We start from the raw sequence: 72,089 nt of genomic DNA on the forward strand, positions 1-72,089 counted from the left end.
TGAAACATTGAAACATCGTTGTGAAAAGTGTATTGACCTTCTGGGGGAATACGTTGAATAATGTATTAAAATGGTTGTTCCAGCTGCATTTCTTCTGGGTGATTTCATGAACTTTCCAGCACCCCCTCGTATATATGTAAATTCTGTATTTGTAATTGATGATGTCCATATCCACATGTAATGCTTCAAAGATATTCTGAACATTCATTAGTATTCTGTTTCTGTTGAATATGAAATTTTCATTAGGGTAATAGTTTGCAAAAAGAATAATGCTTTACATTGTAGTTTCTCTCAACTAATTTATGGTTGTTACAAGCAAACTAATACATGTCTTCATGTAACATTTTGGGAGAATGCACACTTCCCTTATGAGACATTTATTTGTAAATTATAGAGTGTCAGTATTATAGTTGTAACAATAGGAGAATTAATGTGCTTGTAAGAACCATAAATTAGAACAAAGAAATAATTTTTAAAAAAGTGTTTTACTTGTGTTGATTAAAATGTACATTAGTAACATTGTTTTATACAGTATTTTAGACTTGAGATCTACACCATAATGTCTACCAGTCATTTTGCACTTCAAGTGACATGAAAGCTGTGATCTCAAAAGTATTAAACAAGGAACATAGAGGAATGATAGGATCCTTCAGCATGTCTCTCACTCTGACCCCTGTGTTGGGTATTCTGGTAAGTCACTGTTGATTTTTCCTAAAATGATTTCTGTCTTGAATTTTTGGTATATTGTGTTTCATCTGTCTACAAATCTCTCACATGTTGATTTCACTGCAGATATGTTAAGAGAAGTTTTTAGTAGTAGAAAACACACAAAAACTACCTTACTCTTGGCACACATAGGTGGTCTACCATGAAGTATAAGTTGAAGCCTACTTGCATTTCTTTGTTTAAATTTACACACAAGAAAATGTATTTGTACCTTACATCACTTTTCTATATCTCGGGGTTAATCACGATTATAAGGGTGAATGGTGAACTGATGAAATAGATTAAATTCCATAGCATCCTACACTAATCACCCTCTTCTAGCCTTTCTGTTAGTCATCAGCCTGAAGCAACGTGAACTTGAAAGTCCCAGGTTCAAACCTCGATCATGCATGGGTATCCAATCGCCATTTCATCAGTTCTTCATTGACCCTCATCTTTGCAATTTATCCAAGAGGTAGACAAGCACAATACAAGGTGTTTTTAAAGTTCGTTTCCAACGCGTAGGAGGTGATTCTACAAGTGAACACAGAAGTTCATGTGACAAAATGCCGAAAACGGCACCCATTCAGATTTATTGAAGTGGGAAAAGGTGCGAAAATTATGTTTACAAGGAAATAGTGGCACAACGGCCAGCCATATGACTGCAGCGAAGGACGTTCCAGGAAGAAATGCTGCATGCTCTATTAAAAAAAGCACATGGCAGATGTGTGAAGTTGATGTGCAAGGGATTCCCCAAAGGAAGTGAATGGGTCTGTTGAAGTCATCGGGGTAGGGAAGGGTTTTATGGAGTGACTAGCATAGGCGACCCAGGCAATATAATGTGGGAGATGTTTTGGGTTGCTTTGTTGTGTTGTCAATATTTGTACACACCCACATGCAGAAATGCCAAAGTGTGACTTTGACTTTGGCGTTTCCCGCTAGGGGTGCTAACACAGTAGTTTTCTTCCGACAGGAAAACACCAGTTGCTGCCATTTGTGCTTCATGTACTGCAATATCAGCATCACTGCGCATGAGGTTACCATCACACGTTTGTGGTTGAATACATACGAGTGGAAGGACGTGAATTGGGCAAACCTCACAATAAGAACTGCTAGGTGTTTTCGATAGGCACGGCCCATCGTGTACAGTGCACTAGTGTTTGTCGTCTACAGGTCAGCAGATATCCTGCAATAGGGCATACACTGCAGAGGAGCTAGCAGACATGTATCTCCTTTATGGCGAGACAGGAAGGAATTGCCATGCGGCAGGGCATTTGTATGGGGAACGTTTTCCAAATAGGAGGCTGCCGTCGCACACCTTCTTTCAAAGAGTGCATACACGACTTCGGGAATCAGGATCAGTGCTACCACCCCATCGAGAAATTTGAAGACCACGAAGTGTGCGCACAGATCAGTTTGTGGATGCGGTGTTAAATGCTGTCAGGGATCGTCCTGACACCAGTACGCGTGCTATAGTCAGTGCCCACAACACCTCCCATGTTAATGTGTGGCATATCCTGTCCGACGAGGGGATGTAACCTTTCAAACTCCAAAAGGTAGAAGACCTTTTACCTGAGGACTTTGGCCCACATGTGGTGTCTTGCCAATGGTTTTTGCATCAGATGGAAACTATCCCGAATTTTGCGAACAGGGTTTTGCGGGCCAATGAAGCAATGTTCACCAAAACGGGTGTGTTCAATAGTAAAAACAGTTACGTTTGGGATTCTGCAAATGCACATGCAATTCTCATGACACACCATCAGCACAGGTTTGCAGTTAATGTGTGGTGTGGTATAGTGCATGACCATTTGATTGGGCTGTACATTTTCCCTGTTTGCCTATGTGGTGACACATATCATGCATTTCTTCATGATGTTTTGCCTGAACTGTTGGAGGACGTGCCCTTGGCGCTGAGGTAAGAACTATGGTTCCAACATGATGGTGCACCACCACATTTCGACCAAAATGTGCGTCACTTCCTCAATGGCTTGTTTTACAATCAGTGTATTGGTAGGCGTGGGCTGGTGTCATGGCCAGCAAGATCACCGGACATCACTCCCCTGGACTTCTTTCTATGGGGAGAGATGAAACGCCTCGTATACGAAACACTGTGGTGTCAGCCGAGGATCTTGTTGCATGCATTAATGTCGCTGCAACAATGATAGCAGACACCGTGGGGTTGTTTGCTCGCACTAGACAATCGTTATTTCGGTGTTGTCATCACTGTGTGGAAGTTAATGGCAGACAGTTTGAAAATCGTCTGTGATGTAGTTCACTCAGCACCTCCACTCTGCACACAGTGAACATGTCAACAGATATGCAACCTAGCACAACACCACCACCATCTTTGTTCTTCTATGTAATGGTGATGTCCACTACGGATATTCACTTTCTTCTTGGTTGTCAGCCTCCACATATCACTTTCCATGGATAACACATCTCGCTAAACCCTTCCCTAGCCCCATGACTTCAACAGACCCATTCGCTTCCTTTGGGGAATCCCTTGCACATTAACTTCACACATATGCCATGTGGTTTTTTGAATAGAGCATGCCTCATTTCTTCGTGGAACACCCTTCGCCACGGTCATATGGCTGTGTGCCACTATTTCCTTGTAAGCATATTTTTTTTTAGGGCTGAGCCGATACCGGTGGTAAGTGTTGACTGTCTCCTTCATCATTTGTATTTATCCGCCCTTCTGGCACCTTTTCTGATCCTATTCCTGTATACCTGTTCCACGAAGAAATGAGGCATGCTCTATTCAAAAAACCACATGGCATATGTGTGAAGTTAATGTGCAAGGGATTCCCCAAAGGAAGCGAATGGGTCTGTTGAAGTCATGGGGCTAGGGAAGGGTTTAGCGAGATGTGTATGTATGTGTATATATATAATATAACCTTTGTTGTTATAAATTTAGAATTATACAAGTATCGGTATCGGTGAGAGTGTCAGCATCGGTATCGGCCCTAATATTTTTCCCGCTTTTTCCCACTTCAATAAATCCGAAAGGATGCTGTTTTCGGCATTTTGTCACATGAATTTCTGTGTTTATTTTCACTTGTAGAATCACCTCCTACGCGTTGAAAATGAACTTTAGAAACACCCTGTATAAAATAACCAAATTAAGGTAAGGTAAAGGTACCCCTGTGCATGTACATACATGCTTTGAAGTCATATGGGGTGATGTGGAGGTATAGAGCTCCACATATTCTTCATCTATGCCATAGTTGGGATGATGTGATCAGCATCATACCTGACTGCCTTTACCCCCTCCCCCCAGGTACCCATTTATACTAGGCTGGGTGAATCTCTGAGCAGTGCAGAAACAGGGGAATGACTGGAAAAATTCCTTGTACATATCACCTACCCCGTGATTCGAACCCGGGTCTTCCGCATGGTAGCCAAATGCTATACCATTAATAACTGAAGCAGAAATTATAAAATAGCTAACAACTTAGTTACAGAGTTCACAAAAAAAAGCTGACATAACTTTCTGTCATTATATTACATTTTAAGGTATGTTCAAACCCAATTAAAAATCTGGAAAAATATTTTCTTCATTGTTTTGTGGCATAAACTTCTGTTACTTCTGGAAGAGCATAACAAATGAATGTAACAACTGATGTACACCAAGATAATAATTTCACAAATTTTAACAAACATCATTAACAAAATTCTTATAAAGGACAATGGTACTCTTAGCTTTTTATTAGCTTGCCTTTCTAATGGAACTCGAAATGTCTGGATAACTATTATAAGCTCTGTACCACATAGTTGCAGTAGCATTAGCATTTCAGGTCTTAGGTTGAAGTCTATAAATAATTAAAGAATAAAATATGTTTAAATTTATTTGCAACTGTACAACTGCAACATCCTTGTCTTAATTAACGTGGCTATGTAGTGATCATACTGGCCTAGAGTGATAACCTGAAGAATTGAACAGTTGGATCCCGAAACGTTGTTCTTTCGTAAAACAGATACTCAGAAAACGCAAGTACTTTATGATATATTTTTATATATACTTTTAATATACATAACGTAAGTCGCACACACCTTGAAAATGAGTGTGCAAGGTCACTAATGAATAAATAAACACACTTTCTGTAATGTAGCAATGCATGTTAACATCCATTCACAAAGCATTTTCTTCTTCAAGGTGGTTTACAGGTCTTAAGTAAAGGTTTGTCTTTTAAAGTACACACTTTTATGATTAGAAATAATCCAGATAGCACATTAAGTTTTGCCATGTCAAGTAAACAAGCTGTTTCAAGCTTGCTTTTGCATGCTATAAACTTGCCTACACTTCACACTTGGCAACAAGCTCCTTCCATGATACCATGAAAGAAGAAGCTCCTTATAAACAACAGAATGTAATATTCAATTAATTATCTTCTTACACCAGAGCTAGTGTTGTCATTAGAAAACTTGAGGCTCTGTGAGAACTGTATCTGCGAGGGCAGAAACTTTGAAACTTGAAAATATAGATGACTTCAGTTTCTATGTCTATCACATGGATGTCTATGATTGGAGATTCCATGGATGTTCATGTCCACAGTTGGAGGTCCATTGCATGTCCACAATTGGAAGACTCATGGATGTCCATGGTTAGGGATCCCATGGATGCAGGTTGGAGATCCCATGTATGTTGAGGGTTGGAGATCCCATGGATGTCCATGGTTGGATGTTCCATGTATGTTCAGAGTTGGAGATCCCATGAATGTTCATTGTTGGAGATCACATGTATGCCCATCGTTGGAGATCCCATGTATGTCCTTGATTGGAAGTCTCATGGATGTCCACAGAGCATGTTCATGGTTGGAGATCCCATGGATGTCCATGGTTGGAGATCCCATTGATGTCCACATTTGGAGATGCCATGGATGCCCATGGTTGGATGTCTAATGAATGTTCATGGTTGGAGATCCCATGAATGTCCATGGTTGAAGGGTCATGAATGTCAATGGTTGGAGATCCCATGTATGCCCATCGTTGGAGATCCCATGGATGCTCTTCGTTGGAGATCCCATGGATGTCCACGATGCATGTCCATGGTTGGAGATTCCATGTATGCCCATGGTTGGAGATCTCATATATGTCCATGGTTGGAGATCCCATGTATATCCATGTTTGGAAGTCTCATGGATGTCCACAGTGCATGTCCCATGGATGTCCACAGTTGAAGATACCATGAATGTTTACAGTTGGAGATACCATGGAAGTGTCATGGATGTCCACTGTTGGAAAACCCATGGATATTCACAGTTGGGGATCCCATAGATGTCCACGGTTAGATGACTTAATGATGTTCATGGTTGGATTGAGTTGTTGTTTTAAGTCCACTTTATGCACAGATGGGCTAATCAGGACTGAACGTATAGTTTAAAGTTGGATCCAAACCACCGTGGAATGTGCCTCCACCTGGTATTGAACCCAGGACTCATTGATTACAAGTCTAAGACTGATCATGGTTGGAGGTCCCATTGAGGTCCATGGATGTACACAGTTGGAGATCCCTTGAATGTCTACAGTTGGAAATCACATGGATATTTATGATTGAAGATATCATGAACATCTAATTGATATCCATAATGGTTATGGATCTGATCTGAACATTGTGGATATACTATGGATATTTCTTGAAGACTTGTGCTCTGACTACTGGTGGGCATGTCAATATTGTTCTTAAGAAAGCATTTCTTTAAATTCAGGAATGGAAAGATATACTGCCTTCAGAAAACCACCCAATTCATTTTCATTGGTTCCATGCAAATTTGTCCTCAAAAACCAAAATAATTCACTGTATCCATCACCTTCTTCTAGTGTTGCCTTCTGTCCTCCATGTTAGGAAACTCCCAGAAGTTTTCTGATACTAGCCTGTACTGTGCTTTTTACTGCATATTAAAGCTAGTTCAACTTGAATCTTGGATGCGAACAGCTAGCTACCAGCAGATCTTTGTTTAAAGTATGATAATTCTAAATTTACAAAGGCAAAAAAAAGTTTACTAAGAAAGTGTAAGTGCAGAATAGTTAATTGGCCCTAAAGTGCCAAAACAAAATTTTAATAATGGTAGAGAACTGTAGTTTTATATAGGTTGTCTGAATGTCTCATGTAGGTATTATCATCTCTTTAGAGAAATGTAAAATGATACAAAAATGTACCAAATGTACTGTGGTATCATTATGAACAATATTGCCTTTTCAACTGTTCAACAACTCACTGAACTCTATTTCAGAGTGGTTGTCACAACATGCTACAATTCCATGTGTCCTGGGTTCAAACCCCAGCATGGGCATTTTTTGTGAGTGTCCCTTCATCATATCATCACTCATCCTCATCTTTATGATTAGCCAAACGTGGCAGCAATTCGATGTAAAAAAACCAAATCAACCAATCAACAACTTTAGGAGTAAAATGTGCATTACTTAGGTAGTCATAAATGTGTAAGGCAAAGGGAAAAATTGGTGTGTATTCAAGTAATGCAGATGGAAAGTGACTTTTCATGAGGGTATCATGGTACGTTACACACATTTTTTTTTTCCATTTTACATATGGAAGTGCTAATCTGGACTATTGTCAATGTAAAATAACTTTAAATATCATCTCATATTAACGACCTTTCATATTAATTTTTTACCTTTCTGTCAAACCTCTCTTGGTGGCTTGCAGAAATAGTTAACAATATGCAAGTTTGGTGCAGCCTACCTCTGTGAATTATTTTGTTGGCATTTCAATGTTGGAAGTAAAATAGCCATGTACATTCCTTTCCTTCCTTAGAATATGCTATTTCTCAGCCAAAGGAAACATAACCTGAAAAAGAAATTTCTTTTAATTAAAAGTCCAAATATGATAAAACTAAAAATATTAGCTCTTATATTAAAAAATAAAAATCAAGTTAACATAATGCCAATATTGAGTCTGATATGGCCAGCTGCACACTGGATCTGACACAACACGATGTAATGTAACTTGATGGAACATAATGTGATGCAACACAACACGATGTGTCACGAAGTGACATGACATGTTGAGTAATTTTGTTTGTTACCTAAAATGTGATTGGTAAAATCTCACCAGAAGTCTGAAGAAAGTACCATTCGGGGTGCCTACAATTTTGTAGAAACAGACTTTCCTGACTTTTCCAGGTTTTCCAGACCAAAAACCAACATTCACAGACCAGGACATATTTCAATAAATGTGCATGGATTGTTATTGCCATTAATTATTATTGTTAACATAATTATTTCTATAACTATCATATATACTACTACTCCTACCATTATTATTATGCATGGATACACAGTAGTGTTTTCTACTGCCATTTGCAAGCCTCGTGAACTCCCCTATCAGATTATATTTGGGGGCAAAAATAAATTTGATATAACTGTTACAGAAATATTTGCATTGCAAGTGAAGGGTAAAAGAGAACTTTTACTTAATTTCAACACAAATCATCCATTTAGGGTAAAAAAATATTGATTTTTGAAGAAAAAATGCAAATTTTCCTGACTCCTAAAAAATATGTAAATTCTCTGGCCTTTGCAGATTGGACACCCTGATAATTACGTAAATATATATCTTCTCTTCGATTCTATCTTTGAAAAAAAAAATGTGCAAGACATTTGGCACCTTAGAAGAATATACAAAATTTTGCCCATATGAGTATTGAGACAGCACAGGTTAATATCTCTAAAAGTGTTGAGTTTGGGTTTGTTTTTCAGGGCACGTCGGTCCAATGCCAGCACAGGTGGTCTGGTTACCCTCCATGGCATACAACATTTAAAATATGTCCAATAACCTTTTATGAGTTATCACTGAATATTGCAAAGCAGATTTCTTGAACCATCAAATTGAGCTTCAGCATAACTTATTTTATTTATTCTGTTAAAACTGTTTAGTTATCTAACATGAAAGTGATTATGAATGCACATCATTATCTACAATTATTTAGTTATGCCCTCACCTCTCAGTACTCTTTAAGAAAATTAATTTCTTGAGATGTTAAGTATGCAAGAGAACAAAAATAAAAACAATGATAAATATTCTCAGGGCAGTTTCCTGTCACTGGCAAAGATAATAATTAATAATAATAATAATAATAATAATAATAATAAATTCTTTATTTCCGTAGACCCATATCCATGGGTGTGGAAAACGTCATACAATACTAAATATTACAAATGGAGTAAGATTACAATAAAAAGAACAAAATGCAAACACAAAAATACAAATAAATCATATGGGTTAAACATAAACAGTTATAAGTGTTACATACTAAACTTGTAAAACAGATAATCCAAATATAGAAGACATACAATATCAAAAGAATTTAAATGCTTCAATTTACTAATCCAGTTTAACTATTGAAATTCATTGAGATTATATAGAGGTATATCTGTTAAATACTGTTTAATTGCTTTCAGTTTCTTGTGAGTTTCTGTAATTTCATTGATGTATGTGGGAAGTTTGTTATGGTATTTTATTCCTGCAACATGAGATGATTTGTCTGAGAGAACAAGTCTGTGTGCTTGCATGTGGAAGTTCTCTTTTTGACGTGTGTTGTGCTGATGGACGGTCGAATTCTTATCTAATTTACGGTATTTTAGTACATATTCAATTACTTTGTAAATATATAAGGAATATATGGTCATAATTTTATTTTCTCTAAATAATTCTCTACATGAGTTTCTAATTGGTATTTTGAACATATACCTTATTGCTCTTTTCTGTAGAGTAAGCAATCTTTGAGTGTATTCCTGCGCAGCTCCTCCCCATGCTATTATGCAATATTCTAGGTATGGATATACAAGTCCATAGTATAGATTTGTGTTTATTTCAGTTACATTATATTGTGTTTGGAGTTTTAGTAGATATAAGTTTTTCCCTACTTTTTTGCATACATGGTCAATATGATATGTCGATCTTAATTTGTCATCAATAACTAAACCTAAACAGTAACTGGATTTTCATAATTGATTTGATTACAATCTATTTGTAAGTTTATATTATCAAAATTGGGTTTATTTCCAGGATTGAAAGCCATATACATTGTTTTTTGATAGTTTACATTCAAGTTATATGAATTTAAGTGCTGAGTTATTATATTTATTGATATGTAGGTTTGTATTTCTAATTGTTCTTGTGTATTTGCACTGCATGTTATGGTTGTGTCATCTGCGTATGTTAAAATATTTGTATTGTCTGGAGAGGGTAAGTCGTTGGTATATAGTATATGAATTAGTGGAAGGCACAAACATAATACAAAAGAGAAAAAGGAAAATGAAGAAACATTTATATTACCTTGTCATGAGATATACTCCACACTAATACTTTACTTGATCTGCCACTTGCGTCAAATGGTTTTGTGTTGCCCAAACTATCATAAAAACTAAAAACATTGAACTGGTTACAGTATTGGTTTAGCAATGATTGCTATAATATTTGTACCATAATTAAAAATAAACATTGGTTGTTTAACGATTTCACCTAGAATTTAATAAAAAAATTAGTTTATGGTAATTTAAAACATTCTACCACAGTCAAAAAGTTCGTGGACTGGCACCTGAAGAATAGGCAGCCACGCAACATGGTGCACACTTACGCAGATCCACATCGTCCCTCAAAATATTCGCCATTGGCTGCAATGCATGTCTGCCTATGTTGTTATAATGCGTGGCACACTGTGCTTAGTAACACGCAACATGTTCAGGTCATCAGACAGAATTTTGTGGCACGTACCATGGCTAATCCCGACTGCTGTTTCAAGATCATCTACCATTTGGGTGTGGTTGGTATTCACCAACGTTGCAACTTCTTCGATCTTGCATTCAGTTCAACTCGTTCATAGCCGACCAATATGCTAATCATCCTCCAAACTGTCTCTCCCCTATGTAAAGCATTGATGTCACTTAAACACAGCACTGCAGCCCAAGGAATCATCACCGTACACTTGCTTCATCATCTTTTTGCTAGCAGATTTGCCTAATTTTTGGCAGAACTTGACATTTGCCTGTTGCTCAAACTGTGACATTCTGGAGTTTCGCAGCTCACACTCAACTACGCTTCACAACAGAGACCGTAGTTCTGCTTACACTGTATGCACACAACTGTCTCTTGCTGGGACGAGAGAAGAACTGACACGGTACCATCCCATGGTGCAACCTACCTGCTCTAGTGCATCACAGCGACACTATGCGGCCAGACCACAAACTTATTGACTGAACTGCATATAATACTTTGCATTGTTGATATAATACTTAGTGTAAGGTGCCATGAAGCAAGAGTTTTCTGCTTATTTTCAACAATTTCATCAGTTTAAAGTTATCTAATCCCATTGTGATCAACCTTGAAAAGTTAGTGATACTAAAATAAGTATTTTACCTGAAAGCCTTGTAAAAATTTTATCCATTATCAGTTATAGTCAGTGACACACTGTGGTGGATATGAAAATCCATGTATATGTGCATATATCATTAAGCTCCCTTGCAATTACATCACACGAGTGACTACTGCCACTAATATGCCTACAAGCAAGTGCTGCTGATTCTCTTTTGAAAGACTTACAATCTATCCAGTGTGCAGTCACTCCTACAAAGCTCCTGCAAACAAAGAAAATACTGATAAATACAAAAAAGCAAAGTGTAAAAACATACTAAAGAACACACACAAAACATTTATTTTCGCCTAACTACAATGGTAATAAATCTAACACACCTTTATGTTTTGCTCCACATGTCAACTGTTGTAGCTATTGTCTCAACCTCTGCAAAGCTCCCTTTTATTTAAGCATGTTCGACTTCATCATTGTCAGACGACTTGTTTAGCCTTTCCTTTAAAGTTTTGGAACACATTACTTTTAATCACTTACTTCATGGCTTCCCAAACTTTTTCGTTTCATGGCACCCTTAGCGTTTCAAGATTTTTCCGCAGTTCCCAACCCTTGCAACCTTCAGTTAGTGTGGTTAGGTTGCTTGCCTTAAACATTTTATATGTAAAAAGTACTAAACAAGCACATCTTTGGAATTAAGTGTCATTTCAGTGAAAGTATTGGAACATTTCACAGAAATCACTGTAAGCCAGCTATGGCATCCACTTTTGGAACCACTGACTTACTTAATATTAGGGATGTGACGAAGCTGAAAATTTACTGATGCTGATGTACTCACCGATAATTTTTGGAACTGATGCTGATATTTAACTGATACATAAGATTATTAAACAGAGATGGGATGTTATTTTTTGCATGACAAGAATAAATCTGCTATGTACATTTCTGTATATACATATATATTCTCAATAGATGCAAATGATCATTTGCATCCACAAAAAGTGGTAATGTGAACCTTTAAGAGGAACATAGATTCTCACGAGATTTAGCATTAGTATACAAGCAGTTCTTTGAAATGTTGTAAATTTAATGCTGTCAGATTCAACTTCAGAAACACGAGTTTTGGAAGCACTTTTGAAAGTAACCTACTTCTTTTCTTATTGAAAATCTGTCCAGCCACACTGAACACTTGTTCACTAAATACTGATGCAGCAGGTATTCCCAAGTATTTTCTCACCACTTGCTTCAGGTTTGAATACTCATTTTTGAATTGCCAATACAACAATGGATCCTGTCACGTGGTATAGTCAGTTCAGCAATGTACTGTTCTATTTCTGATTTTGAAGTAGGTTGATCTCTGAATGAGAATTTGCAATAATTTTATTACGAAAACTCTACAGTGATGATGAATCATAACCTAATTTTCAATAAATCTTAGAAAATTAAAATATAAAACTTATTAGAAGGTAAAACTCTAGTATTATCTGTACCTGTTTAAATGTCGGATTTTTGCCGATGCCAATATGTCAATTTGTGCCAATTTTCATACATCTGTAATCGACTTCGGCACATCCCTACTAAATATGCTCTTATTCTCCATTTCTGTTCATCGTCAAGCATTGGTTTCTTCCATCCATTTCTTATACGCTCTTCGGTCCAAGGCTAGTTATAAGATTTCTGGCATTGCTTTTCCTTTCTTCCTTCCAATCATTTCCACATACTCTTCACACTGAATACGTGTTCGTTATCTCCCTCTCTAGCCTTCCAGTCTGACCTCTAGCACTTTTCAGGCTTGCAATCTTCCTCCAGTTTAGTAATATGTCCTAACCATGGTAGTGTAGTGCCTTCCTCTCTCTCGTCGTCAATGATTCTTTTTGTTTTACCTGGTCTCTAATAGTTTCATTTCTGATTCTGTCCCTTCTTGTCTTTCCTATTGCTCTTTGTAGGTATCTCTTCTTGGTCATTGGACACTATTATTTTGTTTTAGTGATAATGTCAAACTCTTTGTTCCTTATGTAAAGTGGTAATATAGACTGTCTAGAAAATTTTACTAATTGAATAAAGATGAGAGTGCTATCCATTTAGTTTCATGGGAAGAGTGAAATGCATAAAAATACACAATTTGATAAATCCTAGCAGTTATTCCTTAAAATGTCTCATCCATATTTGCAAATACCGTATCATGCCCAAGGCATGACTTGAATCCGGGACCCCGGAGATAGTCCGATAGCCTAATCATTTCATACTCGGGCCCTTTTTATGAAATGATTACGCTATCGGACTATGGCGCCCGGGGTCCCGGATTCGAGTCATGCCTTGGGCATGATACGATACATACAGTCAATTGTAAGGAATTCGCACATTTGCATTGAAACATTAGTATGTTTCCCTTTAAGAATCAAAGTTGAAAACTTAGGGTATGTCAGTTTATAGGAGCATATGCAGTGGCGTACCCAGGATTTTCAAAAGGGAGGGGTTATGTGTACATTTTTTAAGTAGTCAGTTCTCATTTTGCCATAGTTTTCCTGCCTTTGACGTTCTTTTTTTTTTAGAATTGCTGGACCAAAAGGGGGGTGGGGGTTATAACCCCCACCAACCCCCCCTTAGGCACATCACTGAGCATATGTAATATGTTATTAGGTGCTCATTTTATAAGTATGGCTTCTACATATATGTATTTCTTTTAGCAGTTTTCTTGATGGAATGCTATGACTTAATGGGAAAGAAGTGGTGCCTAGCTATAAATGTTCATACTGGCCATGAAACTTTGAAGCGCATACAGGCTAGTTGTACTTTTATACTGAAGCAACAAGGCCAAAGCAATAAGAAATGATACTGTACTGATCTTACATGCAATACTAGGTGTCACTGTGCAAACTTTGAGGATGATGCACACTCAGTGGCTTATCTGTGATTTCATTTGGGAGATAGGTTTTTATGTGTCTGGAAGTTTGTATATGTTGCCTGCCAATAAACTAAACTATTGCCTTCCAGTTCTAAGTACCTTAGAACATTGGGTTTAACCTAGGTCATTAAATGTTATGATAACATTTAAACTCTAAGAAAACCCACTCTCATACAAGAGCTATCGAACTATAACACCGAAAACTTGACCAAATTTCTATTGCCAAGTTCAAACTTAATGTCCATTTAACCTGCCTATAAGTTTCTTGTGAACACTTTAATACATGTAAAATATCAGCACTGTGCCATGAAAATTTAAGTGGTAAACAACCTACGCGAATGAGATGAACTCTGTTTTCTTGGCTTGGCGTGGTTGATCAGTTTCAGAAGGGTGTCCTTCAATTCACAAGGCTGCATCCTTTTTGGCAGGGAAATCTTTGATGACTGGGTATGTGTATTACTTAGTTAACAAATGGTATACTAAAGTATATGCTTTTAGTTCCATTTTCTTTGAAGGGGATAAAAAATCCTTTGCTAGGATAATTTTTTGTTGGGGGGAGAGGAAATACCTGTCATCCTTCCATTAATTCTCACAGTACTAGCTGTCCATATGATTCAAATGGGTTATTGTTTTCAAAAAGGAGCTGCATATATATTACAAAATTGTACATTCAATTTGCTTTTATATTCATAAGAACATCAACAAATTACACAATTTTGGGAGAAAGTTATAGATTTTTATGGAAACACTGGATTGTTTTTCTTGTATCTACGCATTGCTTGCTTGCATTGTAGAATTATTTCTACAGTTGTTACAAGCATTAAAACACAAGTTTTTTGTTGTGATGTTTCAGGAGAACACATGCTTCCTTCATCAGATATTTATTTTTAATTTGATTAATGATACAGTTATAACAATGGTTACAAATCTTTAAAAAATAATCACTTATACAATATATCTTGTCAATGTTACATTGTTGGAATGTAGCAACTTAACTGTGAAACAAGCAGTCTGTTTTTATTATTATTTAAGAAAAAAATATATTTTAAAAAATATATAAATCCCAAAGATCATCAGACAATCCATTTTACAGAGATTCTTGATGTGTTCAGTTACATTGAACTTTAAAGATGTTGGCCTACTCCACTTGTGAAAAAGAAAACTTAAGCTTTTCATATAGTGAGGTGGCCGCGGTGGCTCAGTTGGTAACGCATCTGACTACCATGCTAAAGGTCCCGGGTTCGATCCCCGGCCGGTTAAAATCCAGGAACTTTTCTAACGTTGGAAGCAGCCCCGGCGTCCACCCAGCGTCGAATAACATGGGTACCCAGGGGAAACCCTGGGGGATAAAGGCGGTCAGGGGCATGGTGCTGATCACATCACCCCCACTCACGACTGGATCAAGAAAGTGTGGGGCGTTACCCCCACACCCCCTATACGCCTTCATGGCATGGTGCTAAGCACAGGGGAACACTTTACCTTTACTTTTTTTTTACCTTTTTTTCATATAGTGAAAGAAAAGCCTTTAGCACTAACAGAATGATCCAAATCAAAAAACGAGTTACAAGAAAACTAAGAGAAAAAAAGAGGACAAGGATGAGGAATCTGTTGGAAAGAAATTGGTTTATATTCCTTTCCACAATTCTGACATGAAATTGTAAAAACTTTTTAGAAGATTTAATTTCAAAATTGTTTTTCGATAACCAATGAGTTTGAAATGCACATTTAACGAATACAAAATGAGAAAATCTGTACCATTACACATGCACTTACCTTTTGGCTTCAAAAGTGGATTTCTGTAAGGAAATGCTAACATCAAATTGTAGTCAAGAAAAATGTCTGTCCATTTGTTTTATGTATCTTTCAGATTTCCATAGTTACATTCTGATTGTTGAGTTATACTCATTGTTATACTCATTATTCAGTTAAAATGCACTGCAATTGTGTTAACCTGTAGACTTAATAAACTATACAAGTTATGTTTTAATTCTCTATAGTCAATGTTATAGGAAACAGCTTAATTTGTATTTTAGAGTAAAGACTGTTGAGGTAAAAAAAAAATAGAAAAAGAATATTGAAATTAATGTTCAACCCTTGGAATGAATTACTAAATATTTACTAATTTCTATGAAGACAAAAATGATGTTATCATATGCCAGATTTGATATGAGAAAAAAATAATTTCAAGTTAATTGCAACTCCATATTTCATTTTGCACCTAACAATGATTTCCAAAAATCGATGGACTTCAAATTATTATCCCTCAAATATTTCATTACACATCATTTCAATTTTGAATTAATTTGTCGCTTTACCAGTTTTGAAAACAATAATTTATTTACATATTCTTTATGCATACAAAATTGATATTGAACATTTAGGTTTTCATTTCGATCTGGTGGGCATTATTAATTAGCTGTTTGTGCTGATTTTAGCATTTTGAAAATCGCTGTAACTTTCATTCTGTAATCATCACCATCCTTTGCCGTTTCCTGCCTCTGGCTGGGTCATCATAGAAGTCAAGCCTGTCCAATTTTTCCTGGTCTTCCACCACTCCTCTCTTTTCACAGTGTTCCAATCTTGTTCTCTTCATTCTGTTATAACAAATACTATAATAACAGAACTGTTGAGGGCCAACATAATATTAAAATATTAATATTATAACTGGAATGCAGTCGTTGAAAATGTTCGTGAAGTTAGCCTGACGCGCCAGCCTGATTTGCGCATCCCTCAGTGAAGCTAGCCACACATTGTCCTTCCTTAGTCACCAATAGCGGGTGGGTAGCGTAGCTATCTTCCCGCTATATCAGGGTGCAGGGTGTATGATATAAGGGTTGCCAGGGATGTAAGTGCAAAATGTTAGAAAACGTCAGTGAAGTAGAAAAAAACGATGAATGTAATCCTTTTTTGTGTCGAAACTTTTGTTTTCCTTGCATGAAACGTTTCCAGCTTCCCACTATGTTTCTGGACATTCACTGATTTATATTTCAGCAATCAATTAAGGTTTATGTTGAAGTTTAAGGTAAATTATTTTTAATAATAACTTTATTATTAAACGCATTTTGATACCGTGCCAAAGAACTGGCTCACTGAATCACAAAATCAATCAATGAATCAATCCTCTCTGGCTATGGTCCTGTTTCCTCTAATTAGTCGATATGTTCAAGTTATAGTCTATGAAATTAAATTAAGGTTTACATATCAAATATACTACTACGACAGTGAAGTCCAGGTTTTGGATGGAGGAGTGGTAGTTGTTGGTTCCCTCAGGTAAAAGTCACCACAACTGAGGCATTTAGTTGGAGATCAACCTCAGGATTAGCAAACACTGCTTCTCTACCCTTCTCTCTAGTACCCATCCACCCCTTACCCCAGTCCAGAGAGGGCCTGCATATCAGCATGAGTGTATCCTCATCCCCTGGTCTAAATAAGACCACTCGGTAACCTTCACAACCAAACCTCAATTCCACTCTTCATCCCCATCCCTCCCCCTTCTCCTCACATCCTCCCACACCCACACCAGTGACGTACTCTCTCATGTTTCCTTTTTGCATAGAAAAAAATTGCCATAAAATTTGAAGTTGTCGGACTTATGTTTTTGTTTTACTTGTATGCCTGCATAGGTGTTTTATTTCTATCATATCTAATTAATATATACTAAATATATACTGTAAATAACAATTCTTGCTGTAAACCAGGCGCAATTTTCAGAATACACCACTTCCCCTTCCCCTCCCCACACGCACATCACACCTTACCACTGACAAATTTCCACAAGCCTGTTGAGAGAATCAAGGTCCCGAACTTGGCAACTTTCCAGGTTTATATATATATATATACACTCATATATATATATATATATATATATATATATATATATATATATAAACACACTCGCAGGACACTGGAAAAATTCAATTTTTTGTGGTTCCGAGCTGCACCTTCATTAGCGGAAACAAAGATGGCGGAAGTTGTCATGTTTTCCTCCATGTTTGTTTCTACTACTGAAGATGCAGCTTGTGTCCATGAAAATTTTGAATTGCTCCAGTGTCTCACGACTGTTTCCTTCCCCCCCCCCATTTTACTTTGTATTCCCCTTGTGTCACTACATAGTAACAACTTTTTCTTATTGCCTAAATCAATTTTGCTTAATAAAATTTAACTTTTAATTTAAAATTAATGTAAAGCATGTAACAGTAACAGCTACTATGCATTCTTTGCATCCTGTTGATTATGATAAATGTTAATTCCACCTTGTTATAATCAGTGAAATACTGGCAAAGTAAGAACTGTTCAAGAATTTTTACTGGAAAGATAGTTTCAACTTCTTGCATATTTTGGAAGTATGTAGAGATAGTTTGTTAAATTTCCATTGTCCTTTTTTTATTATTATTATTTTATTACTATTGTACACTACTTATTTATCCTATTAAGTTTACATAATTACATGATAATGCTTTATTCAGGATTTCAACAGAAAACTCCTGGTTTTTCTATTGGCATTAGGACATATTCTGATCTAGTGATGTACCTCACAACATTTCATTCCTGAAAATGTTACTTCTGAATTCACCACTGTCTCATGGGTCAAGAAAAATTTAGGGATGAGCCAATATCGATGCTGATGTATCAGTATTGGCTGATATAAGTTTTCTTGGTATCGGAAGGATCGGTTGGATTTTATTTACCGATAGAAGCTGATAGTTTTCCTGCATTTTGGTCTTTCATAGGATTCACAAAAATGCCATGTGAGACTTTTGCAGAGTCTACATTGAGAATCATAGAACTTAAGACCTTTTGTAAACAAAAGCACATGTACCTTAACAGTGTTGCCAACTTATGAAAATAAAATACTCCACATAGCCACAAGGTGCAAAGAGATTCCATTTGTCAAACGACATGGAATTAGCAGTGTTTCACTGATGACCTGTTGGCAGTTGATATACGCATGTAAAGAATGAAAAATCAAAATGTACATCTTGCTTGGTGGCCGACTTTCGGACTCGCCACTGAAGTTCCCTGGTTTGAATTCCAGCATGGGTGTTATTTGTGAGTGTCCCTTCATCAATTTCATCTGACGATCACTCATCCTCAGCATCGGGATTAGCCAAATATGGAAGAAAAGCGATGCTTCAAATACAAAATACAACTAATGACAAATATGCATGTCACAACGTGGTCGATCTACATCTCAATGCCACACGTTCCAGTATCCTCCAGAGTGTACCTCAACGTCTCTAAAGTTACGTCATCCAAAATACACACTCTTATGTCCTTGTCACCCCATTCGAAAATTTTGGTTTATGCAGCAAAAACACCAAGGTAAACTGAAAACAGCAACTTAGTGAAGCATTGTCCCTGGCAAAAAAAAGTGGGGAAGGAAGACGATAAGATACATAAATATTTTCAGGCCGTCACATTTTCTTGTACCCTACATACAAAATAAAATTCACATTTGGGGGTGAATTCTTAAATATTGTCAGTTTCTTCTCTCCCTTGTAGAGAGGTGTTCCTTTTAATTCAACCTCTCCCACAACCTGCCCTCACCCTCATCATCACGACTCTCGCTCCTTCATCCGCAAAAGTATTCTGGAGTGTGAACACCTCTGGATTATAGATCGGCTCTCCTGCATCCCCCCTCCCCTCGCAGCATCATCCTCACTGACAATGTGAAATCACACTATCATATGCCGACATTTGACATACCACTTCCGTTTTTGTACTTGACTTAGTGAGAAGTATTGAGGTAGGCAACAGCCTAATAACGGATTTCTTCCGCAGCATGTAGTCTGTTCTATAAAAGTGTGCTAATGCAAGAAAAACGTGTAACTTATATTGCGATATACATTTTAAAATATATTTTCATTAAATGTTTCTCTTTATAATAATAATAATACGTGATGATTGTATAAATTGTAATCGATCATGCGAGCAGCAAGAAAATAGCACCAGTTTCGAACATGGTGACCTCCATGCATGCAGGAAGGTCTCCATGTTCTCCGGAAATACAGGCTTTTGAAAAGTGGCGAGAAGCAGATTGATCGTAATGTTTATATGGCGTTGTGTCGGTGGTATCCTGAGAAAGCAGTGAAGTTAGTGTCTTGAGTGTAGTTGTGTGTCTGCATCTTGTGTTTTTGGTGTGGTGAAAGAAAGGAAAATGACCATTCAAGTTGTGAGTCCAGCGAAGAAACACGTTGTTGCTCGCATAAGCAAGTACAGTACACATATTTTGAGATAAACTCAATACGGTGCATTTATTTTTTTCAATCCAAGAACTGTCTACTGTGGGGATGTTGATAGTGATGATGACGATCTCCTCGTTTGATGTTAAATCGCCTCTTGTGACACGTTGAGTTCATTTTGGGGAAGCAAATTAGACAGATGGCACTTATTGACAGGGACGATATCTTTGTCTAGTGCTGAGAATGCCTCCAGTTCAAAAAGGAACTGCTGAATCAAGGTAAGAAAATACATTACTTGCATGAGATGTGGGTAAATAATGTGATTATTATCGTCTTATTGTTTTCCAGTGCATGAGAAACAGAAATAAATATAAACAATCTCTTTTTTATTCCTCGGCTTATCTTTGTTTAGCTTCCGCTAAAACGAACTGGCGGTATATTTGTTGCACAAGGGAGCAAACAATACTCTGTGTGTCAACAATGTTGGGCCATAATTTGGTGGAAGGGGAAGCAACAAAACCAAAAGGCTTGAATTTACTGAAACTATTCTCTCACTCTCTTGTAAGTTTTATTTTGGCACTGTCATACGGAGAGAGGAGGGGCGAGGGTGATCTGTTAACCCAGTGTTAGATAAATGGAACTTTTGGTGTAGAAAAATATGTTCATTCTTGAACAATAATAAGTTTTTAATCACTTCTCGAAAATTTCTTATTTTTCAATGTGTAGGTCTAACAGTTAAAGTAGGAATACGTTTTTCCATGTTATGTAAAATAAAAGGTTGGGTGAAGTGCCAGTGAACAGCATATGCTGGCCATGGCATTCACAAACAGTTGACGTGGAGTGATACGTTACTCGAAGTGAGACAGTTTGTCTACAGACGATCATAAGGTTCGTGATTTCGACTTTAATTATTCTGGGTGACTTGCCTTTATTTTGCCCCAACCCTCCCCAACTATGCACTATATTTCAAAGTCTTCATGGCCAAACTGTAGCCTACACAATGCTCTAAAATTTACTAAGAGTTAGTTTCTTAATCTCAATCTGAATTGTGGAGTAGACATAGTTTTGAAAATATCAGCAGAATCTGAACATTGTGGGACACTTTCATATTAAGGTTTTGATGCTTTGTTTAATAATATGTATTATCTGTTTGCAAAGAAGGAGCTCTAAAACTTTTCTTGCTCACTTTGTTTGCAGCCATTTATGTAAGTGTCATTTCAAATTTTTACTTATTATTAATTAAAATGTAAGTGGTGGGATAGCCAAATATTCTAAATTAAACTCTTCAGTAGTTAAGGGAAAAAAATGGATAAATTCAATATGTACTGAAAAGTTTTTGAAGCTTGTGTGCTCAAAATACACTCCAAACCTAAAAGTAGGAACTTAATGTAGATCACCTATCAGTGACATTTGTGCACTTCTCTCAGAATTAGAGATCCTTCTAAATAAGATAACAGACTCCAGTAGCAATATCATCATTCTTGGTGATACGAATATTGACATGCTGCAAAATAGCAGTAAACGTAAGAAATATATTGATGTTCTAAAATCATGCCATCTCATACAAATAATACATATCTCAACTAGGATAACACAGAACACAGAGACTCTTGTAGGTCACATAAGTACCAACCTTTCCATGAATTTTGTGAAAACCGAGATAATGCATAATTTAATCCCGGACCACCTAGCACAAGTAATATAGAAATACATTTAAAATGCAATCATATTTCCAACCATAAATTCAAAACAGGATGTAACACAAATTAAGGCCAGAAATATGTGTGAAAAAAATGTTAAATATTTTACATATCTATTAACGAAAGAAGATTGGACAAAAGTATATCCAATCATCGACCACCGAAGAAGTATGGAATAATGTCATTAACACATTAAAGCACCATCTAGACATTCTTGCTCTGAGGCTAATTCCACAGAATGAAATGAGATAAATAGAACAATAAAATAAACAAATAAAATAATGAAAAATAATAAGTTACAGAATACGTTTAATAAATTTCTCTCCAACAAACTAGATATACATAATGATAAATTCAAAAAAGAAGAAAGACTAAAAAAATAAGTCTAAGAAACCAAATATTAAATTATACTTACATTATTTTATACACCATTATTGCACTTTAAATAAAAAATATATATGTAAATTCTATTTCTAATTGATGATGCCCATATCCACATGTAGTGCTGTAAAGATATTCTGAGGAATCATTAATGCCCTGTTTATGTTGAATATAAAATTTTCATTACTGTAATAGTTTGCAAAAAGGAAAATGCTGTTCTTATTCCTTTTCTCATTTGCATAAAAAATATTGTATATTATTTTTATAGTTAGTATCACTTTATAATTTTTCTTCCATACTTACTACTTACATTGTAGTTTCTGTCTTCTAATTTAAGGCTGTTACAAGCAAACCAACACGTGGCTTAATGCAACATTTTCAGAGAACACACACTTCCCTTGTCAGACATTTATTTGTAAATTATAGTGTGTAAATATTATAGTTATAACAATAGGTGAAATTTAACAATTTAACCTAAAAGTTACAACTATAATACAATATTAATTATGAAACCGCAATATTGATTACACTGGGGAACAAAAAAAAAGATTTTATTTTGTGGCATAAAGTTTAATAACAGTTTCAGCACACAAAACAGCTGTGATTGCCAATTGTATGATTGGTTCAGTTGAATTGACTCCAGTTATTAAAATAAACACACCATGGAAAATGTAGGAGGTAAAATTACTCTACTCTTTTCTCGGTGATATCAAATTTTGATAATGGGCTGAAATTCCCATTAAGAAACTTATTTATTATTTGTAAATTGTTGCTAGTCAACTTATGAAGCATTGCTAGGCAATATATCGGACACTCAACAAAGCTTAAGGAAGAATACCAAAACATAAAAATGGTTTTAGAAAAAAAAAAATTGAAGATAGGAGTTCGCGATAGGAAGTGATACGATCAAACCTGTAGTTAAAGCGGTCCTGAGTAACTACCACCGTGTACCTGTTCGAACTGTCTCCATATCCTTTTCCTGTACGGGAAATTATTTGTGAACCAGTGATAGTGTTGTGAAGTGATCTTGTGCTTGAGTATCGAATTAAATTTACGGGACCGTGAAATAGGCCCGTTATATCATGGCCGGGAATCATACTCCGGACTCCCAATCCGACATGGACACTGAGAAAGGTTCCAATAAACGTTCTCGCTAAGAAGTGGACGATACTCACCCCGATAAAATCTCCCGAAGTGATACACTTAATGTGTCCCCCCAGATTCCACCTACATATTGGTATGGTACGGATATGCTGGGTCCATACATAGTCCTATTTGACGGTATAGACAATAACGAGAAATTTCTTGCCGCTGGAAGTGTTGGTAACTATCTCCGTAAGAAGGAAGTCCGAGTACACTTAGTGGAACCATGTGGTCGTAATCGCGTTCGGGTGACTTTCCCCACCGCTAAAGCTGCTAATGAGTTTCTCACGCATAGTGCAATGCATCATGATATGGGAGTCAAAACGAGTTTCCATTATCGTTAATTCAACGGGAAGGACTCATATTCGGCATAGCTCATGACGTGTCTGAACAGGACGTTCTCGATGGCTTCGAGTCCTATACCTGCCCTTTTGGCCAAGTGCATGAACAAAAACTGTGGAAAGAGGATGGATCTTTCCAGTTAGTTCCCACTAAACTCTTTTGCATCACATTTCGCGGTAATATTTTGCCGGAGAAAGTTCTCATTAACAGTGAAATATTCGAGGTTCGACCGCGTATACGATCCGTCCAGCAATGCTCCAAATGTTTCCGATACGGCCACTTAAATTTAGTTTGTAAATCGAAACCCAAGTGTGCCAAGTGTGGATTGGACTCCCACCCAGAGGACTGTGAAAGTACTTTGTGTTGCATCAATTGCAAGTTACCACATTCAGCCTTAGACCGTAACTGTGCGAGCTGGCGGTTGGAATCAGCTGTCCAAACCAGCATGGCTGAAAACAATATATCATATCGGGAGGCGAAACTCAAGCTGCAAGGCATCTTCCTCCCCACTCCCACTCGCGATGATGTTTATCGACCCTGAGTGACGAAAGAGGCATTCCCTGACTTGCAGACCTCCCGCACAAAACCTTTCTTTACTAACCACACTTGGCACTCCTCAAACAGGACATATGCCAATATATTTTCCCCGCTACGTAATCAACCTGACAGAGACTTTCCTGACAATAAGGATCCTCAAACATCAATTGATTCTTCTCGCTTTAAGGTGCCATCCTTTAAGACCACTTCTCAACCACGAAACACTAAGAAATCCAAAATCCGCCCTTCTCCGAGGAAAGAAATACATCGCCGTCCACGATGGGAAGATGATGATGTCGCAATAGAGTCCCCTGCTAGTTCATCGACCCTTACCGACCTAGAGGAAGTGACATCCCAACCCGTAGGAAATAACGCATACCCGATAAATAACACTCATTCCCATTCCAAGCATTTCCAACGCCAAACATATTTGCACCTGATCAAGAGGCATGATAATCCACACTCACACATTACAGAACAACCTACCGAACACAGCGAGGTGTATCAAGCTCTATTAGATATGATTCCCAGCATGTGGGATACTGTTAGACAAATACGGGACAACGCCCTTCGAATTCGACTCATCCAGCACATTCAATTTTTGACAGACAAACTTTTGACGTTACTTGAAGACAATGCCTAAGGTGACATCGGAAATGGATACCATCTTACAATGGAATGTAAATAGTTTCTCCGCACGTAAACTCGAACTATTAGATTTACTTGCTGAATACCACCCGCTTATTCTTTGCTTGCAGGAAGTTAAAGGTACGAAGCACGAGAATTATAGACTCGCCCATTATCACTTGTACAGCAACCCTACGCATCAGCGTGGTACTGTCATATATGTTCATGAAACCCTTTCTCATACAGAAATCCAAATTCCACATAACCTTTCCCTCGTCCAGACCTTTCAACTAGAGTTAGTGGCTATCAGAGTCAACATTAATGACCGATATATAGTCATCTTTTCATTATATATTCCCTCCTCAAACAACTCCCAAAGAATCCGTTCTCACAAGTTACAAGAGATCGTATCCCTTGCTCCGGGCCCCTATCTCATTCTCGGTGACTTTAATGGCCATCATCCCTCTTGGCCGTACGCGGACCGTTTGGGGAAAAATTTAGATGCATGGATTACACACAATCGGTTTATCCTTTTTAACGATGGCAGCCCTACTCATTATCCATTAAATGGTAATCGACCCTCCTGTATTGACCTCACAATTACTTCTCCCCGCCTGTATCATAGTTTTCATTGGGTAAAGGAACAAGATCTCCGTGGCAGTGATCATTCCCCCACTTTACTTATATAGATCGTTTTCCGCATGCTTGTTGAGAGAAAATAGGGAGTCGGTTCCAGTGAAACGTTGGACCAAAGCTTCCATAAAATGGGACGCATTTACAGCACAATTTAAAAGCATTTATGATCAAACAACTCCCCACAATGACGGAAATATAACATACCAAAATTTCCTCCGTATGATTACCGTTGCAATAGACAATAATGCCCATCGAAGTCAATATAGTAGTCCAATTAAATTTCCTTCCCTCAGTTGGTGGACCCGAGATTGTGCTTTAATAAAATGTCAAAAAAAAAAAAAAAAAAGATCAATTAAAACGATACGAACGAAACCCCTCGCTGGGGAAGAAAATCGAACTTAGGCGACTGCAAGCTAAGGCGAAGAAAATATATTTACAAGCGAAAAGAGAAGTGTGGCATTCATTTTGTAATTCTCTCGATTGCACAGATAGCCTTAGTTCCATATGGAATAAATTTCATTCTATTAGGAATCCGGCCCACCCAAAACGGAAAAATCTCGATAGACAGTGGGAAGCAGAATTCATGCAAATACTCACGCCACCCTCTGTATGTGCACGAGAGGAAAAATCCTTTGCACAGAATTTCGATTTCACTGCCGATTTCCCGGCTGTTAATGCTATCGAAATACAAAAAATTTTAGAAATTGTGACGAACACTTCCCCGGGATATGACGGTCTCACTTATGACATGCTCAAACATCTGCCACATCAAGGTATACAATTACTTGCTCACATATTCAATACCGTCTATCGCACAGGCCGAATCCCTATCGAGTGGCATCACCATATAGTCCTCCCCATATTAAAACCTAACAAACCTCTCGCGGAGGCAAAAATCATACCGACCAATAGTATTAATACCAGTAGTTGCCAAACTTTTCTAACGAACATTTCAACATCACATTAACTGGGCGTTGGAAAAGAATAAGTTATTTTTGCCAACACAAATGGGTTTCCGCATGCAGCATGGTAGCCAAGATGCCATAGCTACCCTTACAGTTGAAATTCAAAATAGTCAGATTACTCAAGATTATTGCTTTGGCCTATTCACTGACATAGAACATGCTTATGATGCTGTTCACATCCCGATCTTATATAAAATGATGGTACAACTAAACATACATCCCATAGTAGGGACCATAATCTGGAATTTATATCATGAAAGAAATTTACAATTCTGGTTTGAAGATAGGTTGGAAGGCCCCCGTATAGCTCGCACGGGGATCCCTCAGGGTTCGCTCCTTAGCCCCCTACTATTTAATATCTATACCCACCATATACACTACCGACAATAAGTTTAAGACCACCAGGAAAAAGTGCCAAAAATCAGTAGAAATGAATGTATTTCGTAATTAATGTACAAGAAACAGATGTAAGAATCTGCTTGGCAATGTACAAACATAGGTACAGCCACTATACATACTAATGTCACCTCAAATTTTGCTTTCATCAATATGCCCGCCTTGGGCCTTAATGACAGCAGCGCAAACACGTGGCATGCGCTCCAATAGTTTTTCCAGATAGGATGGTGAATGTTACGCCAGGCATCGTTGATGAATTCCCATAGCTGTTGAGTGTTGCTGGGTAACTTCTTCCTGATGTCCCTATCGATTTGATCTCATAGCAGTTCAATTGGTGAAAGATCAGCAGACTGTGGTGGCCACGTCATGAGAACTAATGCCCCTGCTGTTGCCTTGCGTTCCAAATACCACGTGTACAATTTGGATGTATGTTTGGGATCATTATCTTGCTGAAAATTAAACCCATTACCAACAAGACGACGACCAGAGGGGATGGCATAGTGCACCAATATATGATGATACCCTTCTTTTACCAATGTTCCCTGAATTTTATGAAGGTCGCCCATCGGGTTTTCGGCAAAACATCCCCACACCATTACACTTCCACCCCCATGTTTCACTGTGGGAACAAGACAGTCTTCTTCTCGCCGACCTTTCGATGCACAAAGGTTCGCCTATTGCTGCCAAATAATTCATATTTGGATTCGTCGGTCCAAAGTACCCATTTCCAGTTATCCACAGCCCAACCTTGGTGCATTTCAGCCCAGGTCAATCGTTTCGTCTTGTTCACACGTCGTAACAATGGCTTTCTAGCAGCTACTCTGCCATGCAGCCCTTCTTCATGCAACCTATTCTTCACCGTTGACGCAGCCACAGGCGTCACTCGGCTGTTATTCAGGGAAGCAGCGATGACTGGTGCTGTTAGGTGCCTGTTCCATTTGCTAGTTACTGTAATATATCTATCGTCAGCTGCAGACGTTACACGAGCTCTTCCACTACGTGCGCGGTCAGCATGACTGTTGGTTTTACGGTATCTGTCCAATGCACAATGAACAACAGTCTTAGAAATATTCAGTTTTCTTGCTATCTCGCATTCCGAATAACCTTCATCTTTCAGTGCACATATCACAGCATGCTTTTCAACCGAAATCGCCTGTTCCTCACGATGACGGGCCATTTCACACAGCTCCACTTACCTTGCACACCTCACACACAATAATGGGCTCGCAATGTCGCCTGTATGAACAGCAACTGACCCTGAGCCACTGATAAGGATGTGCATGAGTCTGGCTACCGTACTGACCGGTTTCACGCACACAGCTGCAATGTTGCCAGCTTCAGCAACATTTTTGTCACTTTCCATTTTTCCAACCACATGCTACACATTCGGAAAAAAATTGGTTTCGCGTCTTACGGGGTTCAAACTAGACTACATTGCATTTTCCATGTGTATCATCGTCACGTCTTTCTTGGACAGGAACTGTTGGTTCCATACAACACTCCATACTGATTTTTGGCCATTTTTCCAGGTGGTCTTAAACTTTTTGTCGGTAGTGTACATCACCTAAATATGCACGGCTTTGAATTGTTACAATACGCCGACGATCTTTGCTGCTATAAATGCACTCCTGATGCCACGCAAGGCTTACTCGCCCTAAAGAAAACAGTCACAATTCTTACAGATCACTTAGATACCTTAGGACTCACTATTTCCATTCCGAAATCCAAATTTATAATTTTTAACTCGAGAAAAATGAGCAGTTACCTTAACAATATCACAGAAATACAGCACATTCCAGTAGTCGACAATGTCAAATACCTGGGTGTATACTTCGATAGGAAACTGAATTGGGCAAGGCATATACACTATCTCAAGGAAAAGGGGTTAAAAATTGTTAATTTACTTCGCTGTATTTCCACGACCAAGTGGGGAGGACACCCCCATACAATGCTATTATTTTATAAAAATTGTTTTCGTGCATTGTTTGATTATGCAGCACCAGCATATGGTGGGGCCAATCCAAAACTTCTTACGTCCATAGACGTATTACAACGACGAGCCTTACGTACATGTCTAGGACTCATGCCGTCCAGTCCCAATGTTAGTGTATATTTAGAAAGCAATGAATCCTCTTTGTCACACCGACGCATCAAACTCACCGTGCAATATTTGTTCAAATCGTGGGCGCGACACGCTCATCCCTTTAATAAAACATTTGCGATTCAACGACAATGGTTTGGCCTCCCGACCCCCCTCCCCCACTAAACGTTTTTTTTCTTACAATGTTATAATATTGACCCTGAAGCTTACCACCAAACTTTTACCCATCCGGACCCGCTTTTATATCAACTGAATATTCCCACAGAACCCCGAGTAGAGATACAATATGAAGATCATGGCAGACATGAAAATTATAGAGAATTGTGGCCAACATCAACCTTTATTTATACTGATGGATCGAAGTCTGCAGGCGGTGTGGGATTCGCTTTTTACGTACCATCTCATAACATCACTCGACAATTTTCCCTCCCATCCGATATGCCGATCTTCTCGGCGGAATGTTATGCTATCTATAAAGCACTACAATTCGCCCTGCAGTTACGACTCGATCATTCTCTAATTCTTACGGACGCATTGAGCGTACTTCAAACGTTAGCACGAACAGGTCGGGCAGCATTATATAAATTAACGGTATTTCCCTATCTTATTCTCCGAATCATGCTAGACCTTCAACAACAGGGTCTGTCAGCGACCTTCACATATATTCGCGCCCACAGTGACCTTAATAAATATCAGGATCGCGTTGATGTAATGGCTAAACAAGCAAGAACAAAATAAACTGTTACCCCGATGTGCCTGCCGTACACTGACCTCCTCCCACAGGTAAAAATCAAAGTAGAACAACAATGGGACGATTGGTGCACCCAGCAACTCCTCAATACCAATACATATAGATGGCATGCACAAGTCGGCAATAAACGTCCTTGGTTTCAACACATTAACCTACCCCGTGCAGTTTTAGTGTTTACAATGCGAATGCGTACAGGTCACGTTGTTATACATCCCAGTTCATATACCGTGCCTGCAACTTCCTGTCAGTGTGGAGAACCTATACAATCAACCACACATTTTTTTTACAATGCCCAATTCGACAACAACATCGCAATACTCTATACAAACAGTTACAACGTGTGGGTATTCCATTTCCGATGTCCCTTTCGACTCTACTCTACGATCCACGGTCTGATGTCATGTGGATACTGTACAGCTTTGCACGAAAACACAACATTGTAACATAAACAAACAGATACTTGGAATGTAAACAAACTTTCTCATAACAAACCAAATAGGACCCCTGGCAAGAAATCGCTCATAGGTGGTGTGTGCCAATCAAAGAAAAAGGAAGGAAGGAAAAAAATTGAATATGCTGAACATAAGTGGCTCGTGTGTGTGGATTTGAAGATGGTGAATTTTTTACTAGGATAGCAAAGTGGGTACACAAAATATCCCTGTTTCCTATGTTTGTGGGATAGTCGTGCTAGAGAAAAGCATTGGACGATAAAAGTTTGGCCCCCAAGGGAAAATATTAGTGGGAAAAGCTAATATCATTCATGGACCGCTGATAGATAGGGACAAAATCATCCTTCCGCCACTGCATATTAAACTTGGGTTGATAAAACAGTTTGTCAAGGCCTTAGATACAAGTGGTGATTGTTTCAAATATATATGCCACACTTTTCCAGGACTAAGTATTGAAAAATTGAAGGCAGGAATCTTTGACGGACCACCACAAATTCGTACACTTATAAATGATGCCAATTTTACAACTTACATGTCTTACATCGAATCTGAGGCCTGGTTGAGCTTTGTGTCTGTTGTCAAAAACTTTTTGGGGAATCACAGAGCAGAAAACTACCGCGATATAGTTGGAAATATGTCGAAAAATTTTCAGAAATTGGGAGCTAATATGATTGTGAAGATACATTTTCTACATAGCCACATTGACAGATTCCCTGAGAACCCTGGTGATTTTAGTGAAGAACAGGAGAAAGGTTCCATCAGGATATAAGGATAATGGAAGAATGGTACCAGTCGCCACATGATGGCCGACTACTGTTGGAGCTTACAGAAGGATTGTCGTAAAAAGCAATACAGCAGGAAATCGTATAGAAAACGTTTCACATAGTTTGTTACTTCATTGTGTACATATTTTCTTAATTATTATGATCATAGACCTATATAAATTTATTTTTATAATAATGATTGTAATCACAAAAAGAAATATTAAATTGTTGTTGGAAGTTCATTTATATGTATGACTTATGTTTCCGCCCTTTTGGTTTAGTTGCATTTATTTCATACATTAGAGCCAATTCAGGAAGTATATTATTATATCATTATTCAGCAGCATGAAGTTGCCCTAAATTAGCTCTCAAACACTGTGCCGCAATTTCACTGTTCCCCAGTGTTATCTTTAATTTACAAATAAATGTGTGTCAAAGGAGGCATTTGTTCTCCTGAAACATTACATCAGGAAATGGGTTAATGTGCTTGTAACAACCACAAATTAGAACAAAGAAAGAATATTAAAAAAAGTGTTTTATTTGTGTTGATTAAAACGTACATAATTGAGTATATCCCTCATTCTGACTCCTGTGTTCGCTATGCTGGTAAGTCAATGTTTAATTTTTTTCCTAAAATTATTTCTATCTTGAATTCTTGGTATATTTTGTTTCATCTGTATACAAATCTCTACATGATTTCACTGCAGATATGTTAAGAGAAGCTTTTAGTAGTAAAAAAACACATACACAAAACTATCTAACTTTTGGAACAAACAGGAGGTCTACCTTGAAGCCTACTTGCATTTATTTGATTAAATTTCTTAAAATTTTAATCACTTTTTACATCTCAGGGTTAATCACAATTAAATAATAACCCAACAGCCCTTGAGAGCCTTGGCTTACCTACCGACTGCTGGTCACCCTCCCACACTGTTCCTCTGTCACCTGTTATAGCGTGGAGATCTTAGACCAGTATTGGGGTGACGGGTGGTCAGCCCGTCGAACCCCCAGCCATTGTAGGTCTTCTCGACCAGGTTACCGCTCACTCATTCGGAGCTTCCCAATTTCCTCACGATGGTGGGTTGCCACCGGCCCTATACGTAGGCCGAATAAATTCCGACCAGAGCTGGATTCGAACCTACGCCGTCCCGCAGCGAACGATCTCAAGACGAGTGAACGCCTTAACCCGCTCGGCTACGGAGGAGGACTTAATCACAATTATAGGGAAGTTATAATTGTTTTGTGACATTCTATTATCATTAGAAACTAGTGTTACTTCTGGACGAGCATAAATAATAAATGTACTGCTTTACAATCAAATAAATGATTTACACCGAGGTAATAATTTTCACAAATTGTAACAAACAACATTAACAAAATTGTTATAATGTACAATGGTATCCTTTGCTTTTTTATTAGTTTTCCTATCTTATGGAACTTGAAAGGTCTAGATAACTATTATTAGCTCAGTACCACGTAGAGTTGCATTAGCATTTCAGATCTTAGATTCGCTGGCCCCCTTGGTAGAGTGGTTAGCACATTGCACTATAATGCCAGGGGTTCGAGGTTCGAATCCTGGCCTGGGCTTGGATGTTTGTGAGTGTCCATTCATCAATTTTGTCATATCATCACTCATCCCCATCTTCGCAAATTAGCCAAAAGTGGTACAAAAGGCAAAGTAAAATAAAGCAAAATCAATCAATCAGATGTTAGATTCAAATCTGGGCAAGTAAATGAAAAGATTAGTATGTTTCCTGAATATCCCGAGTTGGATGTTCCATGGATATCCAGGGTTGGAGGGTCCATTGATATCCAGGATTCAAGTTCCCGTGCATGTCCACAATTGGAGATCCCATGATGTCCAGTGTGCATGTTTAGGTTTAGATATCCCATGGACGTCCATGGTTGGAGATTAAATAGATGTCCAGGATTGGAGATCCCATGGATGTCCATGATTGTAGGTCTCATAAATGTCCAAGGTGAGTGTCCAGGATAGGAGATCCCATGGGTCCACAGTTGTTGGTCCCATGGATGACCATTGTTGTAGGTCCCATGGATGTCCATGGTTGAAGATCCTATAGATATCGAGAGTGAGGGTTGGAGGTCTCACAGATATCCAGATTTGGACGTCCCTTGGATTTCCAGGGCTGGAGGGCTCATCGATATCCAGGGTTGGAGATGCTAGGTATTACCATGCTTGAAGATTCCATGTATGTCCAAGCTTAGAGATCCCATGGAAGTCCATGGTTGGAGATCCAATGGGTGCCCAGGGTGAATATTAAGGATTGGAGATCCCATGGATGTCAATGTTTGGACATTGCTTGGATGTCCACGGTTGAAGATACCATGAATGTCCGCAGTTGGAGATACCATGAATGACCATGGTTGAATATCCCATGAATGTCCATGCTGGCCCCCCATGGTGGAGTGGTTAACACATCGTGTTATGATGCCAGGGGTCCCAGGTTCGAATCACAGCATGGGCGTGGACGCTTGTGAGTGTTCATTCATCAATTTCATCATATCATCACTATTACCCATCTTCGCAAATTAGCCAAAAGTGGCACAAAAAGCGAAGTAAAATAAAGCAAATCAATCAACCAACCAACCATGAATGTCCATGGTTGGAGATCCCATGGATGTCAATGGTTGGAGATCCAGTGGATGTCCAAGATGGTTGTCCAGGATTGGAGATCCCATGGATGTCCATGGTTGTAGGTCTCATGGATGTCCAGGGTTGGAGGGCTCATCAATAATCAGAGTTGGAGACCCCAGGGATGACCATGGTTGGAGACCCCAGGGATGACCATGATTGGAGACCCCAGGGATGCCTAAGGTTGGAGATCCCATGGATGTTAACTGTTGGAGGTCCCATGGTTGTCCATTGTTGGAGATTGCATGGATGTTAACTGTTGGAGATCGCATGAATGTCAATGGTTGGAGATCCAGGGGATGTCCACGGTTGTAGGTCTCATGGATGTCCAGGTTTAGGGGTCCCGTGGAAGTCAGGGGTTGGATGTCCCATGGAGATGTCAATAGTTGGAGGTCTCATGGATATCCATTGTTGTAGGTCCCATGGATGTCAGTGGTTAAAGGTCCCATTGATATCAAGAGTGATGGTTGGAGATCTCATGTATATCCAGGGTTGAAGGTCCCTTGGATATTCAGGGTTGGGGTCTCCATGGATGTCCAGGTTGGAAGTCCCATGGATGTTTATGACTGAAGATCTCATGAACATCTAATGGATGTCCATAATGTCCATGGATCTGATCTGTACATTGTGGATATCCTTTGGATATTCCTTGAAGTTTTTTGCTCTACAGACTGATGGGATTGTCAATATTGTTCTAAATAAAGAGCTTTTTTAAATTCAGAAATTGAAAGATATGAGAGTACTGCAATGAGGGCTTTTTGCCCTCAATACTTCACATGCACAATACTGGATGGCATACAGAACTGATAGGTATTCCTTTCGAGCGAAAAATGCTCGAATGAGCAGAATACACTCGAATTCTTGATGCCTATTAATACACATATTTCCACCATTTGTCTGTGGTAGTGACACAGTGAAATTTAATATTACGTGAGTATAGTAATCATCTTCATTCGCAAATGCAGTTTTGTATATCTTGCAATACACTGTGATATGTGAAAATGAAATAGATGATTATGGGCTAATATTTTATGTTTCTATTATTATTGTCACATTGAAATGATGTTTGTTTGAATGTTATCTGCATTTTATTATTTTGCAGAATATAATTATCCTTTTTGGTAAGTAAACAATGATGTACACGTACTTGTTGCACTGTGATACAATATTTTTAATTGTTAAAGGCAGGATAGCCAGATGTGGCAGAAATGCGAAGTAAAATAAACCAAATTAATCAACTATATAATACCGGTTCACTTTGGGAGTAAAATATACAATGACGCTGAAATTGGGGGAAGGGGGGGCAAAATATTAATTTTGCCCTCTCCCCCTTTGTCGGGTGGTAAAAATGAGACTATATTTTTTCCAACTTGTGCTTCGTTTTGAAAAAATTGGAAAAATATTCTTGCACTAGCAAAATTAATGTAGACTCAAGTTTCGATACCAGTAAGAAGTAAGTGACAGATAAGAATCGCAGCCACGTCTTCGCAAATCAAGTGTAAGGTGGAATTATCCCCTTAGAAATTCACCGCTTCTATTTTACAGATAGATGCTGTCGGTGTGAATAAAATAAACTTCTCGGGGTTGGGGGTAGTGGGGAGGATGCCTTCAGTCTTAGGTTCTTCTCTCAAATCTGAAACATCTAATAGGGGCCATTGATCTGAAAAGACATGTAAAGCTCAGACTGATTTCATTCAAACGCACCTAGCTGCTACAATAATTACATATCAAAATATCTTAATCCAAAGCTGTTGGCATAGCGTGGCACCTTGCCCCATATTTGACACCTCGGCCCTCTCCAATCATGCACCATATTTAAAAGCATTCATTGCAAAACTTTAGCCTAGAAATACTCTAAAATTACTGATAGTTTCATCTCTTAATCTTAATCTCTGAATAGCAGTTTTGGATTTGAAAGTATCAGTAAAAGGTGAAAGAATCATTTTGTTACGCCATTTTAGAATCAGAAATGTTTTATATGTTGAAATATGAAAAATATAGCGCTTACCAAACAAAATGTACCATATTGCCCCAATCTCATCGACTACCTTTGCGATCAGCCAAAAATGGTAGAAAAGTGAAGTAAAATAAACTAAATCTGTCATTAAATTATTTCCTTTTAACTCTTTCATTCATGTAATTCTTCTTTAGTATCCAAGGTTTTTGTTAAAATTATACTAAGATTTATAAAATGATGAAATGGTAAATGAGAACACGGCCACGGGCAACTTTCTTTTTAACACATTATCGTAAGACCTAAAATTTCAGTTTTCATGTATTAAGAGCCGTTTAATAGAATTATAAGTAATAAAATATTCCATAATATAGGTCTCTGGGCCTTCTCTTATCTCTTATGAGGCTTCACCACTGTGGATATTCATATATTCAATAACTATATATTTATTATTTATTGTGAACAAACTTTAAGTATCACCTCATATTAATGACCTTTCAAGTCAAATTTTGTACCTTTCTGCAAAGTATCTCTCGAAGGCTTGCAGAAGTTGTTGACAGTACACAAATTTGGTGCAGGTCTACCTCTGTGAATTCTTTTGTAGGCATTTCAATGTTGGAAGTAGAAAGACCATATACATTCCTTTCCTTCCTTAGAATATGCAATGACTGAGCCAAAGGAAACATAACCTGAAAAAGAAATTGCTTTTAATTAAAAGTCCAAATATGATAAAACTAAAAATATTAGCTCTTACATAAAAAAAATCCAAATTTACATAATGCCAATATCGAGTCTGGTATGGCCAGCTGACACAACACGATGCGATGCAACATGATGGGACATGATGTGATGCAGCACAAAGTGACATGACATGATGAGTATTTTTGTTTGTTACCTAAAATCTGATGGCAGATATGTTCACAATAAGTCTACGTCTCTCTTTCATAATTTGGGAAGCAAGTAGCAATGCATCAGAATCATTGTGTATGTAGACTTAATGTATCAATTTATACGTTTTAAATTGAATCTAGATAGTACTGCTACTGTTTTTGCACTGCAGTGATATTTATTTCAGTGGCCACAGGGGCTATTTAAATAGGATTTCCCCCCTCCTCCTCATTTCCAGTCTGTATTTAGAGTTCCGTGGCTGAAGTAAATGAACTCATGCATGTGCATATCATTTTGTTGCAAGCTGCAGACTTTTGTTGTTTTACTGCAAACCATAACAATGTGCCTTGAGTCAAATGTTTCGTCCTGTGTACAACCATCCACAAAGAACTAATGTTAAACCTTCCCTGTGGCTGTTTGCAACAAAAATGACTTGTCGCATCACATCATCTTGGATCCTGTGAGTGGCTGTCCTATCAGTTAAATATCTATACCAGGAGTACTGTTGTGCAAGTACAATCAACCAGAAGGCTGAGGAAAGTACCTTTCAGGGTGCCTACAATTTTGTAGAAACGTAATTTCCTGAATTTTCCGGGTTTTCCAGACCAAAATCCAGCATTTACAGATAATAACATATTTCAGTAAATGTGCATGTATTGTTATTATTACCATGAATTATTATTTTTACTTAAATTGTTTTTATAACTATCATTTATACTACTGCTACTATTATTATTATGCATACCTACACAGTAGTGATTACTAGTGCCCATTGTGAGACTAGTGAACTCCCCTATCAGATTATTTTTGGGGGCAAAAGAAAAATTATAACTGTTACAGAAATATTTGCAGTGCAAGTGAAGGGAACAAGAAAAAAAATTAATTAATTCCAACACAAATCATCCATTTTGGGTTAAAATATTGATTGTTTAAGGAAAAACATGCACATTTCCAGGATTTTCCCAGAAAGAAGTAAATTCGCTAACCTTTGCATATTTTTCAGACTTTTGGACACCCTGATAATATGTAAATATATTAGGGCTGAGTCATCCATGCATCCATTTAGGTAGAAAGAAGTCTTGTGACATTTTAAAGTGCTATAATGCTACATGAGAATAATTTAGGAGTTATTTAATGTCATTAATAGAATGTGATATGATGAGTTTTGTGACTCGGTAACTAGCCTTTGTTATTTTAAACTGGAATTATTGGTATCAGCTGGAATTGGTCAGGGATTGGCAAATGGTGGTATCTGCTCACCCCTAAAATACAGTGTGAATCAAAAGTCCCCGAACTCTCATTTTAAAAATTCATTGCTGTAAAACTAGAAAATATTTCCGAGTAATGTTGCTTGTGATGATATGTGGGCGACCTTGGAAATATGCTGCAGCATGGGATAGCTGCACATGACAGTGTGTGGATGCAGGAATTGGCAAGAAGTAAAATCCCATGCATCATGAGCCTCACGCAAGAACAGAGAGTTGCTATGTTGGAAGCTTATTTTGTGATTTGATCGAATGATCTCGTAAAAATTGTGCCCGCCGCCTTGCTCACCTGATTTGAGTCCTCCATATTTTTATTTATCCATCAAAAAATAAAGTGTACCACAACCACCCTAGGATGCTGCAAGATCTGCAGAACAACATAATCAGAGCCGTTAGGGACATCTCAAGCAACACATTGAAAAAAGGGGCATCCAACATGTGTAGTCGCATGAATTTTTGTATTCGAGAAAAATGGAGGACATTTCAAGCATCATCTGTAAATATTGTCTGGTTATATGTAAGAACGAATTTTAAAAAGTTATGGTTCACATCCTAAAAAATTGTTTAAATTCAATTGTCCTTCACTATTTTCATGAAAAAAAAATGAAATCGGAATTTGGGGACCTTTGAATCACTCTGTATATATATCTTCTCTTTGATCCAATCTTAAGAAAACAAAAATTGTACAAGATATTTGGGAGCTTAGATGAATGTACAAAATTTTGCCCATGTCAGTATTGAGACAGCACTGGACACACATGCACAGGTTAAAAGATACAAAAAGCCACAAAAATTCTATATCTATAAATAGTATCCATAAGTAAGCATTCAAAATACATCCGTGGACCTTTTGTCAGTTGTTACTGAATAATTGCAAAGGAGTTTTCTTGAACCATCAAAAGGAGCTTCACCATTACTTATTTTATTTATTCCTGTTGAAACTGTTTACTTACCTTACATGAAACTGATTATGAAGGTACATCATTACACAATTATAAAATTATCCCTTACCTCTCAGTACTCTTGAAGAAAATTAATTTCTTGAGATGTTAAGCATGCAAGGGAACATAAATCAAACCATCAATCTTCTCAGGGCAGAACTGCAACTGAAACAACTGTTTAATTGTTTCATGTGTGGAGTTTCACCTGATAATATAAAAATATATTAGTGCCAGGCATATAAATATAATCCAAATAGGAAATTGAATAAACTTTTATATTGCCTTGTTATCGTTGGTGCCACGAGATACACTCCACACTTGATCTGCCACTTTTGTTGAATGGTTTTGTTTTGCTCATAGTTTTGAGCATTTTGCAAACTATGGTTACAGTATCACTTTAGCAATTGGGAACTAAAAGTGGTTAACTTTGTAAGTGCCAAAAGTGAAAGTGTTAGGAAATCGCATCGTTCCGCACATCAGCCCTTAAGAACGTGCACACTAGTGACCTCTTTACATGCCCTTTGAACTACTTAGAGGGCTACCAGCCACATTTCACGTTTACCACATTATAAAGCATGGCACATTTCATAGTTTAACGTAGAAAATGGTGTTTGAATTATCGTGGCACTTACAGCGTTTACCAATTTTAGTCTTCAATTGTTGCCATAATATTTGTGCCACAATTAAAAATAAACATTGGCTGTTTAATAATTTCACCAAGTATCCAAAAACACATTAGCGAATAGTAACTTAAAAGATATAATACTTTACAATATGATGTAATACTTATTGTAAGGTGTCATAAAGCAAGAAGTCGTGCATTCAAATAATGAGTTTGCTGCTTATATTTCAACAATTTTATCAGTTTAACATTACTTAATCTCGAAGAAGTTTTCTCGGGATATCAACCAGGTGACAAGTTTAACTCTTCCCTGTCATTACAAATTTTCAGGTCAACAGTTTAAGTGTCACAGAGTAATTGAAAAGGAACTGGTCATTATGTTATTTCTGTTGCAAAAAGTAACTCTGTTAGAGTTAGAGCAACTTACTTTTAAAAGTAACTAAGTTACAGTCAGGATTCATAAAAAAGAAGCTAGTTACTTCCAAACACTGATATAGGTAATAATAATAATAAATTCTTTATTTCCGTAGACTCATATCCATGGGTGTGGAAAACGTCATACAATACTAAATATTACAAATGGAGTAGGATTACAATGAAAAGAACAAAATGCAACCACAAAAATGCAAATAAATCATATGGGTTAAACATAAACAGTTATAAGTGTCACATATTAAACTTGTAAAAGAGAAAATCCAAATATAGGAGACATACAGTATCAAAAGAATTTAAATGCTTCAATTTACTAATCCAATTTAACTATTGAAATTCATTGAGATTATATAGAGGTATATCTGTTAAATACTGTTTGATTGCTTTCAGTTTCTTGTGAGTTTCTGTAATTTGTTTGATGCGTGTGGGAAGTTTGTTATGGTATTTTATTCCTGCAACACGAGGTGATTTGTCTGAGAGAACAATCTGTGTGCTTGCATGTGGAAGTTCTCTTTTTGACGTGTGTTGTGCTGATGGACAGTCGAATTCTTTACTAATTTACGGTGTTTTAGTACATATTCAATTACTTTGTAAATATATAGGGAATATATGGTCATAATTTTATTTTCTCTAAATAATTCTCTACATGAGTTTCTAATTGGTATTTTGAACATATACCGTATTGCTCTTTTCTGGAGAGTAAGCAATCTTTGAGTGTATTCCTGCGCAGCTCCTCCCCATGCTATTATTCAATATTCTAGGTATGGATATACAAGTCAATAGTATAGATTTGTGTTTATTTCAGACACATGATATTGTGTTAGGAGTTTTAGGAGATATAAGTTTTTCCCCACTTTTTTGCTTACATGGTCAATATGATATGTCCATCTTAATTTGTCATCAATAACTTAACCTAAAAATTTAACGGGATTTTCATAATTGATTTGATTATCATCTATTTGTAAGTTTATATTATCAAAATTGGGTTTATTTCCAGGATTGAAAGCCATATACATTGTTTTTTGATAGTTTACATTTTCAAGTTATATGAATTTAAGTGCTGAGTTATTATATTTACTGATATGTAGGTTTGTCTTTCTAATTGTTCTTGTGTATTTGCACTGCACTGCACTGCATGTTATGGTTGTGTCATCTGCGTATGTTAAAATATTTGTATTGTCTGGGGCAGGTAAGTCGTTGGTATATAGTATGAACAGTAGCGGGCCTAGTATGGAGCCTTGAGGGACTCCTGTTTTTGCATATTCAGTGTCAGATATAATTTTGTGAACCATGGAGTTTTCAGTATGTAGTATCTGGGTGTACTGTGGTCTATCCGTGAGAAAAGATTTTATCAGTTTGTATGCATTTCCTCTAATGCCAAGATTGTATATTTTTTGCTTGAGCATAGAGTGGTTTAAGCAGTCAAAGGCTTTGGACAGATCCAGGAAAACAGCACATGGTATCTCATTATCTTCTAATGCATCTATAATTATCTCAATAAATTGAGAAGTAGCTGTACTTGGCGATTTACCCTTTTGGAAACCATGTTGTAGTGGACTAATTATGTTATATTTGGCACAGAATTCGTATATTTTCTTAAAAATGATTTTCTCTAACAGTTTTGAGAAAGATGATGTGATCATTATTGGTCTATAGTTTTTTTTATTTCTGTCTCCATTCCTTTTTTGAGTATTGGTTTGATTATACTTTTCTTCAGTACTTTTGGGAAAATTCCACTATTAATAGAGGCATTTATAGCATACTGTAGTGGTAATGTAATGTATTGAGAACATTTTTTAATTAGACCAATTTAATTGACCAACCATCTGGACCTGCTGATTTCTTATTATTTAAATTTTTTATCATAGTTTCTAGTTCATTTAAGGTTATTTCATCTAAATAAATGGAGTTCAGTAAAGTATTTGATTCAATTTTAGTTGTTTGGACACTTTTGGGGTCAATGGGACAGTCTACATAGGAGTTTGAGAAATACTTATTGAATGTATCCGCAATGTGTTTAGGGTTAGTGATTTCTACTTCATTTTCAAATAATGTGGTATTTTCATTACGCTAATTGGGTTTTTTTCCTCTTTGCTCATTTATGATATTCCAAATTGCCTTTGATGTATTACTATTATTTCTGATATTATCTTTGAGGTGTTTGGATTTTTCATATCTTTTTAGTTTTTATATTCATTTTTCTTTATTCTATATGACTCACAAAGTTTGTTTTCCTTAGTTATGCGCATTTTGTCACAAATATCTTTGAGGTCATTCTTTTTGTGTATTATTTCATTTGCGACCCAAGTTTTTGTATTTTTGTTTGGTTGAACATGCTCTATTTTTAAGGGGCATGCAAGATTTATGAAGTAAGTTAGTATGGTCATGAACTTCTCCCATATGTTTTCTGTTTCACTTTCTTGAAATACTAGAGCCCAAATTTCTTTACCTAACAGGTGTAACAAATAGTTTACATTGTCTTCCGCGATGTTTCGGCTTTCTATTCGTATAGGTTATTTTGCGTTGTAATGTGGTTTGATTATACTAACTTCAACAATTTGTGCTGTGTGATCAGATATTAAGTTGTGTATCACTTCTGCCTGTATTGTGTCAGAGGGGAGATTGGTGATAACATGATCTATAATTAGCATAATGCAATAAATGTTATTAGCATAAAAATTATTGTTTAACATTTCATGTAAGTCTCCCCCTGGGCATTCTGCTCATAAACTGATAAAGTTGTGTCATTTACTGCATATTATAGGTCAGGCACATACTCAGTTTTTTAGAGGGGAGAGGGGCAGGTTTAAAAATGTTGAGAAAAGAGATGATCCAAAATGTTGTTGAACTATTAGTTGTAACCGCCAATGTTATGGTGATATTGCGCTAGAGTGCAATTATAGAGTTGCACTATTATGGTTCAAAGTAATGGAAAAAAAATCAACTCACTGATAGATTTCCTGACCGTACAATCAATCAAGAACATAGTTGCTTACAGACAAAAGGCTGTTACATGGCATTCAGCTTGGTGCTTATTTTTTACATTCACTTCTCAGAAGTATTTGAATAGTAATGTATTCTGCAAATTAAAAATATTTTCAAATTTTCTTTAATTTTAATTTACCAGTCCCATTGAACAGGCATGATAATTCTGTGTTTACAAAAAATATATTTACAAATCATGTGTATTAGCAATGGTTCGTATAATGAAGAACATGTCTGAATGTGAGGTACAAAAAAGAATTAACATTTTTGTATCTCTATTGCAGTTACAAAAATGTCTGGACAGGGATTAAAAATGAAAGTCCCAACTTAATCAGGCCATCTGTTAGTTATAGTGGTTATACACACTAAAATTACCAAAATATTGCAGACTTCAGGCTTCTGGAGCCTGCTTCTCTCCATAAACAACTTATTCATTTATGCAAGTACAAGATCAAAGTTCTTGCAAAATTTTTAAAATCATCAATGTTTGTTATTTTCGTTAGATTTTATAGGTTTAATTCAAAATATTTCATAGTTTGGGGTGTGCATGGCCCCCTTGCCTTCCCTTGGCCTGTCATAGGTGTTTGCATATGAAGAGCATACTCTAAAATTGAAATAGACAATAGAAATGATGTGAAGGCCTCCATGATGGCATAGTGGTAACATCGTCATCTTGTTATCAAATGGTTTAAACCCCTTCCTTGAGCTTTTGAAATATTATGGAAAATTCTATGAAAAAATCTGCACAGTTCAAGATCTGTGACAATAGTAATAATAATAAATAAGTGAATTATTATTTCCATGCAGCACGGAAAAGTGCACAGCATTTCAAACACACACATCTTTAAGAGTGAAAGCCTTTAAAATAAACACAATTTTTTAAAAATAAAATGTGAGGGCACCTATGACTTGAAATAGAAAAAAAGGTTGTTTCGTATCTCGGCTGCAACAATTTTCAACAAACTTGCATTTTTTTCTGTGAACAAAGAGCAGTAAATAAAGTAAGTTCTTGGTTCGTTGTAAGTGGCTAATGCATACCGACAAGAATACACAGTTACCAGTCCACTTTTTCATTGTTTATCAAGGCCCGTTCGAAATGAATTCGAATGAATGATTTTGGTTTATTTTACTTCGCTTTTGTGCCACCTATGGGTAATTGCAAAGATGAGGATGAGTGATGATACAATGAAATTTATGAAGAGACTCTCACAAACATCCATACCCTGGCCAGGATTCGAACCCGGGACCCCTGGCATCTTAGCGTGCTGTGCTAACCACTCTGCCATGGAGGCTGGCTGAATTCGAACGACAATGAGCTTAACTATTGTGAAATGTCTTGTTGTTAAGAACAGCAAGACAATCCAGATGTGAATTATCGTGCAGGTGCATAGATTTTGAGAGCGTCATTGGCAACTTTCTCATTTGAACATAAATGTCAAATTGTTGTTTTGGGTCTGTCAATATGTCTAAACAATCTAAGTGACCGCAAAGTTCAATTTTCCAATTTTTTTTTTTTTTTTTTGCAAAGAGTTAGATAGTGACTCACGAAAATTGTGAAAATTTTACGCCATTGGAAAGTGCTTTGTCACAGTATGGTGACGTTATTGTGAACATTCTTCCTGGTACTGTTTTCGCATCCCCTTGTGAACTCTCAAGTGATGCTGAATGTACATCCACATCACTAAATAATGTTGGAGAGGTGCTTTGTGAATCACCTAGAAGTGATAAACGTGTTGCTCTGTAAACTGACTTTTGAACAAGAGCCTCCCTGATGGCGTAGTGGTAATGTTGTCATCTTGTTAAGGGGTTTTGGGTTCAGTAACTGGTGGAGGCACATTGCACAGTGGTTTGGATCCCACTTTAAACTATAGGTCCAGCCCCGATTAGCCTATCTGTGCACAAAATGGACTATACAGATCAATTCAAACTCAAAACTTTTCATCGCAAAAATAAAGTCAGTGGAATTCAGCAACATGTATAGAGTGAGTGTGAATTCTATATCGTGCCTCTTCATCATCCTGGGTGAGTTCCATGCTTTGATTATTTCAATTTATTTTAATATATTTGCTTGTTGTCATGGATTTTCTTCAAACTTAAAACATCTTACGTATCATATGCACATAACCGTTGACTAGAGAATTATTTCACAAAAAAAAGTAGACATGCTCCTAGAATTTGTCGAAAATCAAATGACTAGAAATTAATTTCGTTCTATTGCTTTCATGAATATATTTACTTAGATCTCTACTACTTAATACGTAGTAGTAGTGGTAGTGGAATTAGTAACAGCAGTAGCATTAGTAGTAATAGTAGTAGTAACTAAACTATAATAAAACAGTGATAATAACCCCCCCCCCCCCTTCCTGATGTAATCCTGCGTATGCTATTGAGCAAATGTATCAGCAATTGATCAACTTATACTCCTGCTAATATCAACATATCTGAAAAAATGAAAAGGGTGTACTTACAAGTTGAATACTAATTATTCTCTCCATGTTTCAGAACAATTTCTGGTTCCTTCTTCAGACATAGCCATGAATTAAGATATTAAATGGAATTATAAAGCTTAAAATGGTTAATAAAACTTTAAAAGGGGAGAGAGATTAAGATGAAGTTTCAAAAGATCAAGCATGCTCATAGGTAGAGTGCCTTCACCATGTTATAAGACATGAATCTGATAATACACAATTATAGAAGTTTCCATGGAGATTACAAATACCTAATTGGATTGTCACAACAATGAAAAGTCTGCAAAACAAAGGCGTTATTAGTATGCACAACCTGAGTGTTTGGCAAGAACTTAAAGCTGTGGACCCACCTGAGCTTTTTAGACTGCTGATATGTTTCTTCTTTTGTTCTATTTTTAGCCTTTCCATAATTCTTTTTAGCCATCTAATCGCTTTTAACATGATTTCTGGCTATTCCTAAATAAGGAACTGGATATCTTTTTAAAAGGGTGGAAAGGAGGTTTGGAATTCAACGTTTCAGAACTTCTGGGGTTGCTTAGGCTATGGCTTGGTCAATGTTTTGAGAAATAATAATGATGATAATAATAATAGTAATGCCACTACTTGTAAATACACACTATTCATGATTTTAGACACTCTTTTATTTGTTTATGTTAACACTAGTAGTTATGAAAACACATAAAGCTCCTACTTACTGCTGTGAAGGTGCTAGGTCTAATGATGTCTGGAGTAATAAAGTAAAGGTTTCGTTCACTGTCTGTGAATTTTTTGTTCATATGTTCAGGAATAAATTTTAACAGGATTATGACACACAGTTCAAATTTTACACATTTGCCATTTATTATATAATGAAGATTCAAATATGCAAATTGATATTTTAGTTTTGTCAGATAGTTGTGAAGATAAAGTGAGGCCAGACTGAGTGTTGTAGTGGCTATCCTAAGAAACTTGGCTAGTAACATTTATATCAGGTTAAATTTATAACGGATGTTCCATTCTGCTGTCTTTAATTTGTTCAAGTGCTTAATTATGCACTTCTGCACAACACAACTACACAATTATGTACTTCTACACAACCATCCATGTGGACCACAAATTTAGTGCAATGGAACTAGAGTGTGTTGGGCTGATTTAGATAAAACAAGATCATTGACATTCAACCTAAAGGATACACAAAGATTCAACTTGGTGTGAATTTATTCGCAGGACTATGTGAAGTACCTGTGGATTACATTCAGTAATCGAAAAGACGTAAACTTGCTGGAGAGTGTGTATGCATTTAATCTTTACTACCAGTGGGGAGATTATATCCATCCAGTTAGGAAAATTTTCACAAAGCATCCATCCTCTGAGGATAATTTGCATAAACATTCCCCCATCTACTGCAATGTTTCCATTTTGATCCATACAAGCCTCCCCCTACTTCTGTCCCCTCAACTCGACTTTGAGCACTGTTTACTACACGATAATAGTCTAGAATTTAATGTGGCTAATACTTATCATTTCATTAGCCCATTCCCTGCGGTGGAGCTATATATAGACTCTATAAATTTGGCATTTTTTGCAGAGCGTCTATATATAGATGGTATTTGAAAATTAACACTTCTTGTATTGCGGCAAGTTATTTTTATAGAAATCACTTTTTCATGCTATTATCAGTCTATGTGGGCTATTGGCAATCACAAAATACATTGTTGTTTCTTTCTCAGTTTCTGAAAAATATTTTTTGCAATATGGAATTAGAGCCACTGTGGTCTAGTTGGTAGGGTGTCTGACTGCCATGCAGGAGACCCAGGTTCGATTCCTGCGGTGGGTGTTCTGAGTTTGGAATTTTACCAGTCTAGTTAATGCATAAAGTGGCTCTGGGGCTTACTCAGCCTCAAATCAATGTGTACCTGGGGGCAACCTGGAGGGTAAAGGTGGTCGAAGTGTGGTGCTGATCACATCACTTCCAAAATTTATTTATTTATTTATTTGAAAAGTCCTGAATACAGAAAAATCCATTTTACATCAGGATATCAACCGGAAAAGAAATAAACAAAATAATAAGATGGACACATACACACACATATACATATATAACAAGAATAATAACAACTAGGGCAAAAATAATATTATTTATACTTCAGCTGCTTTATGCACGCCGTTCTGTAAGTCTGCTTTGATAAATGGAAGCCCAGAGCGTCTTTTAATGAGTTGTAAATGGTTTGTAGCTTGTAGAGAAGTGATCTTTGTTCTAAGGATAGCCTTGAAGATTTAATGTAAAAGAAGTTGTTGCATTTTCTGTTGGGACGTGGGATTCTGATATTAAGAAGTGTCAAGAGTTCGCTGGTGAAAAGTTGTCCATTAATGATTCTGAAGAGTAGTGTTAAATCTGAGACTTGACGGCAAAGAGAAAGGTCATGAATTTGTAGAGTGGATAGAATTTCTTGTTTGGAGAAGTTTGCAAGGGCTGGGCATCTGTGTTTGACTATTCTGACGAAGAAACTTACTACTTTGTTTCTTTTCTTTAAATTGCTTTCACATGCCATTGACCAAATACAGGAGCCATATTCAAGAATAGGAACAACACACATTGTAAAGTAGGTTTTGAGGGCAGAAACGTGTGTTATGTCTGTAAATCTGTAAATTAGTCCAGATCGAGAATATGTAGTGGGAGTGTGGAGCCCTACCCCAAAATCCCCTAAATGTGCCTTCCTGGCATGGTGCTGTATGGAGAGGAAACTTTACCTTTTACCTTACCTAATGTGGAATGTTTATTTGCGGCAGAGTCTATATATATTGCTTTCCATACCTTCATTTTGCGGCAAGTCTTTTTATAGTTGTGACTAAGTAATAAATTAGTGATCCTTTTGCATTATATTTATCCTGGTCTTCCATGATAGCTCCACAAATTCCATGATACTTCCATGATGACCTCCAGATTTCTTAAACGAAAAAGAAAAATGAAATTCTCTCAATGCAGCTAAAAATCAATTGCTTGTGCTAAATCCTTGTTATCTTATGCAAAATTCCAAACGTGAGTCTCAGTTTGGCTCTGATATTGAAATAACATTTTATTTTTGCCTTATTTTATATTAAAAGCCCCATTCTTCATTTTATCTTTTATTTTCAGGACCCAAAAGATCTTCAAGTAATAATTCATTAGGAATTCAAGCACTATCTGGAGGAATTGGTGTTATACAACTTGTAAAATCTAAAGGTAATTTGAATATAAAATAAATTATTAGATTGATATGTTACTGTAAATATTTTCACTCCTTTAAAGTAAAGAACATTCAGCATATTTAGTGTAGAATGTATTTGAGAGAATGAAAACAAAATTTACATTGTATATGACCAGGAAACAAAGTATGGAGTGTCCCAGAAGTCTTTCCCTGATCATAAACTTTATTCATATCCACTATATGCAATGTAGAGATGTGAAAGTGGTGCCAAAATGTTGGAAAACTAACCAAGTTTATTTGTTGCAGGTTTCAGTAATGTGGCTGTAGTGTAGCAGTGTCAGTGCCAACGAATCCGGAATTAATGCTCTTGACATCGGGTGGCATCTTTCCATACAATGTTTCTTGGACTTGACAGGATTTGGGAATGAAGATAAATTCCATTTTTTAAATACCAACTTATTGATGGCAGATATTCTAGACGAAATAATTCTGTACATTTCAAAGTTCCTCTGCACTGTTATTGGTGACTGGGTCTTGTGATACCAGAGGACATGCTGAGCTTTTTCCTGATTTGTGAACATTTCCAGTTTTCTGGGCATTGACACTGCTACACTACAGCCACGTTACTCAAACCTGCAACAAAAAAACTTGGTTAGTTTTCCAACATGTTGGCACCACTTTCACATCTCTACATTGCACATAGCGGATATGAATAAAGTTTGAAATCAGGGAAAGACTTCTGGGACACCTGGTATATAATGCATACATATTTGTAACTTGATAATTTGATGAACTTAATTCATTCAATCTTCGTGTTCTAAGTAACTTCGCGACTGTTGTTAATTTAGGAACAGTCAAACTTTAAAAACATGTCAAAATACTTACAGTGCTTTCATTTTTGCATAAAGTAATTCAAAAATGTTTTTTACTGTCTAAAAATAGTACACCACTAAGCATTGCGTGATAAATAGTTTCTACATTTGCAAGCAAGAATTCCATCTGGATTCAAAACAGAGCATAGTGTAAACAAAGTTTATGTTGAAATTTCATTTTCTGAATTTTGAAAACTATGAAACCATTTATTCTTTGTATTAAATGGTAGAATAAGAAAACATAAAGCCCAAGTAACCAAAAGTGGTTGGCCCAACATAAAAAACATACCATTATACAACAGTAATTTTGCCTGTGGTTCCAACGTTGGGCCAACATATGGTTTTACATTGGCCCAACGTACTGAAAACTAAATAATGGACATGTTTGTGTTCTGATATATACATCATTTATTGTGAGGCCAAATGTAAACAATAGTACAAATTATTTATAAAAAAAAAAAAAAATACACAGCACTTTCTCAGTCACATGGTATCATTGTTTTCAAGCAACCATATCTTCAAATGGTAGCACAAAAACTTTTTAGGGTTTACTTAGTTTTCCACCTTTCATGGAATTAACCAGCATCACAATAATACCCGTAAGAATGTTTTTGTTCTACTACAGCTAAAGAGACAAACAATAAGCAATTAACCCTAGAACACTAGCGTGTTCCAATATTACAGTGTAACTAGCAATACGTAAATTTTCATACATGAAGGAATCGATTTTCAACACAACCTCTACGTCATGAAAATAAAATGACGATTCTTTATGAACATTATTATGTTTATTTACCTTATATCGGAACTGGCCCCCGTGGCGGAGTGGCTAGCACATCGCTCTACAACGCCAGGAGTTCCGGGTTTGAATCCTGGCCTGGGCATGGATGTTTGCGTGTGTGTGCATTCATCAATTTCATCATATCATCACTCATCCCCATCTTCGCAAATTAGCCAAAAGTGGCACAAAAAAGCGAAGTAAAATAGAGCAAATCAATCAATCAAAAAACCTTATATTAGACTTTTATTCTTCATTTTAGAATGTATAAACATGATTTTATTAAACATAGAATATTTTAAGAGAATGTCTTGATTGACAAGCCCATACATACATTAAGAATGAAGGTGAAAAGTTCAACAAACAATAATAATTTTCATAACACTGTAAATAAGGAACGAATTTAATTTTAAAGTCTTACAAGAAAATAGTGCATGCTTCTAAACTTTTGTTTTCAAAATCTAACTATCCAAAACGAATTTACGAATGTCAAAATTATGTGAAAGATTTTTCTCGTAGCAATTCTGGCTACTGCTTGAAATGCTTCAAATATACATGTACAAGTTAAATATATAATACATCTATGTATTGACACACTCATGTACACTGTGGTGGTTCAGTAAGTGGGGCAAGTGCCAGTGAGAACCCAGGTTCAGTTCCCAGGGTGGGAGATTTCAGGATGGAATTTTTCCAATAGTACCCATGCAAGAATGGATTCTGGGGTTTACCTAGCCTCTAACAAAGTGGATAAGTGGGTATCTTGGGGCAACCCCAGAAAGAAAAAGCAAAGGTGGTTAGAGTATGGTGCTGATCCCATCACCTCCAAAAATATTGTGGAGGTGTGGGCTATAGCTCCACATTTCCCCTATGCCTCTAAGGCATGTTGCAAAGTGCAGGGGATAGCTTCACTTTTACCAGGTTTGTAATAGTCATTGATGATTATTAATAGTTGTACTTTCTAATTTATATCAATGCCTCCCCTCTTTCTGCAGATTTACCTTTTCTTTTACAATTACACATGTACTTACCTTTGGCTTCAAAAGATAATTTTTGTTAAAATATGCTAACATCAGATAGTATAGTTATTTGATATAACCAATAAAAATTACTTTGTCCATTCAATTCATGTTTTATGTATCTTCCATATTTCCATAGTTACATTCTGATTGTTGAGTTATACTCATTGTTACACACATTAGTCAGCTAAAATGCACTGCCTATGTGATAAACTGTATCTTAACAAACTTTACAAGTACAAGTTCAATTTTGAATTGATTTGTCACTTCACCTTTTTTTAAAAAATAATAATTTTGCACTTACTGTATTTACATATCCTTTAAATGTTCAAAACCAATAGTGAACATTTTTTCAGGCTTACATTTCAGTGGGCATTTCCAATTAGCTGCATGTGCTGAATTTAGCATTTTGAAAACTTCCATCCTGTAATTTCAAATATAATGATTCAAAAAGAGTTTTCTTCAGAAATAAATGCTCTTTCTTTGTGTTTATCAACACTTCCTTCTCAGATTAATAGTTTTCGTGCTATGCTCTACTAAAATGAATCCTTTGGATATTTTTTTATAATTTCTCCTTTGGGACACAAAATAACCATGAAGGGAACAAAACACCTTAACAATGTTTCTTATGTTTACTGTGTGGTGCCAGATAAGTTCTAAAATTAAATATTCGAGGTGCTTGGGCCCCTTTTCATCTACTATATCCACCTCATAATTGAAAATTTTGAGAAATTAGAAGTTTGATTCTCTGAAACCCAAATAGTGAACTTTTGGAAAATCTGAAATTTGCACCACAGTGAGAATGCAGTCATAGAAAGAGTATTGTGACTTGGTATGGATGACTACAGAGAAGTCTGGGTTTTGAATGGAGGAGTGGCGGTTGTTGATCTTGAGGTTGAGGGCTGTGAATGGTTCCCCCAAGTAAAAGCCACACAACTGTAGCATTTACCTGGGGATCAACCTCATTCAACAAACACTGCTCCTCTACCCTGCTTCCAGGTATTCATCATCCACCCTTACCCCACCCAATCCATCAACACCTCAGTACAGAACAGGCCCGTAGCCAGGATTTGTTACTAGGGGGGGCAAAATTAATCCATGAGGGGGCAAATTTTTAATACATGGTGTCGCTCTTAGTTACAGTAGTGTTCAAGGAAAGTCCACACTTATCTTAAAATATATCACACACAAATGCATAAATAAAATAATACTGAGTCAAATGTATAGACAATTTTCACCATTAACAATAATTATTATTTTTCAGAGATGATACTTTTTTTTATTTCAATGCAAGCTGCCAGTCGCATTCTGTAACGGCTCGTGGATGAAATTATTATGTGCATGGATATTCTACCATGCAATGACTTATTTCATATTAACAATATTTTAACAAATGAACTGAAACATAGCAAGAACAAAATTTAGAGAAGCTACAGTACTCACCCATTCTTGAAAAATAGAATTCCTATGCTCCTGCTTCCTGAACTATCACACTTGATACTAATCACATTCTCACATTGTTTCCTAATTAACCCAATAAGTTCTCTATGCACCATGCATCAATGTATCCAAAAAGTAGACATATGAAGGAAACAAAAATTGAGCATCTCAACAGCAACACTTTCAACTTTAATTATACACTTGTCTATTGAAATTTCCTTTACAAGCAACTCCATCAACATCAACAATCTGTTGTGTTTTGTCACTGTTCCACATTTTCTTGGGGGAAAAATGTTCAGCTCTTCATGTAATAAATTTGCATTTAACTCGTGCAACATGTTCATCACTTTAATATTAATTCATTCTGCACCAAACACATCCAACGAATATAGTATTATTTTCAACACGAATACAAACAATAGTTTCCTGTATTCCTTATTACATCATGCCTTAGTTTGTTCTCCAGAATACATAATCAAAACAGCTGCAACCTTCTTGTTCTATTTTTGTTAAAGCAGTGTAAAAATTTGTCCAGGTCAAGGTTTTCAGTTCTCTTCTTTTCGAAGGCGAGGAAGGTGAGTTTTGATTGTCGGGTAGTAGACATTGACCTCCTTCTTGGGCTATCTATATGGGTTAAAACAGAAAATGTAGATTCACACATTGCTGTACTACAAGGAAATGTTCGCACTGTTGCTAGCAACTTGTATGTGTCCTCAAAAGCTGTTCTCTGCTTGTAAACTTCCTGAAATATGCACGGATCATCAAATTTTTGCAAGTAGTTCTTCACAACTTTTACCTCTTCTTTGGAAGGTACACATACACCCAATTCTCGAAGATATTTTAAATTATCATAATCAAGGTTCTCCGCTGCATCAAGTCCTGTTAACAGTTTTTCATTGCTGGAAAATCTGCGAGCAAGTTCACATACAATAACATCAATCACCGAATAAAATATTCTCTTTAAATTTTCTGAAGAGAAACTTGATCCTATTTTTTCAGTGATGACAAAATCTGAAAATGACGTATTTGCTTTTCGTCTCTTGCATGGAAGCAGAGATGAGAAACTTTCGGCAGTACCATCATGAGCATTCTCATATTTCCTATTTTCTACCTTTATTAGAGTTCTAGATTCTTCTAGAAGCACTTCTAGTGTCTCTTCATTACGTTTGTCAGATATGAAATCAGTAGTTGCCTTGATAATATTAGAACTATCTACTAAACTTGTAGTGCGTGATTGAAGACTTTTATTTGCAGGTTCAAGGGCTTCAAGTACCATTTTCATAAGGACTAATATAAATCTGAACTCAAACTTCTTCAGGACATTCAAAAGACCTACACTTTGAACAATGTCTTCTCCATCAAACTGTGTTCGCTGGGATTTTACTTCTTCAAGCGCAGCTAGAATAAGGTCAAAGTTATTGTAAATTATTCTGATCATTTGCAAGTGTCCAGACCACCTCTGAGGCAATAATCGCACCAACTGCTGTCCATTGTATAATCTGTTCACCTTATGACATTTCAGGAAACAATAAAGTGTACCACACTGCTGAAAAAAATGTTGAACACTGTCCTCAAAGTCTGTAGCTTTCATTACAACAAGGTGAAGACGGTGATTGGCACAATGTATGTAAGGAATATTTCGCCCTGCACTTTTCTTTATTAATGCTTGAACTCCGCCTTCACGGCCACTCATAACCGATGCTCCGTCATAGCATTGACTTAACACATTTTGAGTTGAGAGTCCAGAGTCTTGAAGTTCTTTCAGAGTTAAGTCTGCAAATGTTTGTGCATCCAATTTTTCAGAAGACTTCATGCAAAGAAGAGATTCATTTGGCTTGCCATCCTTGACGTAACGAATTCCAATAGCTATCTGCTCACGGTTGTTTTTGTCTTTTGTTCCATCCTCAAGCAGGCTAAACCATGGTACATCAGCTGAAAGAACATCACTTACAATATCTTGTTTAACCATTTCAGCCATAATGCTTATAACTTCATTTTGAATTTCTGGGGATGTATATGTTGCATTTCCTGGCATAATTTTACTAGCTTCTTTGAGCTTTTCATTTTTTTTTCAAAAACAAACTAAATAAGTTCATAAATAAACTGCGTTCTTCACTTTCCTCCAAGCTGTAATCGCCTCGTAATGGTAATTCATTTACCACTAGAAACTGAATAACCTCTGCAATGGATTTTACATAATATCTTCTTTGTTCTAACACACTGTCTTTTAAAAGTATTGAGACAGAGCAACCTTTAGATTCCCTGTTCCTTTTTTCTTTCCACTTCTGTATTGCTTCAAGATGGGAATCTGAAGTGGAATGCTTTGGAAAACCTTTCTCTTTGCTAAGAGCATTTTTCCAGTTCGTAAATCCTCTAACTGTAAAAACATTCTCTTTTGAACCGCATGAGTTAAACTGCCTACATGCGTAGCAAAATGCAGCATCCCTGGAAGGTGAATATTCTAGCCATATATACTGCTTGAACCAGTCCTCTCTAAATCCTCTTCCATCTTTTCTCGGATAGACTTTTAACTTTACTTGTTTTATATCTTCACCTAATGTTGAAATATCACTGGGTACTGACGTGTTATTGTTGCGTGTCGAAAATACTTTCACCTCAGCAAGGAGATGCTCGTTTTCAGATGATGGCGAGGCTGGGGGAAAATCATTAGACACTGTACCTGAGTTTGTGAACTTCTTGCTCCTCACTATGAATTTATCCATCTTTCTCTGAAAAATCAGTCCATTAACACACAGTTGAACTTAATTGGCACTCACATCGATACTCAATGAAACTGTCATCATGGAGAATTCATGTCATTTATGTAGAACAGTTTGCTCTTGTCCAGAAGTAGTTGGTGGATGAAGCTGCAGCTCATGGATGCAGAAAGTCAGCAGTGAAAATCTCTTTTAGATGGCAACCAAAATTAATTGTCCTGCAAATACCATTTTTTTAAAAGTTCAAACAGGCAGTTTTATAACATTACACAGAATGTTCGACAAACCATATCCAAAGATGTAAAAATAAAGGAACAAAGATCATGCTGCACTTATTGCCAATCAGAAGATATAGTTGTCTATTCACAAGTTCGACAATTAACAAACTGTGTTTAATCACGTTTCAATTTATCTTATTTAAACTATAGCGTTATAAATAGAACTACAAATAAAATCCTTCATTTTGTATTGATTGTAAGCGTATGTAGTGATAGCTTCTCAATGGACAAATGGTAGGCATAGTATGTTCTTGCCAGTCTCTTAGACTTTCCATTCAGCTTATTATTATTCTCATTGTCTATGTTAAAGTTGAATACTACATAGATTAAAATAAAACTTTGTAGAAATTTATTTCTAGTTTGTGTATTTTAGTGCCCATTTCTCTTGTTTTGAATGCATTTTGCAATCTACAAAATGAGGGGTGAAGTGTACCAAACTACTCTGTAGAATTTCCAGAAAAAAATAAACATCTTTTAAGATGATATCAGAACTGAAATTATGAAATCTAATATTTTAAGAGCCGGAATCTATCTACTTAATCTACCCCAGAGGTATTCATTTCAAATCAACCTCTCTCATCTTTGCGACTTAACCTCACCCTCGTGACTTGCCCAAGCCATCGCCTTCCCTCATCCTTACAAAGCCGGCCCCCGTGGCGGAGTGGTTATCACATCACGCTACGACATCAGGGGTCCCGGGTTCGAGTCCCGGCCTGGGCATGGTCGTTTGTGAGTGTCCATTCATCAATTTCGTCATATCATCACTCATCCGCATCTTCGCAAATTAGCCAAAAGTGGCACAAAATGCGAAGTAAAATAAAGCAAATAAAAAATCATCCTCACAAGTCTTCCGGAGGATGAGGTGTGTAGATTTTTTTTGCCAGTTTTGGTTAATCGCGCCGAAGAGGATGATTCGTGATTAGTTTTAAGCGATGAAGGGACACACACAAAGAACACATGAGTTCACCTTTGTGCAAATTTGTGCACAGAAACGCTACTGTGAGACTGAACCTACAGTTTAACACCGGATTTGAACCAATCTGTCTCCACTAGGTATCGAATAAGGGACAATTTGATTAAAGAACACTCATACCCAGGCCGAGACTCGAATCGAGGAACTTCGGTGTCCGGTGGCAAGATTGAAATTGGACCACTAAAAGAACTGGATCACCAAGCCGGATGAGTGCCTCCATTCACCTCCTGAACTATGCATTATAGTGAGAGAAAGGGGGGAGGGGATGAGAAAGAGAGAAGAATGAAGAGAGCTATTTTTTTAAAAAATAATAAAGTCTTGTACAATAAATGTTCTGAATTACAAGTTTAATTCCTTACACTCCCAAAATGTATTTGATACAGTTTTGAAAACAACCGTGTGCAGGACCAGCTCAAGGTAAAACTTTCACCCAGGCGAGGTGGATTATTGGCGCCCCCCGTACTTTTCACCCTCCCCCACAATTTTATACCCTGGTCTCCTTTCCACCTTTATCCAATGAGAAACATGGCCGTGTTGTATATTTAAGTTTTTAATGACGAAAAGTAATAGCCTTATTTCTTACAAACTTTAAATGTTACTGTTAAAGAACACGTTCGTTGCAGGTATGTATTTATTATTTAATACCTACATAATAATATATAAATAACAATAATTTCTTGGGTTAAATTTCTACATAAGTTTGCAATAAATTGTGATATGCCACAGTAGCTTACATTAATTTTTCGTCTACACAAATCCAATTCTCTTTGAAACAAATAGTCACGCTTACACCACATATGATCAGAAATAAGGTTCCGACATTATTCAAGGCGGATGCACAGTTTGTCACCCATCCATGGGCGTCCGGAAGGGGGGACAAGGCGAGGTCGTGCCCCCCCTGGAAAATGAAAGTCAACCAAAAATTATGTATTTCACACATATAATTTCATTTTAGCCACAATAATATGGGTTAATTATTGCATTAACACCATAAATTCAAATTTAAGCAATGTTTTTTTTAGGGAACTAGACTCTTTTGGGGGAAAATGTGACTTGTTTGCCCCCCTGGAAAAATATCTTCCTTTCCCCTCCCTGGAAAATATCCTGCGGACGTCCATGCGACCCACCCCCTCCCCCCGAGGACGGAGCCCTGGCCACTCTCTTGAGTCGCACGAATAATAGTGTGAATCATAGTGAAAATAGTTATTTTTTCTGATAGCTTGAAAGGGGTCTCGTTTAAATACAATAGCATACTTGAATTTTCAAATATCTGCCTGCAAATTTAACGGAACTTCTGATGGGTTTTTCCCATGATCTTTTTCATCCCTATGACGTCACGATTTTACAATTGTCTCGGCTTACCAAACACGGTCGTTATAACTGACTTTCCAAAGCGGACGGCAATCAGGTTTGCCCTCAGCATCATCCCTACGGACCGCCCTCCCTTCGTTACTCATCCTCAGACGTCCTCATCCTTGGGAATCACCTCGCTCACACCCTCACGAGTCCCGTAACCCAAGACTTCATCTTTCCTCATCCTTACAAGTTTTCCGGAGGCAGGCCCGTAGCCAGAATTTTATTTCGGGTGGGGGGGGGGTCATCCCTTATCAACAGCCGTCATCTAAAGGCAATAAAGTGTGGGGATAGCACTGATGATGAATTTATCAGTATATTGTAACTTATTATACAAGATGTTTAATCTTACTAAGGAAGTAAAGTTAATTACCACCAGGCACGTAGCTAGGGAGAGGGTTCGGACGGCTGAAGTCCTCATGAAATCCTACAAATGTTTTTGGCTTATACACCTACCGTTTTGAAGCTCCTCCGAAAGGAAATTATGCATGCGCATAGCATATTTATTCTTTTCTATATTGGTTCTAAACATTCAATTCACTAATATGTACCCCCTCCAACTTTTTTGATTTTAGATGGGAGGTGCTGATAGTGACTGCCTCCCCCCCGCAGAAATAAAATTCTGGCTACGGACCTGATTACCGCTATACAGTATTTCTGTCAAATGTACGATTTCGGGGGGCCACTGCCCCTAGAGCCCACCCCCTGGCTACGTGCTTGGCCACAGGGGGTGAGGATGAGGTCCGCCCTCATGAGGGTTGCCTTCTGGATGGTAAACATCTCTGAACTCGCGTACAAATTCATTGCTGAATATTTTTACAGAGAAACCCATTGGTTCTGACTGCTTAACTTATTAACAAGCACAAAAAAAAGAAAAAAAACGAAATAACCTTTTCTTTAGACACCTCTCAGTGATGAAAAAGAACGTTATTTTGCACCAAAAATGTGTAAAATGTGTGGGATGGCTTTGGTATATGGGTGTGCGTAAAAATCCACGAAAAATGTCTATTAAAATGGGAAAGCGTGAATATATTCAAAAGAGATTAGGTCGGAAGGATTGACATTTTAAAATGCATTATACTGGACGGAAGTGGTGTGATCAAAAAAGTATGAGAACCAGAGGTATACAAGGTACACACATTTACTACGAATATGTTTTAAATGAATGGTAAAATAAAAATAAGGCATACATAAAATAATGATAAAAAATACAAAATTATATGCAAAATCAGAAAACCATGGCAAATATACATAAATGCAAAAAATAATAAAAAAAAAATAAAAATACTTTTACATAAGCAAAAAAATAAAAATTGAGGAATAGAGACACGCGCGTGAGCATGCACAGTTATAAAATACTAAAAATGATTTTTGAAGTAATCAGTGGCGTGCCCAATGGGAATTCGTGGGTGTCAAACTAGCCCTTGTTTTGGAGAACTATTTCCATAACCCCTTCGGTAATGAAACGAAGTCAATGAAGTCCAATAAGTGGAAATCATTATATCTATAACATCCATTCACAGTGGATTACATTGTTATCCGTGTGTACTTTTACTCCCGTACCGCTCACGCAAGAAGGAAGGTTTTTCTTTTGCATTAAAATCATTCCTGAGTACTATCTGATATAACATTATAGGTGTTGTCTACTCTTACGGCGGGCACTCTACATGCTGGCAACGAAAGTGGGGAGCGAGGTATACACAGCAGACCAACCAGACAACAGCGGTGGCGCCGAGAGTTACGATGTGGCAGGAGGAAGTACTACGCGCACCTCGTTCTACAGGCTGTTGTGTTTCTTGTGCTGGATGATTCACTACCCCGCTTCCCACTTCCCTTGCCAGCATCTAGATTGCCCGCCGTTAAGAATGAACAAGATCTATAGGCACTTATTAAATTTTTTAAAAAAAAGAAATACAGAGGGCACACGGATAAATAATATTTAGGTTTGCCCAAATTATCACTTGCCGACCTCCTTGGCAGAGTGGTTAGCGACGCGAGAGTTTCCTGGTTCGAATCCCGTTTTGGGGATGAATGTTCCTTGTGAGCGTCCCTACACTTATTCCCATTAATTTTTTTAATTATTTTTTGTTCTCCAATATTTCATTTAAATTATTTAACCACCAGTTTCATCATATTATCACTCATCCTCATCTTCCCAATTAGCCAAAAGTGGCAGAAAGCGAAGTCAAATGAATGAAATCAACCAATGAATCAAATTATTACTTTCAATAAAATCTTGAATGAAAGCCTTTCTCGTTTTCGATGCAATGCTCGAATCCATGCATTTTGTGTGTGTAGGGGAGGAACAGTGTTTCAAACCAATATGTACTATAGAAGCAATAATTGTAATGGTGTTCTCTTGTGTATATACGAATGTATATGTGGACATTTTCAAATCTGTATAACATGAATTACTTCCTTTCGGTCGAGGCCCCAACATGTCACTGTGAATTGGAAAGTCAGTCTGACCGTCTGACGTGATATGACAGGGTTTTATTTAATGTTAGATGAGGTAAATAAACTCAAACTTACCTTGCAACTCGTTTCTGAAATATCTCCAAGTTTCTCTAACACATCCGTAGCACATCCATGTGACAAGAGGAATGCGACTCTTTCTCTCCCTAAACACCACAACGGCTCTCGTCCGGCATCGGAACCAGATGTCGAAGTGGATGGGGGGTTGCAAGTTGGTTCAAGTTACAAGGTGCCTTCAGTTTGACCTCAAGATTCTCGCATTCCAGACATTTGGAAGTTTCGCTACACTCTGGTCAAGTCGCGGACACCAAAGCTTGGTTTTCAGTAAAGATTGAACTTTTCCCATTAGTTCAAAGCAACATGCTTCGTCCATGCATAATAGTTTCTGTAATTTTCTTCTTCATTCAATCTTGGTTCATTATGCTAATTCGTAATTGTTATCGCGAAAAACATTTCCTTGATTTTTCACAGGGGGGGCAGAGCAGGGTCTCAGGGGGGGCAGTTGCCCCCCCTGCCCCCCCTCTAGCTACGGGCCTGGTACAGAAACGATGGGAGAGGGCCTACATATCAGCCATGAGCGTATCCACATCACCTGGTCTGAATAATTTCTCTGCGATAAACGCCAAGGTCACTGCCAATTCAATGTAAAAGCTCTTACCACAAACCTTACGACTACAAAAGACACATAATTCTATCCCATACGACGAGAATAATTAAATATGATGGAAACTGAAATGCAAACATCTCAATTGTCGCGTTTAAAGGTAAGAGGAACCTTTATGGTTTGACACCAATTGTTGTTTTGATAATGAAGAGCAGATTCATATTGTTCAATGTGTGCTTTTCCTCTTAACAAGTGGAAATAGCAGACATTCGAGTGGTGTGCCCAGGATTTTCAAGGGGGGGGGGGTTATGTGTACTTTTTAATAGTCATTCCTGAATCCTCATTTTGACATCTTTTCCTGCCTTTTCTTTCTTCTTGTTTTTTTTTTCAAAGAATATTGAGCCTAAGCAGAATTATGATCCTCACCACCCCTCCTTGAGCATGCTACTGGACACTCGGAAGAATCTTGATGACTCCAGACATACCCTGCCATGGCTGTAAACATGGGGATGGGGGCTGAAAAAAGGACCTGCTATGACCCAGACCTTCAAGAGTGTGGGAAAGTACAGGTCGTTGGACCTGTCTGCCTGTTCGGAAGCGTTCGGCTGTTCTCAGCACTGGCAGAGACCAGAGAGATTCGCACCATTCTGCGATGAGCTGGGCTGACAAACACCATTGCCTTTAATAGGAAACTTGGCAGGAGGGTTTCGGCGCAAGGGGTAGTACTGGAGCCTCATTTCGATGCGCTAAGATTAGCGAATCTCTTGCATATTTTGAGCTGTTTCATGCTGTTGCTTGGCTTATTTCGCACAAATATGCGAGTATTCTGACTTATTATTTTTACTGCTTCTCTAAAATATATAAAATGCAATATTTTTATTATTTTGCTTGGTCATCGCTGCATCTTCCGATGACCGGACACCTCGCCTCTGGTAACAGTACAGCTACTATGCAAGTTCTTTGCATCCTGTTGATTATGAGAAATGTTCATTCCACCTTGTCCAGTGAAGTATTGGGAAAGTAAGAACTGTCCAAAAATTTTTACTGGAAAGATAGTTTCATCTTGTACTAATGTTTCCCCTTTTTATGCATTTTAATGTTAGATGTGAGACAAGGGGAGTATATAGCCCCTCTCTCTAATCAAATATGTAAGCTGTTGGAATTTTGAACTTTCAAAGGAGATAAAGCAGAAAAGAATTCTCAATAAACCAAATGACAGTACACAAAACTTTTACAAATTGTTTGTGAACTCTTATTCTTCAATAAAAATAAGTTAAACCTAGACAAAAATTGGAATTGTGTATTAGATATTAGACACAATTATGGTATGTCAGTAAGATTTCAAAATTACTGTTCTTCCATTAAACAGATTTAACCTGTTAAGCTTGTAATATTACAATGTCTTGAAATATATACATGATTTCCACTGGTCTGAAAAACAAGTAAAATTATAGCAGTGTAAAAAATATACAAAAACCTGGACAAGACATGAAATATGTTTCTTGTAACTGCCAGTATTATGAGCTGGAAACATAGTTCTCTTTTTGTTATAATTGAGTCCTTGATTTTGGATATTCCATACAAAAAATGTATTTTTTTTTCATATTAAATAAACCACAATCACTTGAATAGTATGCACTATCGTAAAAAGTTTTAATTTATTTAGTAAGTAAGTTAAAACTTTGAAAGGTGATGAAGGAATGTATTTAAGACACTGCAAAACCTGAAAAATGAAGGAATTTTATTTGACAAAATAAGTGGGAATGCTGATTAAATTACAAGAAAGTTTACAATTTAGCCACCACTAAGACAGAAGACATCTGAAAATCAGATGTATAATTTATAGGGCTGAGCCGATACCACTCTGAACTGATACCCTCACATATTCGCACCAATACCGACACCAATATTTGAAAATTGTAATAATTAAAAGTTGTTCAAAATATTAATTAACATTTTGTGTGTAAGTATTTCACTCGAATTAAAGAAGTAAAAGTAAAGTGTTCCCCTGTGCATAGCACCACGCCATGAAGGCGTATAGGGGGTGTGGGGGTAACGCCCCACACTTTCTTGATCCGGTCGTGAGTGGGGGTGATGTGATCAGCATCACGCCCCTGACCGCCTTTACCCCCCAGGGTTTCCCCCAGGTACCCATGTTATTCGACGCTGGGTAGGCGCCGGGGCCGCTTCCACCGTTAGAAAAGTTCCCGGATTTGAACCGGCCGGGGATCGAACCCGGGACCTTGAGCATGGTAGTCAGACGCGTTACCGACTGAGCCACCGCGGCCACTCTTCTTATATGAATTAATTTACCAAGAGTTTTGCTTTAAAATATTCAAGAATTACATCATAATATTAAATTACATGTTATCAAAAAATTCATTTTTCATTCAAAACTGATGCAAAATATAAAGTAACTTCGAATTTTGCATAATTTTCAGGTTAATTAGACTCTGCGAAAGTGTCCTGCAGCATTTATGCTGAGTACGTGAAGGACCAAAATGTCGGGAAAGTATCGGTTGGTATCGGTAAATAAATTCCTGCCAATACTTTCCGATACCGATACCATTGGTTTCGGCCAATACTGATACATTGGCATTGGTATCAGCTCGGCCCTAATAGCTTAGCTTCTTGCATCCCCTTTCTTTGATTATGTGCCAAGTTTTTGTCAGAAGCTGCTTATTTTATCTTTTTTACAACATTTCTTTTTTTTTTTTCAGGGCTTGTATAATAAATCCAAGAAAGGAAGAGATTTCACAGTTCCACAGACTACTCGCACTAAGAAATGCAACAGCAAAGAATCTGTGGACTGCCCCTATGCTGCTTCATCTGAGGAGAAGTTTAGTCCTGCCAAAAGAAGTAAGAAAGCTGTGGTTAGTATATTTGCATGCTCATTTATCAACTGATATGTTTGTTCATGTACAAGCACTTATGAGGGGGTGGTGGTAAGTCTTTAGCTTTTGTGCCTTCTTCTGTTTTGACATGAACAAATTATAGGTTGTAATGAACCTTCATCCTTGTAGTTTACTGCAACAAAACATGAGCCTTCTAACGTAATTGTATCTTTGTGTTTTGCAAGTGTGAACTGATCATGGCAGCAGTTCATGAAAGTTTCAGTGGAAATGACAACAAGAGCAGTGATCAAGTTTCTCTTGTTACAAAGAAAGTCCATAAGTAAAATTCATGAGGATATGCCCTTACTATGCCACCATGACAAACTGAGTTGCCAAATTTCAGACAACATTTAAGCACAGACAATGAGTCATGTCTGTGGAGGCCTCCAGTCATGATTGTGCAAGAAACTGTGGACACTGTGCATGAAGTGATCTTTAGAAAGTAGGAGAATTTCTGCTAAACTGATAGTTGAGACCCTGAACATCTCCCATGAAAGAGTAACTTCAGGACCACCTTGACATGAGGAAGCTTTAAGCGAAGTGGATACCAGACTTCTTGATACAAACCAAATTCATGTATGGGTCTTCACTTCCAAAGCAGTTCTTCACTGGTTTCAGTAGGATGGATTGTGAATTATTTGTATCATCTCGAGATGATGATGATGAAGAAAACAAACCATTATGCATGGAGGCACTGTGTTCACCATGCCCAAAGAAATGCAGGATCCAGAAGTCAGCTGACAAAGTTCTTGTGATTGTCTTCTGGGACAAAGATAGTGTACTGTTAATTGACTACCTTGAGATGGGCTGGAGCATAACATGTGAACAATACAAATCACTCCTTGATCAGCAGAGGCAGAAACAGGTGTTAGCACACCAGTTGACACACTGAAAGTTGTCCAGATGAGTCATTTTCCTCCAGGATAACATGTCACAGCATCAGGCCAAATGCTGGACCATTTACTGTATTCTACAGATTTAACCCTCTGTTTACCTGGTCTTTCCAAAGCTCGAAAAAATATCCGAAGGGGACTTGCTTTGACGCCATTGCTGAGGCTGTAAATGTGTGGTTTCAGGAGCAACCAAAGACATTTTTTAGAAGTGTCTTCAGAAGTTCTGAGAAAGGTGTCACAAGTGTGTTAGTCTCCACGGAGAAATATGTAAAAGCCTCAACACCATTTGCCAAATCTGGTTTCTTCTAGTTAAAGCTAAATACTTACCAGCACATGTGTACTCAAGTATGGATTGATCTTGCCCAGGATAGGGACAGGTAGAAAATATATGTTGCTGCAGCAATAAACCTTCAGGTTTAGCAATGGCAGAGTTAGTTGGATTACTTTTATGGTTAATATTGTAGCTATATCATTTATGTCATCAAAGTAAACTGATTTGTGATGAGTACCAGAACATTTAAGCTAGAAAAAGAAAACACCGATTAGCTGCGTTCAATCAGAATACCACAGTTCCTTTCCTAGGCAGACGTAATTTAATTTATTTTTTTAATATAATGAATGGTTCAGGCATTCTGGTATTTCAGGAAGAGACAGAAAGTGCTTTGGACTATAATAATGTGTCCCTCAAACTATTTCTTTCCCACTCTTCCTTAGGAAAACCTCCCTCCCAATAACTGTTGATGGATGTTTATACACTTCAAGACTGATCAACACAATAATTTCATTTTATTGTTATTACATTATTCCATTCATTTGTAATGATGTAATGCTCTGGGGATTGAGAGATGTTACATGGGTTGTGTAGCTCAGTTTACAAAAATTCTCAAATATAGACACACTCATTTCATACTTTCAGTTTTGAGACATTGGCTACACAGATGAAGAATATTCTAAGTTATAAACTAGCTAAATAATCCTAAGAGGGCAATTCCATTCTGATTCCATTATTTTCTCAGCACCTTCAAATATGTAACTCTATCAATTCATATAATTTCATTTTCCTTGATGAAAGTTATCTACTTCCAGGATATTCCTCCCCCATCTCAGTTTTCAGTTGCAGAAAATACATTTTTGTACTTATGACGGGTGTGACACTTCCGAGACATGACTTCCTCAGTATTTCAGAAAACTCTGTGAAATATATGGGTTTACTGAAACAATTCCACTATATCTTCACAAAGCTAACTTTACTCGACATTTATAGTGTAAATCACCAACCCTGAGACCTTCTGTAAACAAACGGTCTCACCCATTCGATGTATTACTCCATGTCAGCTGATTTATGACCGCAATCATCTGCTGTTACACTCATAGTTCGCCGCACCTATTCATTTTATATAAGAGCCTCTGAATGTGAGAACCCGCTCTCAAAACATCAGACGAATATGCAGCCGTATACATTGTTACTCTCCCGGTCATTCTCTCTTTCATAACCCTTAAAACTGCAGACACTGACACACCATTGCACTGGGATACCAACTTAACCACTTCATTTACTGGTTTCTCAGGATACCACTGACAGAACGTTACATAAATATTGAGTAGAATCTGTTTCTCACCCCTTTTCAAAGGCTGTCCTTGCTGGTGTTTTGAAAACAAGCTCGCAGAACACGGAGACCTTCTCGCACGCATAGAACTCGGCATGTTATTTTTCTAAGGATAAGTCAGGCAATATTACTAAGTTGCACTACTTCCTTGCTGTTCACATGATTATTTTTAGAAAATAACCAATGATATAAAATATCATTATTTACACAAATATATAAGCTCATTGAAAGTTACAATGCATATTACTAGAAAATGTTCACACTTATCTTACCTTGCCATGTCACCAAGTTATTTTACGAAGTGCACTATATTTGGTGGAACAAAAATAGTTATTAGGATGCTTTTCAAAGTTTCCAACCGCAATAAATTTACGAACTTTCTTTGTCTTGTTTTGATCATCATCATCAATATATTTATTGGACTTACAGCAATGCATATGGCTGTTTATGCCCATTATATATTTTATTTACATAAGATACAATTTACATAAAATCTACAAACAAATTTCAAATACACTCCTATCTATATCATCCTTAGAAATATACATTACCATGTTATATCATTTTGTCTAAAAAAATGCAAGTAAAATATATTCAATTCACATGCAAGAAAGAAGCCAAATTTATGGGAAATGATTACTGGTGCAAAGAGTTAACCATAAAAGTGAAGCAATAAGTAAAAAAAGAAAGAGCATTGGGTTTAAAGTGAGACGTCATTTGCGGCAGCGTATCCCATACTACAAATTGGCCATTGTTTTACCTTACGTAATGAATCCTGCAACAACGCTGGATTTTCGTGTGGATTATTTTACTTCTATGAGTTTGCAATGCTTTCTGTATGCACGTGGTTTTGTTTACAGAAGGTCTCAGGGTTTGTGATTTGAACTTTAGATGCTTTTAGTTTCTAAAAATATTACTACACACTTTTTTAATATTTTTTTTTTGCCTGTGATGGGTGTGCCATTATGACATGTAGGATTATGGAACAATGTAAAGGCTATGAAAATTATCATAAATAGATTCTTCAAAGAAAGGTTTGTATCAGAAATGAAGTAGGATACTTCAGAGCTTAAGATATAGGAACAATCAATAACACAATTCGACTGAAATTTGAATTATTTTAGTTTTCTTATGGTGTAATACTGTATCATAATGAAACTAAATTAAGTGGAAGCACCACACATAAAATCCAATTTATACTATAAAGAGTTATATGTTTGACAATATGTTATTTCAAAGCCATGAAACTAATGTTCATATTAATATTCCAAATTCTGCATAGTTTTCCCTTTAATTTCATATATAATAAGTGATATTTTCAATAAAAATGAATTAATCTTGTTTCACATAGAATGGCTCAAGAGTAACTATTAAAGAATATCAGAGATAATCTTATCAAGTATGAGGTTCTTCATCTTGCTCAGACACATGGCAAGTACACTACTATGACGGGCAGCATTTTCCCTGGACAGGCATGTTGTTTCCTAATTTGAGTGGGGAAGGGGGTTAATATAAAATTGTCATCCTGTCTCTTTGTTTACAGTGACCTTCCCAAAGTAATTCAGTCTCAGTGGCTCTTTATGCTTAAGTCCACTTCCTCACTTTTCCCTGGATTGCACAGAATCCAAATTTTGTTCTTGGGCAATTATCCTTATTTGGTAACCACATAATTCACTAGAGATCCTTGAATACATGTGTTGTTTATCACTTGCATAATAGTTCACCATGTATGGTTAAAGTCACTCCTCTCTCTTCCAACTGTGGCCTTTAGCCAATGGTCTAGACCAGTGGCGGCAATTGCATTCCAAAACTAGGGGTGCAAGACTGCAAGATTCAAAATGTTGGGGGGGGGGGGGGGGCAAGGACAGTTTAATTTCCCTTGGCACATAAGGTTAGCATGGTGCGGGGGAAAAAGTGACAAAAAGTGGGGGAACTGTCCCCCTCGCCCCCCCCCCAATCGCTGCCACTGGACTGGTCTTATCTGTTAGCTCATTCTTTTGATTTGCAAAAAGACAGTGACGGCATGCTCTGATGCCACACAAAGACATCCCGGTGGTATCAGGGCTGTTGTCTGCCAATGTTTAAGAGCTTATAGAATTCAATAAAGTAAGGGAGGTTGGTGAAATCCATCTGTTACAATGTCTTGGTTGTCTTAGACTAGGAGGTAATGTTTAGTCCACTTCCTGAAAGAAACATTTATTTCTTCACTTGCACTATTTGTTTATTATATGTACAACTTCTCAGGCAGTTCATAGTTATTAACTTCACTTATGATCACAATCATAAGGCATCGTTTCTTGCAGTTTTCACTTGAACATTTCTAATACAACCTTAAAATCACAAAAAAAAGAGCAAGTAAATATAAATAAATGAAATCAAAAAATTTGAGTGGTGTCAATCATATGCTGGATCCAATTTTGATAGTAGGGGTAGAAAAATGTAATATTTTTTGCAATAATGTATGCTATCCACAATAATTGGAAAATAATTGTGGCTTTTATTTTCATTTAGGATGAAAATGATGATGTAGCCACCTACAATCAAAATGAGAATTCAAGACATATTATTAAAGATGATATATGAGAACAGGTAACTATAGATTATTTGATACAAGGATTATTGTAACTTTTAATTGTCTTGAATTCTTCAAAACATAAAACACCTCAAGATAGCACACTGAAGTGCAGTTTAAGCTGCCTCAGTATCCAGGCACATTGAGTATCCAACTCACAGTCTCACTTCCCCAGTTAGGAGGTAGTTCCATGCTATACAGCTGACAAACTTTAATTTTCATACACAAATAAATTGTTTGGGATATTGTCTATTATTTTGTATATTTTATTTTCCCTGCTGGAAATTTCTGCTGTTTACAGTAGACAAATTCTACTGTTTCAATTTTTCTACTGTGAACTAGGAAATGCACTGAAACCCAATTGTAAGCCTACTGTGATGATGCTACTGTACTTCAACAGTAGGGCTGTAGTTCTGAGAAAAAAAAATAAGAGTAATTATGCATAATACTTGCTTCAATATATTATACATGTATTGACTCCAAGCATAGATAGTTTAATTCTTGACACCATATTTTCAGTGATTTAGAAGTGCACTGGGAAGCAGTACATGAATTGAATTTTTACTAAATTCTAATTAATGCTACAGAAGTCGGGTATATCTTAATTAATAAGTGAATAGAACTCTTTCTTAAGAAATAACTCAACCTTAAAGGAGATAGTAGTTGGAATAAATATTCCTATTAGCTTTATTGTATATTATTTTGTCATTTTTGTGTCTTGACAAACTATGATGATGAAATTAGACAGGTATTAGAAGAAAATGAGGAAGGGGACACATAGATTGTCAATGAATCACTGAATTCACTTGACCAATGAGGCAGCTACTGTCATATGTCTGCAAGTACAGTCCACATTCTCCCCACTATTTATTAACCTTGTTGTTCAATAACTTACCATAAATTGACAGAACTATAGTGACTTAAGCTTACAGTTTCAATTTCCGTATTTCCGTATTACAGAAAACAATCCTATTGCAAGTGAAGCGGGCAAGAAAAGTTTTAGAGCACAGTGCATAGCCATAGGCACTAGCCATAATTTTATGGACATTTTGTGTTTTCTCGTACATAAGCTCATGCGTTTCTTGTCAACAAATTTTATTACTTCAGAAAAAAATTATAGGAAAGTCCATAGGGTGATAGGGGTATGATCTGTCTACTTTTCCAATTAAATTTTGAGAGATTGTCAATTCAGAAATTGTCACACTTGGATTGTGAAGTAGGATGGACACTTGCCTTCTTTGTAAATGGTCACAGGAGGAAGATTAGACACAGCATAAAGTTCCAACATATCAAATAATTTTCTCCATTCACTGTCAGCTCAGTAAATAATAAGAAGAATGGGTCTATTACTTGGTCCTTCATTAATGTGCACTGCACATTCAATTTCGGTGAGTCTCATTCAAGTTAATGAATCTCATGCAGATTTTCACTGCTGCTAATGCAAAAGTAGTACCTGTTACTTTCCCAGATGAAGGAAATATTTCTTTCTCAGTAAAGCATGCTGCATCCAGTGATGAATTATTCTCTTCAGTTTTAGCTAACACTTCATCCATGATTTTTTTTGTGTACCCTCCACATATACAAGGATCATTTTTAAAAAGTGACTACTCAACAATATGTCCACTGTTTTTACTGGTAGCAACAATTAATCATGGGTTTAGGTAATGGCTTTATTCCTGTCTCTACATGCAACATGTTGTAGTTCCACAGATTGACGTGTGGTGGCAGCACTTCATTGGCTGTAGCCATATTGAGTAGTGTGTTATAAAACAATATTCTCATGAAGAGAACAAATTACACTCATCAAAATTCAAGTTACACGTGAAATAAATGTTATTAAGTGTCAAGAGAACTTGTTCAAGCTTGTGGTGATGAATATACAAGAGTGGTTAACTTGATTGTCATACTTATTCGCCAAGACTGCGGAAGTTTCAACAAGCACCCAGCAACATTAAAGTGATGCTTCTTGTTGTGACAACCACAAAGTCATTTTTCTTTGTCACACGGGCCTCCCCTGTGGCACAGTGGTAGCGTCATCGCCTTGTAACCAAGGCGTCCCAGGTTTGATACCCGGTGGAGGCACATAGTGGTTCGGATCCCACTTTAAACTGTAGGTATAGTTCCGATTAGCCTTACTGTGCATAAAGTGGACTTAAAACACCAACTCAAAACCAACTCCTTTGTCACACAGTATTGAAGGGAGTTACTGTGAACCATGAGTATTACAGTAACTTTCTGGAGAATCCCCTTCGTCCAGCTATTTATTGGAAATGACCAACGCTTCTCGAACCAACTCGAATAACAGAAAGTACAGAAACCCTGATTGACCATGTAATAACAAACATACAATCAAATCACTTTAAAGCTGAAGTCCTACATACGCTTATCTCTGACCACACGTCTCAAAAAATTACAATACAAGGGAAAAGGTTAGAATACTCAAAAAGTAACACAATAGAATGTAGAGATACATGTGAGCAAAATATAGATTATCTTAAATACCTCTTACATCAGGAAAATTGGACAGACCTTTACCAACTAACTGACACGAATGATATCTGGGAATTGCTAATAAGCCACTTAACATATTATTTAAATGTAGCTTGTCCCAAAACAACAAAAAGAATATACCCTAATAAGAAGAAAGTGCCACTAACAGAAGAAATTATAATTTTGAAAAGTAATATGAAAATAGAATATGAAAAATTTAGAATTACAAAAGACACTAAGCACCAGGAAAAGTACAAAAATGTAAAAAAAACTATTCAAGAAAGCCATAAAGAATCAAAAATCAAATATTTTCAGTAAACAAAAAAGTCTGTTAATAAACAAAAAGCCATTTGGAAAATTGTAAACAATCACCGTGTATCAAACACAAACAATGATAAAGCAAACATAAAAGTCATCAAGGATGACACTGAAATAATTGACCCGAATATCATATGTAACTTATTCAACGAATATTTTTTTGGCCCGACCCTGTGGCCGAGGGGTTAGCACATCGCGCTGTAACGCCAAGGGTCCCAGGTTCGAATCCTGGTCGGGCTTGGTTGTTTGTGAATGTCCATTCATCAATTTCATAATTTCATCACTCATCCCCATCTTCGCAAATTAGCCAAGAGGCACAAAACGCGAAGTAAAATAAACTAAATCAATCAATCAATCAATCAACGAATATTTTATAAACTTAACCAACAGAAACAGAGAGAATGAAAATAATGACAAAACACTAGAGATCCAAATCGAGAAATATCGGCCAAACAGTATATATATATCCCAGAAGTAAGTGCTAATGAGCTAAAAAAAGTCATACAAGGTTTAAAAAACAAAAAA

At 36.9% G+C, this 72,089-nt stretch overlaps 1 protein-coding gene across 1 annotated transcript; it reads right to left on the minus strand.

The window, feature by feature from the left end:
* Window positions 1–52,865: 52,865 nt before the first annotated feature.
* LOC145986828 (zinc finger MYM-type protein 1-like) lies at window positions 52,866–54,368 on the minus strand. The gene has a single exon (XM_083121300.1). The coding sequence runs from the start codon at window positions 54,366–54,368 to the stop codon at window positions 52,866–52,868; it is 1,503 nt and encodes a 500-aa protein (XP_082977426.1).
* Window positions 54,369–72,089: the final 17,721 nt, after the last annotated feature.

This window comes from Lepisma saccharinum, chromosome 4 (genome assembly GCF_977018435.1).
Source record: "Lepisma saccharinum chromosome 4, izLepSacc3.1, whole genome shotgun sequence".
NCBI lineage: Eukaryota > Metazoa > Arthropoda > Insecta > Zygentoma > Lepismatidae > Lepisma > Lepisma saccharinum.

Excerpts from the sequence above, each read along its gene's own strand:
- LOC145986828 (XM_083121300.1), bottom strand. The coding sequence starts at position 54,368 with ATGGCTGAAATGGTTAAACAAGATATTGTAAGTGATGTTCTTTCAGCT.